Here is a 72,089-nt window from a genome sequence, read left to right as displayed (position 1 = left end):
ACAATAATATTGTCCACCGAGACATAAAGGCCAACAACATTTTGATAGACGGAAGGTCGAATGCCAAGCTCTGTGATTTTGGCCTAGCTGCTAAAACACTTCCTGGGCAGAAGCTGATTGATTTCTGTGGCACGCTGCCATACTGTGCGCCAGAATTCTTTGAAGCTGAGGAATATGAGGGCCGCCCATTTGACGTATGGAGTGTAGGTGTCCTCCTCTTCTTCATGGTGACTGGGCACTTGCCTTTCCTAGGCAAGTCATTTGCAGAGGTGAGGAGACAAATCAGTTCAGCCAATTTCAGCATCCCGCCTCACGTTGCCAACGATATTTTCAATGTTATAGTGGAAATGCTGATGATAAATCCCAGCAGGAGGCCCAGCATCCAGCAAATTATGATGCGCCCCATGATCAAAGACAGCCAGGCCTACTCACCACCGACATCCATACAGACGTTCACAGGAACACCAAGCCCTAGCATCATCAAAGCCATGAGAGTCATGAGGCATACACCTGAGAAAAGCACTGAGTCTCTGATAGACCCAAATATCAACGAGGTGCTGGCAACATACTTGATTCAACAGCACAAGCCACTCAGGAAAGTCTGCACACACCACCAAGTGGAGCCAGGTCTAGAAGATCTTCACTCCTTCCCTCGTTTTCTTAAGAGAAAGGGACCTCTTCTCTCCTCCTTCACCTTGTCCTCACATTCATCCAATATTCCGGAGAAGGAGGATAGGAAGAATTCCAGGAAGGTTGTCAGAAGGCATGCTGTAGGCTACCAGCAAACAAGGACCAACACCCTCCAGCTCGAACTCCTGGACTGTCCTATAGCTGAAGAATTCAGGGATAACAGGCTGCAAATCAGGAAGACATTCTCAGACTCCAAGACTGTGTTGTCTTGTAGTCTAACTGAACATATCCAGTCACCTCGACTTCAATACACCTATTCCACTACAGCAGACCGGAATGTGTCCTCCTTCATACCGCCACATGATTTCTGTGCATCACTGCAGACACCTAAGGGGATAAGCCTTGCAGGCTGCTCTGGAGATACCTGGCAGAGAGAGACACTCGTGGACAAAAACACCTTCATCAAGGAAGAGGCCATGGTTCATGAAGATACCGTCACTAGTGGCCAGCCACAAGTTCCTTGCCCAGCTTCCCGTCGGGGATGGCGTCAGCACTGGAAGGGGTTTAAAAAGACAATTAGTAGAAGCCTTCGAAACCTGTGCTGCTGTCTGCCACCACCATCAGAAAATCAAGTCTCCTGCAATAACTTGGCTCTCAGGAAGAGAGGAGAACATTGTGTCACCCACAGAACCAGGTGGGTGCATGTCCTCATTCATTTCATCCATATTCCCTCCTGTCCTTTGTGACAAATGAGGATGGTCCTTGAGGCACACAGAAACTTGACAAACTGTAACTTCAGAAAGATTAAGTCCATAGAAACCCCTGAAGGGTGATCTGATGCTTTGTGAGTCATAAGGGGAATCAGAGACATTGATTAAAGCAGGAAGAGAGGGAGGTGGGGGCATGCCCAAATGGGGCAGAGAGTCCTAAGACAACCAGTGGGGTGCTATGACTCTTTATGGAAAGCACAGGAAGTTCTCTGTTTTTCAGACACCAAGAGCCTCTTTTCTGTCTTTTTCTTTTCAAGTCCTGAAGAACAGCAGCCTCAGCTCCCTGGCTTTTAAGCCAGTGGTGGGGGTTGGCCTGGCTGAAAATTATACAGTCTCAGAGGAGCCAGGCCAGACGTCCAGGTGCCTGTGTGCTTGCAGGCCCCTTCTCCAGAGGAAGAGCTGTCCACACCACAGCAAGGTCTCTCCAGGTAAAGCCCCAGGCAGGAAGGCCTGCCTTTTCACTGTGTCTTGCTCAGAAGGGAGGGATGAAGTAGAACAGTGCCCTAAAAGTGTCAGTGGATCAGTAGCCCTCTGCCCTCTCTTCTAGCAGAGGTAAACATCAGAGATTGTTCTGTGAGACTGTACTGTTCTTTGCTTCCTGTTTCTTGCAGAGAACATGGTCTTCTTCATGAAGTAGACTTCTCAGAAAAGTCTCCCTAGTCAGCCCATCAGACCTGAGCTAAAATGGGTTCCCAGGTGGAATATGAGACCTCTATTTCTCCTCTGAAGGGAATTCTCCTGTCAAACTTTGACCAGACCCTTACCCATCCCCACTGCCCTGCAAATGATATCACAGTTTATATTGCTTAAGTCCTCAGACCCAACTCAGGGTAAAGCTTACAAAACCCATACTGTGGAGTGACTCCCAAGGCAGCTGTGCCCTCTCTCTCACCAGTTCTGCCCTGTAATTACTCACCTCTCTATGTTTGCTCCCTCAAGGCCAACTTTCAAATGTCTAACTGGATTCCTACCTGTGTCCCAGCCTCCTCGAAGGAGGAGGGACAGGTGTTATGAGCAGAGTCAAAAGAATAACTTAATGATGGAGCAGCAAACTGGTGTGGCCCTAGCTCATGACAGCTTCCGGCCTCCACTGGAGTATGCATTCCACTGGATAAATCTACCCAGGCTGCTTCCATTAACCTGAGAATTTGCACACTGCTTTTTTATGCCCAGTTAAACAGCCTTGCAATTCCTTTGTGAGAGCTTCTGGGAAGCTTTCCCTGTCCCTCCTACTGTTACATTTGTTAAGATGTCATCTCCTGTGTTCTTTTTAACTAGACTGTATCAACATCTTCCACAGCATGAGGTGTACAGAATACCATATGACTGACGTGGAGGGTCCCTCTGACCCAGTGTCTCTCTTAATTTGTTCAAAGGACATCAAGGATCCTGGCATAGTAATCCTGCAGTGATATGTGCTGAGTTTAACAGCATGTCCCTATAGTACTCCACCATTGTGATCACATACATATTTCTCATGTGCTTTATCCCCTGAGCTACAGGAAATTCTCTTACGACAGACAATCGTTTCCTGTCTAATTTGAGTGGGAAAGCATATCATATTCCACTCTGGAGCAAGAAGAGCACTATATGAACTCGTGTATCTGAACCCACAATGCACAAGTTTGGGAAAGTTCATTAAAGGGGTTCTTTGCTGGCCTCTAGCACTGAACCAGGTTAGCTACTCAGACAAAACCAAGGAAAGCCTCTCACAGACCCTGGCCAGCCTAGGTTTTAAGAGTTGGCCTCACACCCTGATGATTCCTTGTCATCCATACCCTGATATGTAGAAGCCCTGGTGAGTCTATATCTCTGTCAGTGTGTCTGTCTTTACTTTTACATGAACTACTTCCATGCAGGTGGGTCTCAATGGATGTTTCTTATACTGGACTCCTAGAGAGCCATGTACCCCTCAGGATGGCCTTAAGTGGAAAACACAAAATAGAAACATCAAGTATAAAATCCCAATTGATGGAAATAGATTCACAAAATTAAAAACCAACAGATGAAAAACACTAACCACTCCAATAAAAATCCTTAATATATCACTCTTAATTCTAACAGACTCACAGGTGTATGCTAAGGGAACATATTCCATGTACAATAGACAGGAGAAATTGGTTCTTATTTTCTGATATGTTTATGTAAATTAAGCATACACTCATTTTTTTCTGACATTTGTTTTTTTTTTCTATTTTGGAATAGTGTTGCTATGCTGGTTTTAGTGTTCACACAGTCAAACCTCAAATTCAGAGAGAATACCACTCGGGATAGAATGAAAGCCCAGGCTACCTTTGTCTTCCTCTTGATCTTGCTGCCTCTGTTCCTCCTTTAGTGTAATGCTATGCTGTGAACATTTCTGTTTTCATCAAGGTCTCTTAAATCCCAACAAGCCACCTTGTAGCTAAAGATTACCTTGAGCACGATCCTCTTCTTCCTGTCTCTAATTCTGCAATGTAGAAGTTTCAGTTCTGAGCCACTCTACCCTGTCAAGTAACACAACTTCAAGGCCAGTATAGGCAAGAGGAAGTACCAGGCTGAGTGCAATCCTGTCAGAAAAAGGACCTTCTAAATATTTTTACCTGGCAGATCTGGTCTCTGCAGCTGGGGAGATGTATGTTGGGTAAAGTGTCACAGTGCAAGAAAAGGACTCTGGAAATCAGACAAGGAAGAATCATGGTGTCATCTTAGGCCTTGAGCTTAACAGAGGCAGGTGTGTCAGATTGATGAGCTGAGATTACTGACATATTACTCTGTCTCAATGTTGAGGTAAAAAAGCATTTGATGATTATTCCTGGCCTTCAGGTATGAGGACAAACAGACAGACACCAACACACAAACACACACACACACACACACACACACACACACACACACAGAGAGAGAGAGAGAGAGACAGACAGAGAGACAGAGAGACAGAGAGACAGAGAGAGAAAGGGAGAGAGAGAGAGAGAGAGGTAACTCTGAGGTAATGTATGTAACATGCACACATTAACTCTTTATAGATCTATCCAGACTTTTCCAACTATGGACTGTCTAAATTTTATAGTCATGTCTGTCTATTTCTTGGTCAGTGAACATAAACCTATGTCCCGTGGCAAAAAACCTACTAGGGTTTGCTAGTGATGAATATTTTTTCTTTCTCTTGTTTAACTCCAGTTTTCTTTATGCAGTCCAGGCAGCCAAGGACTTTTGATCCTGCTGGACAACGGACTGGACACAATGAGTGGCCTGATGAGTGGACCGTTGGACCATTTGGGACTCACCTGGACTAAAATCCATGTATAACAAAAGGGTCTCCAACATCTTGCTCCTTCCACTAGGAGGGCAGATGAAAGGAAGATGCTCCGAGATATAGATTTATTGTGGCTTTTTTTTTCTCTGTGTTTTCTTTTGAGCTTGTAAGGTTTGCTTTTTATTCCTCTTATTTGTATATAATTTTGTTCATACATTTGTATTTATCTAATATTTTAATGTTTTAATTGAAGCAGTGACATCTCCTCCCTCTTTTGTGCCTCTCTCCAAACTCTCCCAGCTATCTTATATCAAACATTTCTCATGCCTTCATTCTTAAGTTGATGGACTCCTTTACGTGATTAAATTTGTTATATATTTTTACATATCTTGTGTATCCAGAAATAAATATAAATATACCTGCAGAGCCCATATTTGTTGCTTGTGTATATATTTGTTCAAGACTGACTACTCTGTATTTGACAACATGGTAATTTGTATTTTTACCTTTTGATATTTTCTCTTCCCCATCTTAAAATTCATTTTCTGGCTAATGGTTTTTGCCACTTTTATTTAACCTAAATTATTTATTTCCTTCTTTTGCCTCTTTTCTATACTCCCCCATCTTTGATTCTACTACAACAAAGACCACTGCCTGTGGGAAGGAATCACTCTTGAAAGAGCCGGAGGTGTGGGTCAATTGAAGACCAGTGGGAAAGTTCCACTGCCGACCTTCAAGCACAATGACCCATCCCATCCAGGGAATAGTCAGTTCCCACAGAACTGCAAGCCAAACTGTTAAACAAAGCTACCTGTGATTTCCAACTAACCTCTCATTCCCCTCTGGAAAAGCAGGAATGGTTCATTGATCACTAGTCAGTAGGAGGTCACTTCGCCCCATCAATAATACCCTGCCTAGTTACCAACTGCTTGAATTCTGCCCCAATTCTTAGCAAGGTATATAACTCCCTGTCAGAATCTGCCCAGGGTCATCTCCCTTTAAGCAGGAAGGCCTCAATAAGGCAGAATTAAGCTATTGTATAGATCACTGTCTCCATGAATGTCAATCAAGAGGTCCTGGAGTCGGTTCAGTTTGAACCTCACATTGGTGCATTCATCTGGAAACTTGCTTCTTCTGTGGGACCCATGGGAGAGTGGTGAAAGGGAGGAGTGGCAGTTACAACATGGTACTGAGGTTGACTTCTCTGTGCTCTCTCTATCTAGCTTCATTGTGTTCTGCTTTTGGCTCATTTCTTTCTTGCAAGCATCAGGAGGGCTCACAGAGGCTAGGTAACAGGGCTTTGACCTGTCCAGAGGCCAGCAATGTCAGAGAACTTTGATCCAGGGTGAGGCCAGCAAAGTCACCAGAACCTGTGTGCATCTCACTTCTGGCAGGAGCAGATAGTCTGAGTTATCCCATCCACAGCAGTGATGGGTTGGTCTGTGTACTTTGCCCTTGAAAAGGGACACTTGGTTTGTGTGTTAGTTGTTCTTTTTTTTGCATTCTTGTTTTCATGTTTTGGACTTGGACTGATGAAAATTTTGGACATTGGACCAGTTGTTTTCTCACCTTAATCTTATTCTGAGTCATTTTCAAGAATTTAGGACTAAGGACCACTTAATGAAACTTGGAGTGGCCTGCTTTTGATGTTAAATGGCACCAGGAGAGAGACCTTTTAACTCTCCAAGGTGTCAGCAATAGTAGATAAAATGTTTCAGACATTTTCCCTTCTCCTCAACCCCTACCTTCTAAACACTTCTTCTTCACTAGAAACAACAAAAGCCTACTTCAGCCCAGCAGCCAGCTCCTTCCTTATTGACAGTATCAGCCTTAGGGCTGGAGAGATGGCACAGAGGTGAAGAGAACTGAGTGCTCTTCCAGAGCTCCCGAGTTTAATGCCCAGCAGACACTTGTTGAATTCTCTTTTTCTTCAGGATTGGTTCAGAGTTTCATGGCTCACAAGGTCACAAGGATTTAACCCCTTTTTCCCTGCTCCTCTGCTCATTGCTGACACAGTGCAAACTGGCATCCAGGATCCCTGACAGGAGAGGCTCCATGTGGGCAAAAGTATATTTCAACAGAGCTTACAAATGGCTCCTGGCCCCAAAAGGAACCCACCCAGATTAGGGCTTCAATTCAGTAAGGGGTAGGGAGTGTCTCCAGATTTGCCACCAGGTTCTATATGCATATCTCAATATAATTTGTCCCAGGCTCACATATGATATTAAATAAGAGCAAAGAGGAAATTCTCATATGATAGCCCTGACTTTCATCAATTAAGTTCGTACCAAATGTTTGAGAAAAGTTAAGGTTGCAGGGAGATTGTAGAAGAGTGCAGATCATGGCAGTAAGAATTAATTAGACCACTTCCAGCCAACACACCACCCGATCCAGGACAAAAGAAATTCCAAGCTTCAATATATTTACATTGACACTCATGACTACCCCTACAATTCTGACTGATGATTCAGTAATGCCTACAGGCTTCATTATCAGAGTTTTCCCTGGCTGAGATGTTTTCTACCACCTGTTTTCCTAAACCTTGCAACTCTCCCACCTGACCCTGACTTGGGACTGTCCATTCCATCAATGTGACGAGGTTGTGGCACAGGTGTTCAGTACCTGACCTGACTTGAGGAACACACCTTTGTCAGAAACAGAACAGACCTGGGTTATGGACAGAAGCAGCTTCATCCATGGGGGTGATTACTTATACCACAGAAAGACCCAACAATGAAAGAGAATTATAGACCAAATTCCCTAATGAATATCAACACAAAAATACTCAATAAAATTCTAGCAACCAGATCCAAGAACACATCAAAATGTTCATCCATCACGAGGAAGTAGACTTCATCCCAGGAATAGAGGGATGGTTCAATAAATGGAAATCCAACGACATATTCCACTTTATAAAAATACTCAAAGATAAACACTACATGATCATTTCATTAGATGCTGAGAAAGGAATTGACAAAATTCAACACCCTTGCATAATAAAAGTCCTGAAAAATCAGGAATTCAAGACCCATACCTAAACACAGTGAAAGCAATGTACAGGAAACCACAGCGAACATCAAACTAAATGGAGACAAATGTTAAACAGTCCCACTAAAATCAGGGAATAGACAAAGCTGCGCATTCTCTCGCTATTTAATAATAAATATAGTTTTCAAAGTCTAAGCCAGAATAATCAGACAATAAAAGAATGTCAAAGAGATACAAAGTGGAAAGTAAGAAATCAAAATATCACTATTTGCAGATGATGTCATAGTATACTTAAGGGATGACAAGAGTTCCACCAGAAAACTACTAAGCCTGATAATGAGCAAAGTGGCTGTGTATAAAATTTACTCAAAGATATCAGTAGCCATTTTCTACTCAAAGGTTAAACAGGCTGAGAAAGAAATTAGGGAATGATACCCTTCATATTACTCCCAAATAATACATAATACCATGGTATGACTTTAACCAAGACAGTGAAAGATCTGTATGACAAGAACTTCCAGTCTCTGAAGAAAGAAATTGAAGAAGATGTCAGAAGATGGAAAGACCTATCATGCTCATGGATTGGCAGAATTAATATGGTAAAAATGGCCATTTTGTCAAACGCAATGTACAGATTCAATATACTCTCCAAAATACCAACTGAATTCTTCATAGAGACAGTATGAGCAATTTGCATTTTTGTTTGGAATAACAACAACAACAAACAAAACAAAACAAAACAAAACAAAGAAACAAAAAGGAACGAAGGTAGTTAAAAGGACTCTCAACAATAAAAGAAAAGACCTTCTGGTGGAATCTCCATCCCTGACTTCAGCAGTATTACACAGCAGTAGTTATGAAAACTGCATGTTAGTTGTACAGAGACAGACAGATAGATCAGTGGAATTTAATTGAAAACCCAAAAATGAACCCACACACCTATGGTCACTTGATCTTTGACAAAGGAGCTAAAGCCATTCAATGGAAAAAAGATAGCATTTTCAAGAAATGGTGCTATTTCAACTTGATGTCAGTATGTAGAAGAATGCAAATAGATTCATCCTTATCACCCTGTACAAAGCTTAAGTCCAAGTGGATCAAGGACCTCCTCATCAAACCAGATACACTCAAACCAATAGAAAAAAAGTGGGGAAGAGTCTGAAACACATGGGCACTGGGGAAATTTTCCTGACTAGATCACCAATGGCTTATGCTCTAAGGTCAAGAATCTACAAATGGGACCTCATAAAACTACAAAGCTTCTGTAAGGCAAAGGACTTTATCATTAGGACAAAAAGGCAACCAACAGATTGGGAAAAGATCTTTACCAATCCTACAACTGAAGGAGGGCTAATATAAAAATATACAAAGAATTCAAGAAGTTAGACTCCAGTGAGTCAGAGAACCCATGAAAAAATGGGGTACAGTGTTAAACAAAGAATTCTCCGCTCGGGAATATTGAATGTCGGAAAAGCACCTAAAGAAATGTTCAACATACATCTGTAGTCATCCAGGGAATGCAAATTGAAACAACCGTGAGATTCCATCTCACACCAGTCAGAATGACTAAGAAAAAAAACTCAGGTGACAGCAGATGCTGGCAAGGATGAGGAGAAAGAGGAAAACTCCTGCATTGATGGTGGGATTTTAAACTGGTACAACCTCTCTGGAAATCCCTGGGTAGGTTCTTCAGAAAATTGAAAATTGGACTCTCTGAGGTTCCTGCTATATTTCTCTTGGCCATATTCCCAAAAGATGTTCCAACATAAAACAAAAACCCCAAAAGAACAACAATTCCAACCAACCAGAGCTCCTAGGGAGTAATCCACTACCCACAGAGTACACATAGACTGACCCATGGCTCTAGCTGCATATGTAGCCAAGCATGGCCTTGTTGGGTACCAATGGGAGGAGAAACCCTTTGTCCTGCCATGTCTGGACCTCCCACTGCAGTGGAATTTCAGGGCAGGGAGACAGGAAAGGTAGATATTTGGGGAGGGGGAACAAGCTTATAGAAGAAGGGGGAGGGCAAATGGGATGGGGGATTATGAATATGATATAAGGAAAGAGAATAACATTTGAAATCTAAGTACAATTAAAAAAATAGAAAAGAAAGGAAAAATAAAGAAAAATTATCCAGTAAAAATAAAATAAAATAAAATAAAAAAAATATAAAAAGAGCAAACTACAAAAATACAGTTACATACAATCAGCCTTAAGGGAACTAGCTCGGTGTATATGGGTGTTTGCTGGGCAAATATAGACATGAGTTTAAATCTCCATAAAAATCACATCTGACTACATATGTGCCTCTAAACTAAGCCTTGAGAGCAGCAGACAAAATATTGGTGCTGGCATGCCAACCTAGCTTCAAGTTCAGACACCATCTCAAAGGACTAAGCAGGACAATGATAGAGCAGGACACCTGAACTCCTCCTCTAGACTATGCATGCGAACAAATGCTCACAACCAGGTGTACACACACACACACACACACACACACACACACACACACACACACGCATAAAATATTCTTTGAAGAGTATTGAAGACAATGTTAACATAACTAAGGTAAAGAGAGGAGCCAATAAAACACCCGGTGTAGTCTCAGAGTGTCTCCTCAACACATCACATTGCAAAGACATCATGTCTGGATTCAGCCTCCTTTACCAAACTCACTCCAGAGAGCTGCTGCAATCCTCCAGCCACATGAGGATGCAACAAAAGGCACAGCCCACAAGTTAATGTCATGGCTGACTGGCCTGTGGCATTTTGTTGTAACCCATGAGTCTCATGCAACAACCCCAAAGCCACACTGTCAGGCTCTCTCACTGAAGCTCAGGCTTGCTGGCAGCTCCTGCTGAGACTAGTTTTCTGTTCTTTGATATTTCATGAGTGATACTCTAATTCATGCTCGTCCATAGCACACACAGAGGCTGCATGCAAAACTCCTACGTTAGGTTGACCTCCTGAGCTGTTCAATAAATTGCAAAATAGTGTTATGACTGAACATCTCACAATCCTCTGAGTTTCCCTCAGATGATGATGTGAGTTTGGTAAGTTCAAACATATGATTTCCTTGTTCTTTTACCAATAAAATGAATTATAGTTATATCAGATGTCTTTATAATATGTACCCCAAACCAAAAGTATACAGAAGAGACAAATACCCACGTTTTACATGAATAACAATGCAGATGCTTCTGAAATGCCTGACTTTTAAGTAAGGACACCTTTACTATTGGTGACATTTTTTTTCAATTTTTGTGTTTATTAACTTGAGTATTTCTTATTTACATTTCGAGTGTTATTCCCTTTCCCAGTTTCCAGGCCAACAATCCCCTAACCCCTCTTCCTCCTCCCCTTCTTTATGGTTGTTCCCTTCCCCATCCTCCCCCCTTTGCCGCCTCCCCCCAACAATCACGTTCACTGTGGGTTCAGTCTTAGCAGGATATTGGTGAATTTTGAAAATGTTTTGAAAAGAAATATTTGAATATAACAAAAGATTCTTAATTTTTGTTTTCTACTATATTTCAAAATCACCATATTACTTTAACTTTTATACTCTATCTTATTAAATATTATTGAATAAATTTTTTCATACTTTGTCCTTTTCATTGGAAGTTTTCTTTGAAGACCTACAAAAATATAATATACTTTCTGATGAATATTAAATTTGTAAAATAAAACAGAAAAATGTTTATTTCTCCTATTCATAAAATTTACCAGTTATTAGAAATAAAATAATTTTCTACAAAAGAAATATGCGGTAGACAAGAAGGGGAACATTAATATACAATGAATACCATGACTGCAATCATAAAAAGATTGAAATTAAGACTGGAACACAGCTCAGGTTGACAGAAGGCACTGCTTGTGCACAGGAGTTGAGTTCAGTGGCCAGAAGCCATGCTGTGTGTCTCACAACCAACTCTAACTCCAGATCTACAAACACGTAAAACCTGTGGCTTCCACCACCAACTCTAGTCATGTCTGTATACAACTACAAGCACAAACATGTACATGTTATTTAAAATAATGATGATAATATTAACATTTTTAAAAATAATATATTTTGTTCAAATATTAAAGGCATTAAGACAAGGGAAAATGTCCTTCCTCATTTGTTTGATACAAGCAAATACACTAACATCTCCATTGTCATTTCCAGTAAGAACTTGGAATGAGGTAGACACAAACTGTACCAGGATTTTAAATCCAGAAGTGTTCAAAACACAATACAGAGCTAAGATCACAAAAGGGGTCAAGGGAGCTCCACTGGCCCAAACCTGCTCAGGGAAGACATGAGCAGTTGCTTTAGCCTGGAAATGTTCACTAAATCTTCATTTATGTCTTCACAGTTTTGGTTGGTGTTTGGTTGAGAACTTTTGCTCTATTTATCAAATCTTGGCGAAGAAAATCTTGTTTTGTTTAACCTACCATGTGTGCCTCTGCCTTCGGGGTTGAGGATTCTAAGATGACTATTGATCAGTTATTTTCTCTATCATTTAGAAACTATCAATCCTAGCTTTCGGTCTGGTGAGAAACTGGATGAAGACTCTATGGGAAAAACATGGGAAAGTCTCACCCCTAGGGATGGTAGTCACACTGCAGTTTGGTCAAAGTATGCCAGGGTCAGTGAGAAGTTAACATTTTGTTCTTATGTGAGTCCAAGAAAATGATCTACTTTTCTCAAGTGCAGATGGGATAGCTTCCACAAACCAACAGTTGTTACAGAATGTTAGGGTCTAAGTGAAAAATGAACCATGTTATCCATTGACTAATATATGAATGTTTCTGTGTGCCCTTTAGCTTGTGTCATATTAAATGCAAGCTGGAGTAATTTGAGAAAAAACTGAATTGAGTTTAGGTAAGGTCATGGAACCTTTTAATTGATTGATGACATTGGGTATAAGGTCATGGCTCCACATAAGTACGTAACTGTATAATATTACAAACAATAAAGCAAACTAATATACTGTCCATAAACCAGTGTTGGATATCAGTTGTGAATCGCTTATTATAATTCATATGATACCACTCATTATTTTTAAAGTAGAAAGAGGCTTTATTGGGGTTTGGATATCTACTATCAAGAGAGGATCCTGTGCTTGAACATTGGTCTCTGGCATGTGACCCTGTTTTCTGAGGTTGTAGAAAATCTGAAAAACATAACCTAGCAGAAAGAAGTAGGTCATAGGAGATATAGGGACTGCTAACTGGGTGTAACCATCTTCCTCAAGTCTCTATTGCCTCACTGACCTTAATCCTTTCCTGTCTGGAGGACAGAAAATAAAGAAAACTAGTGGACTGTGCCCAACCCTCATTGGTCCATTTCAGCTCTGACCTCAAAAGGAACCATTGTGAGGTCATTTACTTCCTTAGTTACTGAAAACACATCCTGTCTGTACAGGGCATTAGCTGTTGGTTGGTGGCTGGGTTAGGTGGTTGGTTTGGTTGGTTTGGTTGGCTAGTTGATTGGATGGTTGGTTGGTTGGTTGGTTGGACAGCAATTGCATTTATTCAGTTAGCCACTGAACTTGGATATTCATGAATTGTTGAATCTGAACACAGTGAGTTTTCCTCTATATTCCTATGTCTCACTTTAGACTTGTTTGTTTTCTGTATTTAAACTAAGTCTCTCTTCCTGTATATTTTTGTTTGAATATTGAATAGGAGAATTTTTCTTTGTTGATTTGATTTATCACCCGATTTTGCATTGTCATATTTTACATGCATTTATTCCATGAACTAATTTTGAACAATAGTTTATGATACCAAAACAGCACGAACAATCTCCTAATGGCATTTCCAGACATGTACATAAAGAACTTTGACCATATTCCCATGATCACACTTTCCCTGGCTAGTCCCTTTCAGGTTCCTCAGTTTTTCCCTTTAATTTGTACCCTTTCTTTCCAAGTACTAGCCCAATTGTTCAAGTTCTCCTATTCAGAGGACTGGTAGGCTACATTGGGTGGTCTATTAAGAAAAGGCACCAACAGGTCTCTGTGATTTAGCAGGAAGCCTCCCCCTAGCGGGTTAACTTGGGATCTTCCTTGCAGTGCAAACTCATGACCCTATGCAAGCTACAAGGCAATGCTTAGATCCTAATTTTTTGACGATAAAGTAGGTAGATGAATAGAATTCAAGGACAGAATAGATATAAGTCTAAGAAGATCCAGTTTTATACTGCCAAGAAGAAGTTTCCAAAGTGAGACATATGATACTATGACCCTTCATTTACCTGGGTCATTCTGTTGGCAGCTGTCATTCCATTGAATTGCTATGTTCTATCTTCAGGAGAACAAATGTGACTCTGAAGCTAGTGTGGTACCAGGCACAGGAGGTCGGGCCAATAATGAACTTGAAGCAAAGGAACAAGCATGGGCCTTTGAGTCTTGCTGGCAAAACAGCTTAAAGTACACGTCCAGGAACAAAAAGTGCCTAGTGCTGGAATGGTCTGCCCAGCATTCCACTGGACTCACTCAAACAACATTTAGAGAAAGAGAGGGAATTTTATATTGACAATGTGCCTCTCCAAATTTCCAAACCTAGGCTTGAATAAAACTACTTCCACCATTCCTATAGTTTTTATCTGCTAGTGGAATGGGAGTGCAGAACAGAACCTTCATAGTCAAGCAACAAAGAGCCTTTCAGGATCCTTTTTGCTTTCCATGACATTGCTGAGGAAGGAGGGTTGTATTCCCTGGGACATTCAAAAATCTAACATCTGATTAGAGACCTAACAAGTAGGACTTTGAAGTCCATGGCTGGACCATACCTGTATCTCCGTTTCATTCTTTGAAGGTTTAGCTTGTTAGCATTGCTAGGAAATGCTTTGTGTGCAATGTGTACACATGTGGTGCTTCTACATGACTATGAACATTTCAAGAGGGAATGTCCTTCCTTGACCTCTGCTAAACTGCAGTCCACTTCCATTGGTGTCTGTCATGGAGTTGGTTCTTAGTGAGTCCTGTCAGATTCCTTTAATGTGTAAAACTGATGGGCTGTGGTGAGAGGGGATAGCAGCATACATTCAAACACATGCAAATGGCCGACAAAAGCCCTTGCACCTCTGTCATTAATGTCATAATCTCATGTGTAAGCCCAATGGGTCTAAAGTTACTTTCTAGAGCTTTGGGAACATAGATCAAGCAAAAATACATAGCAGCCACTTCTTTCTTTCATTTCGCATGTTTGTTTTTGTTCCATGAGACAGACGCTCCTGGAGCACAGGCTGGAATCATCATTTCCGAGTAGCCAAAGATTACTTGAAGTGATGATCTTCCTCCTCCACTTTCACAAATTTTATAATTAACATGGGCTCATCTTTATGAGACTATCCTGACTTTAACTTTGTCCTATGTCTGTCAGAGGACCCTGAGGGACTCTCATCACTCTGGGTCCAGGTAGCTTACCCAAGTCTAGATTTTTCCTATCTGACTGTTTTGTGCCAATTCCTACTTCAACCTTCAACCCCAATTCAACAGCAGTAAGATGTGGATACACAGGAAACTGCTACAGGGCACAACATGTCACCTGCACCAAAGATACACTGATCTCATACTTTTTCTGGACCCTCTGGGAATACATACACAGGGCCAGTTAGAATTAGAAAGCAGCCTTGGTACATAATTAATTTGTTGGGTATTGTCCTTGCCTTGCTAACATCCTGATGCACAAGTAATCGACTTCTGTTTTTTTGAAGGTCAAACACAAGGCATTGTGTTTGAGAGCAGAAGGACCCAGAGTTCCAGAACAACGCATCTACTACATCAGTTGTTTATAGGTTCCTGGCTTAGGGGTGTTTACTTGATCATTTGGAACATATCAGCTCACTGTTTCTAGATCTTGAGCTTTGGTCAGAAGTCTCAAGCCTGAGGGCAGGCAATATGGGATTAATGGTGTCATATTCCTCTCAGCCCCCAAAATGGTAGTCTCATGCCCAGGGGTGCAATAAGCAATAGCATTTTGTCACAACAATCAAGGTAGTCAGGACTTACAATCCTTTAGCAACCACTTGTTGGAGTTCAAAAAGTAAATAGAATACATTGAATATGGACATGAATTATTACAAACTTATGAAGTCTGGGGTCCATGTGATAAGCAAGACAATGTCCTTCAACTTGCCATTGAATATCAGAATCCATTAAAAACTGGAGTGCCAAAGCTCTGGTGTCCATTGTCATTCTCAGGATTCCTTGTTTGATTATTAATGACAAAAGTGTCCTTGTTAAAGATGGAGTGTTAAGTGTTTGAACATTGTTCCCATTAGGTGGTGCAATTTGGGGTTAATTATGGTCCTTGGGCAGGGGTACAAGTAGGAAGAAATGGGTCACTGGGTAACACTGGGGACAGACTCTTGAGTCAAACCTGCCCTCTAGTGCTCCAATGACCAAGACTAGCCTTCCTGTCCATGGAGACAGAAGCAGAGGTGAAGCAATGGACCGTGCCTAGCCACAGTGTTGGCTACCCTTTGCTCTAACCTCCCAAGGAACCCTGTGACAATGGATAGACACCTGTCTACTTACAGCTCTGATTGAGGCTGCATTCTGTCCTTACAGGTACAGAAGCTGTTGCTTGGCTGGAAAGAAATTATAATTTGAAGACACAGAAATTAGACTTAGACATTCAGGAGCTGTTGGACCCTGACATAGTGAGTTTCTCCAACTTTGGACACTTCAACTTGCTCTTTTTGATTTTGGTTTCTGTATTTGCTGGCTTGAGTTATGCATTTACATTGCCACGTTTTTTATTATCTTCTATTTCACGTTTTATTAAATTATGTTTGCTATGTTAGAGTATTCTATTTTTTCACTTCATATGTATGACAGATTTGCATCCTCATATGCCTTGAGTACCATATCCCAGATGCATTCTGTGGAGGTCAGAAGAGGGAGTCAGGTTTCCTGGGTCTGGAGTTACAGGTGGTTGTGAGTCTCTCACACCATCCCTAAGATTCATACAATAACATATTCACATAGCATAACTCAGTTGTGTAAGAAAATAAAATCTCTCTATACCTGTCTATAGTTCCACTTCCCCGAAATCTGATTCCGTTGCTAACCTGACAGCTCATACTAATAAAATTATATAGAAAGACTTGTATCACTATTTTAAGTGGTGTATACCACCTGTGAGTGTGCTGTATAGGTGTGCTTAGAGTCGAGAGGTGTAGTAACCCCTGGAGCTGGAGTTAGGGTAGCTGTGGGCACCTGTGTTCTGAGAACCACCTACAGGTCCTCTGCCTGAGTAGCCAAATTTGGGAATTCCAGACACAGATCGCCATCCTGCACAGTATAGGTTTTCGGGGATCCGTTCTCTTTACACCTTCTCTTGAAGCTGATATTCTAGATGCCTCTACTCAAAGAGAATGCTGAGATCAGGAGAGAGGATGGTGAGCTTTTCCAATTTAGTGGCTTTAGTGTCTAGGATTCTCTCAGTTTGCAGTTGGTCCCTGACAACCGCCTCTATGTCATATTTTGCATCTGCTCCTTTGCAGTAGGTCCTTGTCCTTCCCTTCCCAATATGTAAAGTACATGTCTAGATTGTCTGATGTTTTTCTGAGCTTTTTTTCTCATCTCTTTAATGTAGGAATTTGAGCGTATCAACATGTTCTGGGGCCTGTTTTTAAATGTCTGTTTTATTTCTCATTGCAAGTTTGCTTCTAGCCATATAAAGGAGGGCCTGATCATGGAGCAGGACCCAGAGAGCCGAGACTCTATCGAGAACTTTACCACTGACTATAAGATCATAAGAACCCTGGGAAGGGGACGATTTTCAGTCGTAAAAATGGCCTACCACGTCCCAACCCTCACCTGTGTAGCTATAAAAGTTCTCAAGAACACCGAGAAGTGCTCCTCAGTGATGAGCAGGGAAGTTGACATTCTAAAGTCCCTGGGCCATCCTCATATCATCAAGGTGGTCGAAGTGGTCCAGACAAGAGAGGCCACCCACCTGGTCATGGAGCATGCCTCTCAGGGAGACCTACTGGACCGAATCCGGGAATGTGGATATTTAAAATCGTGGGAGGCCCGAAGAATGTTTAGACAGATATTAGAGGCAGTACAATTCTGCCATGACAATAATATTATCCACCGAGACATAAAGGCCAACAACATTTTGATAGACGGAAGGTCGAATGCCAAGCTCTGTGATTTTGGCCTAGCTGCTAAAACACTTCCTGGGCAGAAGCTGATTGATTTCTGTGGCACGCTGCCATACTGTGCGCCAGAATTCTTTGAAGCTGAGGAATATGAGGGCCGCCCATTTGACGTATGGAGTGTAGGTGTCCTCCTCTTCTTCATGGTGACTGGGCACTTGCCTTTCCTAGGCAAGTCATTTGCAGAGGTGAGGAGACAAATCAGTTCAGCCAATTTCAGCATTCCGCCTCACGTTGCCAACGATATTTTCAATGTTATAGTGGAAATGCTGATGATAAATCCCAGCAGGAGGCCCAGCATCCAGCAAATTATGATGCGCCCCATGATCAAAGACAGCCAGGCCTACTCACCACCGACATCCATACAGACGTTCACAGGAACACCAAGCCCTAGCACCATCAAAGCCACGAGAGTCATGAGGCATACACCTGAGAAAAGCACTGAGTCTCTGATAGACTAAAATATCAACGAGGTGCTGGCAACATAATTGATTCAACAGCACAAGCCACTCAGGAAAGTCTGCACACACCACCAAGTGGAGCCAGGTCTAGAAGATCTTCACTCCTTCCCTCGTTTTCTTAAGAGAAAGGGACCTCTTCTCTCCTCCTTCACCTTGTCCTCACATTCATCCAATATTCGGGAGAAGGAGGATAGGAAGAATTCCTGGAAGGTTGTCAGAAGGCATGATGTGGGCTACCAGCAAACAAGGACCAACACCGTCCAGCTCGATATCCTGGACTGTCCTATAGCTGAAGAATTCAGGGATAACAGGCTGCAAATCAGGAAGACATTCTCAGACTCCAAGACTGTGTTGTCTTGTAGTCTAACTGAACATATCCAGTCACCTCGACTTCAATACACCTATTCCACTACAGCAGACAGGAATGTGTCCTCCTTCATACCGCCACATGATTTCTGTGCATCACTGCAGACACCTAAGGGGATAAGGCTTGCAGGCTGCTCTGGAGATACCTGGCAGGGAGAGACACTCGTGGACAAAAACACCTTCATCAAGGAAGAGGCCATGGTTCATGAAGATACCGTCACTAGTGGCCAGCCACAAGTTCCTTGCCCAGCTTCCCGTCGGGGATGGCGTCAGCACTGGAAGGGGTTTAAAAAGACAATTAGTAGAAGCCTTCGAAACCTGTGCTGCTGTCTGCCACCACCATCAGAAAATCAAGTCTCCTGCAATAACTTGGCTCTCAGGAAGAGAGGAGAACATTGTGTCACCCACAGAACCAGGTGGGTGCATGTCCTCATTCATTTCATCCATATTCCCTCCTGTCCTTTGTGACAAATGAGGATGGTCCTTGAGGCACACAGAAACTTGACAAACTGTAACTTCAGAAAGATTAAGTCCATAGAAACCCCTGAAGGGTGATCTGATGCTTTGTGAGTCATAAGGGGAATCAGAGACACTGATTAAAGCAGGACGAGAGGGAGGTGGGGGCATGCCCAAATGGGGCAGAGAGTCCTAAGACAACCAGTGGGGTGCTATGACTCTTTATGGAAAGCACAGGAAGTTCTCTGTTTTTCAGACACCAAGAGCCTCTTTTCTGTCTTTTTCTTTTCAAGTCCTGAAGAACAGCAGCCTCAGCTCCCTGGCTTTTAAGCCAGTGGTGGGGGTTGGCCTGGCTGAAAATTATACAGTCTCAGAGGAGCCAGGCCAGACGTCCAGGTGCCTGTGTGCTTGCAGGCCCCTTCTCCAGAGGAAGAGCTGTCCACACCACAGCAAGGTCTCTCCAGGTAAAGCCCCAGGCAGGAAGGCCTGCCTTTTCACTGTGTCTTGCTCAGAAGGGAGGGATGAAGTAGAACAGTGCCCTAAAAGTGTCAGTGGACCAGTAGCCCTCTGCCCTCTCTTCTAGCAGAGGTAAACATCAGAGACTGTTCTGTGGGACTGTACTGTTCTTTGCTTCCTGTTTCTTGCAGAGAACATGGTCTTCATCATGAAGTAGACTTCTCAGAAAAGTCTCCCTAGTCAGCCCATCAGACCTGAGCTAAAATGGGTTCCCAGGTTGAATATGAGGCCTGGATGTCTCCTCTGAAGGGAATTCTCCTGTCAAACTTTGACCAGACCCTCACTCATCCCACTGCCCTGCAAAAGATATCACAGTTTATATTGCTTAAGTCCTCACACCCAACTCAGGGTAAAGCTTACAAAACCCATACTGTGGAGTGACTCCCAAGGCAGCTGTGCCCTCTCTCTCACCAGTTCTGCCCTGTAATTACTCACCTCTCTATGTTTGCTCCCTCAAGGCCAACTTTCAAATGTGTAACAGGATTCCTACCTGTGTCACAGCCTCCTCGAAGGAGGAGGGACAGGTGTTATGAGCAGAGTCAAAAGAATAACTTAATGATGGAGCAGCAAATTGGTGTGGCCCTAGCTCATGACAGCTTCCGGCCTCCACTGGAGTATGCATTCCACTGGATAAATCTACCCAGGCTGCTTCCATTAACCTGAGAATTTGCACACTGCTTTTTTATGCCCAGTTAAACAGCCTTGCAATTCCTTTGTGAGAGCTTCTGGGAAGCTTTCCCTGTCCCTCCTACTGTTACATTTGTTAAGATGTCATCTCCTGTGTTCTTTTTAACTAGACTGTATCAACATCTTCCACAGCATGAGGTGTACAGAATACCATATGACTGACGTGGAGGGTCCCTCTGACCCAGTGTCTCTCTTAATTTGTTCAAAGGACATCAAGGATCCTGGCATAGTAATCCTGCAGTGATATGTGCTGAGTTTAACAGCATGTCCCTATAGTACTCCACCATTGTGATCACATACATATTTCTCATGTGCTTTATCCCCTGAGCTACAGGAAATTCTCTTACGACAGACAATCGTTTCCTGTCTAATTTGAGTGGGAAAGCATATCATATTCCACTCTGGAGCAAGAAGAGCACTATATGAACTCGTGTATCTGAACCCACAATGCACAAGTTTGGGAAAGTTCATTAAAGGGGTTCTTTGCTGGCCTCTAGCACTGAATCAGGTTAGCTACTCAGACAAAACCAAGGAAAGCCTCTCACAGACCCTGGCCAGCCTAGGTTTTAAGAGTTGGCCTCACACCCTGATGATTCCTTGTCATCCATACCCTGATATGTAGAAGCCCTGGTGAGTCTATATCTCTGTCAGTGTGTCTGTCTTTACTTTTACATGAACTACTTCCATGCAGGTGGGTCTCAATGGATGTTTCTTATACTGGACTCCTAGAGAGCCATGTACCCCTCAGGATGGCCTTAAGTGGAAAACACAAAATAGAAACATCAAGTATAAAATGCCAATTGATGGAAATAGATTCACAAAATTAAAAACCAACAGATGAAAAACACTAACCACTCCAATAAAAATCCTTAATATATCACTCTTAATTCTAACAGACTCACAGGTGTATGCTAAGGGAACATATTCCATGTACAATAGACAGAAGAAATTGGTTCTTATTTTCTGATATTTTTATGTAAATTAAGCATACTTTCATTTTTTTTCTTCTTACATTTGTTTTGTTTTTTTCCTATTTTGGAATAGTGTTGCTATGCTGGTTTTAGTGTTCACATAGTCAAACCTAAAATTCAGAGAGAATACCACTCGGGATAGAATGAAAGCCCAGGCTACATTTGTCTTCCTCTTGATCTTGCTGCCTCTGTTCCTCCTTTAGTGTAATGCTATGCTGCGAACATTTCTGTTTTCATCAAGGTCTCTTAAATCCCAACAGGCCACCTTGTAGCTAAAGATTACCTTGAGCACGATCCTCTTCTTCCTGTCTCTAATTCTGCAATGTAGAAGTTTCAGTTCTGAGCCACTCTACCCTGTCAAGTAACACAACTTCAAGGCCAGTATAGGCAAGAGGAAGTACCAGGCTGAGTGCAATCCTGTCAGAAAAGGGACATTCTAAATATTTTTACCTGGCAGATCTGGTCTCTGCAGCTGGGGAGATGGATGTTGGGTAAAGTGTCACAGTGCAACAAAAGGACTCTGGAAATCAGACAAGGAAGAATCATGGTGTCATCTTAGGCCTTGAGCTTAACAGAGGCAGGTGTGGCAGATTGATGAGCTGAGATTACTGACATATTACTCTGTCTCAATATTGAGGTAAAAAAGCATTTGATGATTATTCCTGGCCTTCAGGTATGAGGACAAACAGACAGACACCAACACACACACACACACACACACACACACACACACACACACACACAGAGAGAGAGAGAGAGAGAGAGAGAGAGAGAGACAGAGAGAGAGAGAGAGACAGAGAGAGACAGAGAGAGACAGAGAGAGACAGAGAGAGACAGAAAGAGAAATGGAGAGAAACGGAGGGAGAGAGAGAGAGAGAGATAGAGGGAGAGAGAGAGACAGAGAGAGAGAGACAGAGAGACAGAGAGAGAAAGGGAGAGAGAGAGAGAGAGAGGGGTAACTCTGAGGTAATGTATGTATCATGCACACATTAACTCTTTATAGATCTATCTAGACTTTTCCAACTATGGACTGTCTAAATTTTATAGTCATGTCTGTCTATTTCTTGGCCAGTGAACATAAACCTATGTCCCGTGGCACAAAACCTACTCGGGTTTTCTAGTGAGGAATATATTTTCTTTCTCTTGTTTAACTCCAGTTTTCTTTATGCAGTCCAGGCAGCCAAGGACTTTTGATCCTGCTGGACAACGGACTGGACACAATGAGTGGCCTGATGAGTGGACCGTTGGACCATTTGGGACTCACCTGGACTAAAATCCATGTATAACAAAAGGGTCTCCAACATCCTGCTCCTTCCACTAGGAGGGCAGGTGAAAGGAAGATGCTCCGAGATATAGATTTCTTGGGGCTTATTTTTTTTTCTGTGTGTTTTCTTTTGAAGATTGTAATGTTTGCTTTTTATTCCTTTTATTTGTATATAATTTTGTTCATGCATATGTATTTATCTAATATTTTAATGTTTTAATTGAAACAGTGACATCACCTTCCTCTTTTGTACCTCCTCTCCAAACTCTCCCAGCTATCCTATATCAAACTTTTCTCATGCCTTCACTCTTAAGTTGATGGACTTCTTTACGTGATTAAATTTGTTATATATTTTTTACTTATCTTGTGTATCTAGAAATAAATATAAATATACCTGCAGAGCCTATATTTGTTGCTTGTGTATATATTTGTTCAGACTGACTACTCTGTATTTGACAACATGGTACTTTGTATTTTTACCTTTTGATATTTTCTCTTCCCCATCTTAAAATTCTTTTTCTGGCTAATGGTTTCTTGCGATTTTTATTTAACCTAAATTATTTATTTCCTTCTTTTGCCTCCTTTCTATACTCTCCCCATATTTGATTCTACTACAGCAAAGACCACTGCCTGTGGGAAGGACTCACTCTTGAAAGAGCCGGAGGTGTGGGTCAATTGAAGACCAGTGGGAAAGTTCCACTGCCGACCTTCAAGCACAATGACCCATCCCATCCAGGGAATAGTCAGTTCCCAGAGAACTGCAAGCCAAACTGTTAAACAAAGCTACCTATGATTTCCAACTCTCCTCTCTTCCCCTCTGGAAAAGCAGGAATGGTTCACTGATCACTAGTCAGTAGGAGGTCACTTTGCCCCATCAATAATACCCTGCCTAGTTACCAACTGCTTGAATTCTGCCCCAGTTCTTAGCAAGGTATATAACTCCCTGTCAGAGTCTATTCAGGGTCACCTCCCTTTAAGCGGGAAGGCCTCATTAAGGCAGAATGAACTCCTCTTGCTATTGTATAGATGACTGTCTCCATGAATCTCAATCAAGAGGTCCTGGAATCGGTTCAGTTTGGACCTCACATTGGTGTATTCAACTGGAAACTTGCTTCTTCTGTGGGACCCATGGGAGAGTGGTGAAAGGGAGGAGTGGCCGTTACAGCTAGGTACTGAGGTTGACTTCTCTGTGCTCTCTCTATCTAGCTTCATTGTGTTCTGCTTTTGGCTCCTTTCTTTCTTGCAAGCATCAGGAGGGCTCACAGAGGCTAGGTAACAGGGATTTGACCTGTCCAGAGGCCAGCAATGTCAGAGAACTTTGATCCAGGGTGAGGCCAGCAAAGTCACCAGAACCTGTGTGCATCTCACTTCTGGCAGGAGCAGATAGCCTGAGTTATCCCATCCACGGCAGGGATGGGGTTGGTCTGTGTACTTTGCCCTTGAAAAGGGACACTTGGTTTGTGTGTTAGTTGTTCTTTTTTTGCATTCTTGTTTTCATGTTTTGGACTTGAACTGCTGAAAATTTTAGACAGGGGACCAATTGTTTTCTCACCTTCATCTTATTCTGAGTAATTTTCAAGAATTTAGGACTAAGGACCACTTAATGAAACTTGGAGTGGCCTGCTTTTGATGTTAAATGGCCACCAGGAGAGAGACCTTTTAACTCTCCAAGGTGTCAGCAATAGAGGATAAAATGTTTCAGACATTTCCCCTCCCCAACCCCTACCTTCTAAACACTTCTTCTTCACTAGAAACAACAAAAGCCTACTTCAGCCCAGCAGCCAGCTCCTTCCTTATTGACAGATTCAGCCTTAGGGCTGGAGACATGGCACAGAGGTGAAGAGAACTGAGCGCTCTTCCAGAGCTCCTGAGTTTAATGCCCAGCAGACACTTGTTGAATCCTCTTTTTCTTCAGGATTGGTTCAGAGTTTCATGGCTCACAAGGTCATAAGGATTTAAGCCCTTTTTCCCTGCTCTTCTGCTCATTGCTGACACAGTGCAAACTGGCATCCAGCATCCCTGAGAGGCTCCATGTGGGCAAAAGTATCTTTCAACAGAGCTTACAAATGGCTCCTGGCCCCAAAAGGAACCCACCCAGATTAGGGCTTCAATTCAGTAAGGGGTAGGGAGTGTCTCCAGATTTGCCACCAGGCTCTATAAGCATATCTCAATAATAATTTGTCCCAGGCTCACATATGATATTAAATAAGAGCAAAGAGAAAATTCTCATATGATAGCCCTGACTTTCATCAATTAAGTTCGTACCAAATGTTAGAGAAAAGTTAAGTTGCAGGGAGATTGTAGAAGAGTACAGATCACGACAGAAAGAATTAATTAGACCACTTCCAGCCAACACACCACCCGATTTAGGACAAAAGAAATTCCAAGCTTCAATAAATTTACTTTGACGCTCATGACTACCCCTACAATTCTGACTGATGATTCAGTAATGCCTACATGCTACATTATCAGAGTTTTCCCTGGCTGAAATGTTTTCTAGCCACCAGTTTTCCTAAACCTTGCAACTCTCCCACCTGACCCTGACTTGGGACTGTCCACTCCATCAATGTGACGAGGTTGTGGCACAGGTGTTCAGTACCTGACCTGACTTGAGTAACACACCTTTGTCAGAAACAGAACAGACCTGGGTTATGGACAGAAGCAGCTTCATCCATGGGGGTGAGAGGAGGGCAGGGGCAGTGGTGACAATACAAATGCAGGGAATCTGGACTCAGTGTCTTCCTCCAAGCACTTCATTTCAAATGGTCAAACTAAGAACATTAAAACAGGCCCTCATCATGGGAAGAGGACTGGTTGTTAACATCTTCAGGGACAGCCAGATAGGCATTTAGAACGGCTCATGTGCATGGAATCCTTTGCCAAAAGATCCAATGGCTAGAGATAACAGCCGGGCTGATAAGGCTGCTTAGGATGCAACCTTAAAGTACAGAGTCATCTCTTGATTGGCCACTGTCCTAGGAAAACTGCCCAGAACAGCTGATATATGTAGAAAAAGAAATTAAATGGGCTCATGACGATCGACTAAAGGTAAGGTAATAGTACCCACCTCTTTAACAAGAACTGTTCCCAGAAAGATCCAGAGTCACGGACATGACAAACTTGAATGCTTGCCAGGTGACCCAGGTTTAGAGCACTTAAGGTAATAGGATCAGATAATGGGGACTGCCTTTGTATTTCAGGTAAGTCAGGGACTTGCTAAGGTCTTTGGGACTAGTTTGAAACTCCACTGTGTATATTGTCCCCGGAGTTCAGAAAAGTTAGAAAAGATTAATAAAATTCTAAAAGAGACCTTAATTATATTAGCCTTGGAGACTGGTGGGGACTGCATTACGCTCCTTCCCTATGCCCTATATTAGATATAGATGGCATTCTAGCTCCATTGTGTCCAACCTACAGTTGACAGCTATTACAGATCTGGAAAATGATAATTTAATATTTAAGGTCAGAGCTCCCCAATAGGCTCATGAATATGTTTGGCCTAAATAATGTACCCTCTATGAAGCAGGCCTGGTTCCAGAACCTCACAAGTTAAGATTTCACCAAGCTGATCCTAAACCAAGGTGAAAAGGACATTTCATCTTCTGTTGAACACAGTCACCACATGGGTGCACTACAACCATGCCAGATCTGCTCCTCCACTGAGGAAGACTACCTGGCTCTAGCTGTAGGAAAATAGAGGTTCAAACGCACACCAACCCCCTCAAGGCAATGTTGACTCAGTCTCAGTCCTGAGTCTATTGTCCCTGCTAAGTATATGTCTGTATGGACTGTGTGTCTTCATTTCCCGTAATGAAGGTCCTCTAGCTGGACCCTTGCTAAGTGAATATAGTCCAGTTAATGATCTTAAGACACACTAGGTGTAGCTGCAAATAGGGAGGCAAAATACAAGCTGGAGGACTGTAAGCTTCAAGAAGGAAGCTGTACTAACAGACAATGGGGGAATGAAGAGTCATAGTTGGGTCGATCCAATGCCAGTGGGAAAGTTTCCCCACAAACCTCCATGCACACAGACCCCTCCCTTCCAAGGAGTAGTTAATTCCTGAGCATCTAAAGGCAGACTGTCAGACAAACCCACCTGTAACTCCACAGACCTCTCCTTGACTCCCCACTGTGCCCGCTGGAAAGTCCACAATGGTCCACTGATCACGAGTCAGCTTGAATGTCACTTCACCCCATCATTAGTACCCTGCCTAGTTACCAATATTTGAATTGTGTCCAATAGTTTTCAAGGTATATAACTCCCTATCAGAGACTGCTCAGGGTCATCTCCTTTGAACTGGGAAGACCCAGGCATGCCAGATTAAATTACTCTTGCTACTGCATAGATCACTGTTTCCATGAGTCTCATTGGAGAGACCCTGAAGAGCTTCACAAGATGAGGTGCAAGTATGACCAGGGAACACTACAACACATTACAATGAAGACAATGAAATTCAATATGATGAAAGTGGACAGTCAAAACTTTTAATACTCTTAAAAATGTGAAGCCCAACAAAATAGTCTCTATATGGACACACAACATGCACACATCCACACAAATAAGTGCATACATATCTATTGTGGCTATTCCTAGTTGTCAACTTGACTATATCCAGAATGAACTACAATTCAGAATTGAAAGGTTCACCTTTGATACTGATCTTAAGGCTGGGAGATAGAAGTATTTGACCTGTATCTTGGCATGGAGATCTTGGGGCATAGTGCCTATGAATTCCAGGAGACTAAGGCTTGGCGATCTCAGAGTTCAAGGTCATCTGGGACAAAGCAAGTTCCAGACACCTTCTGCTGGAGACCTACATAAAGACTTTGGAATAAGAAAGGTTCTCTCTTCTTAGCCTGCCTGTCTTGTGGGACTAAGACACTGCTATATCCTTGGACACCTTTCACAGCTGCTGCTGACCATGGTTGGGGAGTTGGACTACAGACTGTATGTCATCAACAAGTTCCCTTACTATACAGAGACTACCTATAAATTCTGTGAGTCTAGAGAACTCTAACCAATACATAGTGGGTACCTGGAATGGTTCTAGAGGAGCAGATGTGTAAATATGAGACTTTTAGGAATGTGGAGTTGGTTTAATAATTCACCAGCTCCTTCAACTACTGAAACCTCCACACATACTCTGTCTTCTGGGGGTCGGAAAATATTGAAGATCTGTGGTTGATACTGTCTTTCAAACTTAAAGAAGCCAATGCCTTTGATTATCTTCATGACTTTGGTGATTAGGTATACAAAATTTTCTACAAGTTGGGGGAAAAATCAGAAAATGATTTTGCTGGCTTGATGCTCTTAGTATCTCTGGAAAAATGGATGAAGGAAACGAATGAGGTGTATGATAAAATTAAATGGTTCCAGATGCAAGTAAACAGTGTAAAATTTACTAAGTGTGTCCTTGGAGAGAAGTTTTCTCTAGCAGTCATAGATCTTGAGTTGCAGAACATCAAACTTCAGCCCTCTTTAGTTTGGCTGAATTAGAGTGAAAATTCAAGCTTCAGCAGTTACAGTAAAGACATTAACTGACAAAGAATGGGATCCTATCACTTGAAATGGGGTGTGTGGAAGGACCCTGTTGAAGATGAGAATTTTGAAACTTCAGATTCTCACGGTTTGACCACACCAGTGGAAGTGGTAACCTCACCCTTGAAATAAAGCCTTTTTCACATGAGGAATTTAGTCCTACAGAGTGTGATAAACCAGCAGTGACTTTCACTGAAGAAAATGTCAGACAGACTTTCTGCCTCTACCTTTCTGCAGGGACAGACTGCTAGCTAGTCTGCTTCCTGGAAGATACTATATCTTGAGGCTTAACAGAGGATCCACTGCACTCTGAACATTAGGCGTAATATCCTGAAGTGTATCAGAAGAACTACTGCACTCAGAACATTTGATACCGCATGCTGAGGCATCCAAGGAAATCTGCTACACCCAGGGCATCTGACAACACAATTTGAGACATCCCAGGAGATGTAATGCACACAGGACACCACAGTTGAGGGCATTCCAAGAGGTCCTCTTTATACAGGGCAACTGGGAAATTGACACCACAATCTGGAGGCCTCCCAGGGTCTCTGTGACATGCAGGGCAGTTGCCAAAAACAATAAAAGGCCTCCCTGTTCTGTGGCTGCCCTCAAGGAAAGAGAAACCACAGTCCATTGTCACCCCCCTTTATCTGTGTCCCCAGAACAGCTTCACACAGGACACAGTTTGAATGTTCCTGTGAAGACGCCACAGTCTGAAGGCCTCCCAGGAGATCTACTGCAGCCTGGGCAACATATCAGAAGCTTCTCTGCCCCTTTGAATATCCTCCAGTTGGAAGGCCCTCACAGGAGGTCTGCTACAGACAGGGCCACAGTCCTGACAGGAGCCCTGTTGGAAACCAGGGACCAAGGAATCAGACTCCGGAGTCACCTTCTTTTCAGCACCTCATGGTATCTTCTCAAAAACTGACCATATGACGGGTCATAAAACACACCTCAACATATACAGGAAGATAGAAATAATCGCATGCAATCCATCATATTCCACAGACTAAGGCTGATCTTCAATAACAACAATAATGAAAGAACACCCACATATACATGGAAGTTGAACAATGTTCTACACACATATACCTTAGTCAAGGAAGGAATAAAGAAAGAAATTAGAACACTCCTTAGAGTTTAATGAAAATGAAATCACAACATTCCCAAACTGATGGGACACAATGGAAGCTGTGTGAAGAGGAAATCTCATAGGTGTGACTGCCTGAAAAAAGCAAACAACAGGAGAGAGCGCAAATCAGCAGCTTGACAGCACACCTAAAATCTCCAGATCAAAACAAGGCAACTGCAAACAAGAGCAGTAGAAGGTAGGATATAATCATTCTCAGGGCTGAAATCAACCAAGTAGAAACAAAAATGTCTATACAAAGAACCAACAAAACCAAGAGCTGGTTCTCTGAGAAAATCAATAAGATAGATAAACCCTTAGACAGACTAACCTGAGGGCACAGAGAGTGTGTCCAAATAAACAAAATCAGAAATAAAAGAGGAGACATAACAACAGAATCTGAGGAAATGAAAAAAATCATCAGGTCCTATTAAGAAAGGCCAAATTTAACAAAACTTAAAAATCTGGAGGAAATGGACAGTTTTCTAGACAAATACCAAGTACCAAAGATAAACAAGGAAAAGATAAACCACTGAAATTGCCTCATAACTCCTAAAGAATTAGAACCAGTTATTAAAAGTCTGCGAATCAAAAATAGCCCACCACAAGATGGGTTTAATGCAGAATTCTATCAGACCTTAATAGAAGACCTCATACCAATGCTCTCCAAACCATTCTACAAAATAGAAATGGAGAAAGCACTACCAAATGCCTTCTATGAAGTCACAATTACTTATACTGAAACCACAGAAAGACCCAACAAATAAAGAGAACTACAGACCAAATTCCCTTTTGAATATCAATGCAAAAATACTCAATAAAATTTTCGCAACAGGATCAAAGAATACATAAAAATGAACAACCGTCATGATCAAGTAGACTTCACCCCAGGAAGAGAGGGATGGTTCAATATATGGAAGTCCATTAACAGAATTCACTTTATAAAAAAAAACCTCAAAGATAAAAACCACATAATCATTTCATTAGATGCTGAGAAAGCAATGGACAAAATTCAACACCCCTTCATAATAAAAGTCCTGGTATAAAGGTCGGTACCTAAACATAGTAAAAGCAATATACAGCAAACAGTAGCCAACATCAAACTACATGGATAAAAAAATGAAACAGACCCATTAAAATCAGGGAGTAGACAAAGTTGCCCAATTTCTTCCTGCTTATTGAATATAGTTCTTGAAGTCTTAGCCAGAGTAATCAGACAACAAATGAAGGTCAAAGAGATACAAAGTGGAAAGGAAGAAGTCAAAATATCACTATTCGCAGATGATATGATAGAATACTTAAGTGACCACAGAAGTTGAACCAGAGAACTACTAAGCCTGACAAAGAGCAAAGTGGCTCGATATAAAATTAACTCAAACAAATCAGTAGCCATCCTCTATTCAAAGGATAAACAGGCTGAGAAAGAAATTAGGGAAATGATACCCTTCATATTAGTCCCAAATAATATATAATGCCATGGTGTGACTTTAACCAACAGAGTGGGAAAAGATCTTTAACAATCCTACATCTGATAGAGGGCTAATATCCAAAATATACAAATAACGCAAGAAGTTAGACTCCAGTGAGTCAGATAACCATATGAAAAAAATGGGGTACAGAGCTAAACAAAGAATTCTCAGCTGAGGAATATCGAATGTCGGAGAAACACCTAAAGAAATGTTCAGCGTACATCTGGAGTTATCCAGGGAATGAAAATTGAAACAAACCTGAGAATCCATCTCACAACAGTCAGAATGACTAAGATAAAAACTCAGGTGACAGAAGATGGTCGCGAGGATGTGGGGAAAGAGGAACACCCCTCCTTTGTTGGGTGGATTGCAAACTGGTACAACCTCTCTGGAAATCCCTCTGGAGGTTCTTCAGAAAATTGAAAATTGGACTGTCTGAGGACCCTGCTATACCTGTCCTGGCCGTATTCCCAAAAGATGTTCCATCATAAAACAAAAACCCCAAAAGAACAACAATTCTAATCAACCAGAGCTCCTAGGGACTAATCCACTACCCACAGAGTACACATGAACAGACCCATGGCTCCAGCTTCATGTAGCAGAACATGGCCTTGTTGGGTACCAATGGGAGGAGAAACCCTTTGTCCTGCCAAGTCTGGACCTCTCACTGTAGTGGAATTTCAGGGTGGGGAGACAGGAAAGGGAGATGTTTGGGGAGGAAAAAAATTATAAAAGAACTGGGAGGGTGAATGGGATGGGGGTTATGGATAGGAAACCACGAAAGGGAATAACATTTGAAATGTAAATACATTTTAAAAAAATAGAAAAGAAAAGAAAAAGAGAAATGTAAATAAAAATACCCAATAAAAATTAAAATGAATAATGAAAATAAATTAAAAAGGAGCAAATTCGGAAAAAAAGAAATCATATACAATCAGCCTTAAGGGAACTAGGTCAGTGTATATGGGTGTTTGCTGGGCAAACGTAAACCCGAGTTTAAATCTCCATAAAAAGCACATCTGACTACATATGTGCATCTAAACCAAAGCCTTGAGAGCTGCAGACGAAATATTGGTGCTGGCATGCCAACCTAGCTTCAAGTTCAGACACCATCTCAAAGCACTAAGCAGGATAATGATAGAGCAGGACACCCGAACTCCTCCTCTAGACTGTGCATGCGAACAATGCTCACAACCAGGTATACACACACACACACACACACACACACACACACACACACACACAAACACACACACACACTCGCATGCATAAAATATATTTGAAAAGTATAGAAGACATCTAGTCATATTGAAACCCATTTCTGGCTCTGCCTTCTCCCTGCATTTTCTCTTAAGTTCTTTAACATCATCTGACAAGGGCATATTCTATTTATTTATGATCTGAATTTCTTCTAGAAGACGGCTGTCCCAAGAGGTGATATTCACCTGCTTTTGAAAAGCGTCTCTTGCACAATAGATACTTAACAGATCTTTATTAAATACATATGCTGTATATGAAAGTTATTGTTTGGGAAGTATCTTAATGGAAACTAAATCAGAGAAACCCATCTCCCTCATGTCCTCTCCCAAAGTCTCTCAATGTCTGTATGTATTAGTAAAAATGTGGATGACAGCAAAGAGCAACAGAAAAGTTACCTGCAAAGCTCTTTACATACAGACACCGCCTACCAATTAACTATATAACAACATCTTTATTACTATAAGATTACTAGGTGTGGATTAGTATAAGGTTACTAGATGTGGAAGTTAACATAAGGGTAGAACATCCAAGGGCCTTCAGGAAGAAAAGACACAAATCACTGTGCCTTACCAGTCTGTTAAACAAACCCTGGAGTAAATGGAAAATGAATTTGATGCTTAAAGAAATACTGGCCAGAATTCAACATAAATGGCATTCAACACGAACCAACAATTTTTTTCTCACACATCTATCAAGCAAGAGCAGATCTCTGTCTGTCTGTGTTGTGGTGCGTGTGTGTGTGTGTGTGTGTGTGTGTGTGAGAGAGAGAGAGAGAGAGAGAGAGAGAGAGAGAGAGAGAGAGAGAGAGACAGAGAGACAGAGAGACAGAGCAGAGAGACAGAGAGACAGAGACAGAGACAGAGAGAAGAATGATTTGCTGTTTTGTTTGTCTCTCTCAGGATTGGAAAAAGACACTTTTCTTGACTGCCTGAGCTCCAACCCTTCATGAATGTTGGCTTCAGGTGGCAGAGGAAATCTCCCTGGTTCATTTCCCTATAATATTAGCATCTCAGCCACCTCTCCAGAGATGAGCATGAACCAGGAAGGGTGGTGTGTGGAGTGCAGCAGCAGGTGTCACAGGCAGGGAAAGGAGAGCAGGAACTTGGAGCACCTGAGTGAGAATGAGATGGGCCCAAGGCTTAAAGTGAGACACCCTCAACCTGTCAGTTCCCTCAATCACCTGCTGGTTAGGACCAGGCAAGCTGAGGGTAGGGAACTTCCAGTTGAGCACTACTACCTCGGGTGAAGAGACCCCTGAGGGCCCTGGCCTGCTGCACCAGCGCCCTGCTTAGTAAAGTTTGCATGGGGTCCGCCCCACTGCCAGAGCCCTTGGGGCAAGGGACCGCCTCAGTAAGCAACCATGCAGGGCTCAAGTTCAGTGAACCTGGGCAGGACAAGCACTGGCCACCAACCTTTCCCCTGGCGCGGTACAACCCCGCAGAGTAGCCCTCCACCTTCCCCCCATGACCTGCTGAGGTCGAGACCCTGATCCTCTAAAGCAGCCTGCTCCCTTCTTTACCTCAGCTATGTGGTCCGAGGTGGATTATCACCCTGGCAAGGGAATCCGGACCTGCCTAACCTGCCTGGTCAACCAGAGCTGTTACTCCGCCCTCTCAGGTAACCAAGGAAACAGGGTTTCCACACCTTCCATAGCCCTGACCCAGACTAGATCTCTATACCTGCACACACGCGCCTTTTCCTGCGCTTTGATTCCCTCTCTGCTGGGAGGGCGGTCACAACCTGGTCGCCGGAGTGACGCGCTGAGAATCTCAGCCAATGAGAGGAAGAAGGCGGGACCAGTGCAGAGGGGCGAGCCCTGTGCAGCTTCTCCCAGTGACTCTGCTTCTAAAAGCACCAAGTCTCTTGTTTCTAATGTAAGTGCAGGTTCACTGAAAAAACGACATCTGTGTTGAAGAATGCTCAAAGTGACTGAGGAGTACTTGACCACTACACAGGGGATGAATCATCGGAAGCCAAAATTATCTTGTACTATCTTTGGGGTCTTTAAACTTATTACCAACCTTTGTAGCTGACCTAGGATCTTTTTGCCTGTTATATAAAACATTTGAAATGTATTGTTGAACCCAGCCAACGACTGGCTTTTCAGTAATGCGGAAAAGAAGAATATCATCAGCGGGACATTTTCCTGCTGTGCTGTAGGCTGCCCACCAAATGTTCTTTCCCCTGTATTTGTGTATTGATTTATTATCTTTTGTTCTATGGCTATAAGACCTCATGCCAACCTCTTCCCCAATAGAGTCTTTAATTCTGGAAAACCCGAATCTGTACTCCTATGCAGTATTCACTCAGAGTTGCCTCAGAATATACTTCTCCTTGTTTTTGGTTTTGGTTTTATTTTGTTCATGGTCAGTATGTACAATGAACTGTTGTCCTATCATCTGCTGGAGGTCATAGGATTAAAAAGGATGAGTAACGTTTCACCGAGATGACAGCAGGGCTATCCTCAGATATCTTTGGGGCCCAACCTTATATTTCTTTAGAGAAAGAGAGATTCTTGAAAAATTCTGGGTCCAGCTACAATACCCTTTGTAGCCCTGTCCAATTACATTGCATACACTCGGGTATCTGACACAGATTCTTACACAAATCAAACTTTAGTTAGACTTTGAACCTTCTCCTTGGCCTGTGTGCTTTGTGTGTACATCTTTGTTCACTCAAGATTTAGCAGTCGCCAAGGCAGTTTAGCAAGAACCCACATATACACAATCACCCCCTCCCTATCTTACAGAAATGTTTCTATCCACACCCTTGATATCTGTGCATGCTTGCCTGCCTTCAGCAGGAAGCTTGCAAGGTAGGGGTTACTAAAATTCACCCATGTTGGTATCAACCATGAGCTCCATGTTTCTTGACTATACATCCCCATGTATCTCTCGTGTGTTTAGAACACAGGCCAGCTCAGTACCTGGGTCTCTTTTGTTATACTACCCTGAATAAAATTGGACTTTGTCACTTTAACTTGTGCACAGCTTTGGCTTTCTCTGAGGACTGTTAAGGTTATGTACTTTAATATGCCAATCTCTTCTGAGTGTGGGAACTACAAATTAAATAGTAGGATATCTGAGCCTCACTACAGACAGTCTAACTAAACCAAAGAGTGACAGGACGATCCTGCTCTTGGAATTTGACACATTAGTGGCCATCCTTCCTAATCTTCCAGTCACAGCTGTGAGATAACAGAAGCATGGGGGAAAGTCAAAGATATACTGACATAATTGTTATACTTTGGCAGTTTTAAACGTCTTCCCAAATAATACAATCAAAAGTTAAATAGTCTATGGACTCAGGATCAAGGAGCAGAAGCGTAATGTGGAGAGATTACAATCAAGGACAGAAAAATCGTGGAACCCCCATTTTCTCAACCAAAGGATACATATAACAATTAGAACATATCTGAGAAAATCCCATACCGTAGGCATGTGAGGAAAGGTAGGATCTGTGTAAATGATTTATAAAGATGCACAACCCCCATGACCCATACTTTGAGCCTTTGATCTGACTCCAAGATTGGCTCTAACTTTTCTTCCTTAATAAGAGAAGAAAACATTCCTTACTTTCTACCAATATCCTATGTGTCCCTGGTCCAATGCCTTGCTCTTAGTGACAAAAGCCTGGAAATTTCAGTGGTAACTCCAAACCCCACAATTTATCAACAACATGTGTGCACACTGTGTTCACACTGTGTGAAAACACACACACACACATACACACACACACACTCACACACAGACACACACCCAGCGTGAACTCCAATCCACCTCGTCTACAGTGAGACTTGCCTATCACGTCTGTTTCACTGTTAGTAAATCGATGTCTAACTTATTTTATTGCCAGATATATTTAAAGTGGCAGCTGATGACCAAATGCAGTCGTTTCAATGATTTTTTTCAGATTTATTGGTATGAATGCATGGTGCCTGCAGTGGTCAGAAGAGGGTGACAGATACCCTAGAACTGGAATACAGAGTTTGCTTATCAATCTCGATGTGGACCCTGGAAACTCTTGCTCTGCAAGAGGAGCCGGTGTGCTTAACAGCAGAGCCCATCTCTTCAGCCGCTAAACACAGATATTTTTATAAATAGCTTCGTAGGAAAGTCAGATGTTGTGAGCATCAATGATCTAGGCTCCCAGCAGAAAGAGGGGCCGGGCTCTAAACATTTCAGAGATGTGACTGGTTGCCTACTTTCTCATTAAGCTGTCCATGGCATGATCTGGCTGTTTTCACAGGGTCTCCTAGCTCAAGATGCTTTCACACTCACTCTGTAGCAGAGGATGACCCTGAATTCCTGATCGACTGCCTCTGCCTTCCAAGTGCTGGACCACCATATCTGGCTTAGCTCTTATTTCTTAGAGCAGAAACAAATGCAGGGAAATGTGCTGGAAATCACTGTGTACGAAGGAACTCAGGAGGTGAGGCTCAGAGAAAGAGGGATGATGGAGCCTTAGGAAATGCCAGCCCTAGCATTCCAATGTACCCCATAACTCCCAGAGGATGAAAGGAACATCTTCCAGGCTGACCTATATCTTGTTGACACTGTCTAGCCAGATGTTTTTGATAAGCCCCTTCATTTCCATCTCTACCAAAGCAGACTTGTCACTTCAGCCCAATTTGTGGCCACACCAGAGGCACTGGACTAGGGGAACCTCTATCCTGTTCCTTCTACCTCTGAGCCTGCCATTTCCCCACACAGAGAAAAGAAGGGAGAGGAGGAACTCCAACTATTTGTCTCTGGTAAGAAGATAGAAAGATACCCTTGTTCCTAAACACTCGTCTTCCTGGAAGGGGCAAGGGGAGAGGCACAGCAGAAGGCCCAGGTAGAAGGGCATGAGTTAGCTCCTGCCTCTCTACCTATGTCCACAGTTCAGTAGAAACTCTGCTCTACTTAAAACATTGGGACAGACTCTATGGTTTGGACACAGCAGCTAAAATGATGGCTTCCAATGCTCTCCAGTTGAACACAGTAGAAAAAAAACCCCAAAAACTAAAAAACTTCCTAATGCTACTGATTTTACACCAGGAACTAAGATGAAAAATACTCTGATAGAAACAACTGATTAGTGGAGATTAGGTATATAAGGCTTCACATAGCACAGAGACTCCTCAAACTTGGTATGTAGCTGAGGCTGCTCTTCACCTCATGATCCTCCTGAATTCACCTCCTGAGTAGGGGGAGGGGGATGTGCTACCATACCGAGCCAAACACAATTTACATACACCAGAAATTTCCAGAGTGAGTACTGTTCATGACTGGCCTGGGGCAGCTGATCATCTCAGCCATCACTGTCACAGCCCTTCAGTCTTGAATCTGAACTGGTCACGATGCATCTCCAGAACACAGCTGTGCTTGTCAGTGTTTACTGAACTTGCATTACTAGCCTTGGATTGAAACTGTCTAGCAGGGCTAGAGGGATGGTTCAGCACTTAAGAACTCTTGCTCCTTTTAAGCTAAGTTCCAAGTCCTCACATGGGGTGAGTCATGACTGCATGTAACACTAGCTACACACACACACACACACACACACACACACACACACACACACACAAACACACACACAGAGTAAGTCTCTAAGAGATAACGTCAAGCATGGTCTGGAATGTAGCCCAGTTGGTAGAGTCCTTGCCTAGCATGACAAAAGGCCTGAGTTTGTTCCCAGCATGTACCAATGTGATGTTACATGTCTATAATTCAAGCACTTTTGGGCAGAAGTAGATGATCAGAAATTCAAAGTTATCATTAGCAATAAAGTGAGTGTGAGGTCAGCCTTCGATATATGAGCCCATGCCTCAAGAAGAAAACAAAATGTCATGCAAGCCATGTGTGCTCATCCCAATTCATGTGGCCCCAGCATTTTACTCCGTGAGAATTTTTAACTAACATGGGCACAGAATCATCAGAGAGATGAACTGAAAGATTTCTTCAAGTTAACTCTGACTGTAAATGTAAGATGGCTTGGATCTGGGTTGCCCAAAGAAAGCCAAGGATTATTCTCAGCTACAGTACAAAATCAGTTTATTGAAAGGTAGCTTACAGTCAGTGATGTCTACAGAAGCATAAATACCCTGGAACGTCACAAAGCTGAGACAAGGGAGAAGGAGGTTACTGTATGTTAAACTGATTAAATAATTAAGAAAGCTTGGTCATCATGTTTTAAATATCTGATCATTTTTAGTTACATATCTCTATCTGATATGTGCCCATGAGTATAGGTGTTTGTAGAGACCTTAGGTATTGGAACTCCTGGAGCTGGAGTTGCTAGACATGGGTGTTGGGAACTGAACATGTCCTCAACAAAAGTAGTATGAGATCTTAACCAATGAGCCATTTCTCCAACATATCATATTCACGCTTAAGAACTTTTGGTCCTGGACACCCGTATTAAGGTGAGCTGCTTGGGAATGATGTTGTTTTCCTAGTAAAGTGTCAAGATCTGCTTAACTATGTTTCCAAAGGCATTTTTCTTTAAGCAAAGTTTCCCCCTGTAAAGGTCTATAATGAGGTCATATATAATATACATTTTATTTGACTGCAGTAGAGAAGAGTCAAATGAAAGGGAAGGGCCCAAAGCCACACTGGACATCCATATACACAGAGACAGATTACACAGTCCTGGGGACCCACACCAGAGGGGCAGACAAAAACACAGCATGCAATATTAGCACCATGAGCTTTTAACTAGTTAGGGCTCGGGGCTCTGCTGGGATGTCCAACCTGTGCCTCTAAGAACAAATAAACAAATAACCTCTGTACAAAGCAGCCACCTACGGGAAATACTGTAATCTGTAATAATACTTAGTAATAATAGTGGAAATCTGGCCATCTCAAACAATAATCTTATGTAGTGCTGCCCCCTGCTGGAGGACACAGAGTCTGGCTTGGTTGGGTGCCTTCCAAGCCTTCCAAGCGGACCCAACTAAGACAGAAAGAAAAAGCATGAATTTTCTCTGTGACTTGGCAGACAAAGGCACTATAACACTGGCATGGCTGAGACTGAGTCTACTGTCACCAGGATGTGCCCAGCACAGTGACCTGGGACTCATCTGTCACCACTGATGGACTTGCCTCCTCCCATGGGACTGAGGGTACTGTCCTGTCTACTAGGTCTCTTCTTTTCCCAGTTCAGCAGGCAAGGATGCCCTGATGAAGCAGTCTTAGCCTCACCTGCCTTCCAATCATGTACATTACAAAAATGCATGCTTTTAAAGACAGGATTAGTAACCGAGGCTGAACAGTTATTTTCCTTCTGGCCTCTTCCGTGTGTGCAGCTAAGCAGATCTCATTTGGTTTGAACGAAGATTTCAAACAAGTCTAATTTTAAAAAATCAACCCTATTATCCCTGCTTTATAATTTCCCTCCCCTTTGAAGCCACGGTATTGCTGTCTGTGGCACTTGTTCAGAGCAGGCTCTATGCACATATCAAATCATCTTTCTCCACCAGCAAACAGTATTGCCCTCTCTGAGATGGCAGCAAACCTCTGCTTCATGTTGTCATGTGCACACAAAGAAACAACAATGCCATGGACCTAGCAATGCCAAACCACTCTCTGCTCTAGACCAAAGCTGGAGGCACACTGAGAGATATGTGTGCTGTCCCATCACCTGCCTGGGACTTGAACCCCACCCTGGGACTCATGGGCACTTGGTTATGAATGGGCAAGGAAGGGTGAGTCTTGCCTTTACTGTGTTTACAGAGAATCAAAGCCAAGATGCTGGGCTGAGTGCTGGGGCTACTGAAGCCACATCATCAGTGGGGGGAGCACATGTGGGTTCCCAAGACTTGAAGGACCTTGGTGGAGTAGGGCCTGCTTCCTTCCCTCCTGTAGGTGTAGAGGGATATGTCCCTGAGAGTTATGTCTGGCAGGGGAATCTCTGGGTGATCACATGTACTGAAGGGGCTGGAGTGGCCAGTGATGCAACTGGAAATGAGATGATCGAGTTTCCCAGCTCTCTTGGAGGTTAAGAAGGATCTTCCCCTTTGTGTGACCATCCATGACCACTGTTCTCTGCAGCACCCCCTGGGAACGTACAGAAGACATTTCAGCCCAGGAAGGCAAAGCTTCTGAAAGTCTTGCTTCCACAGGGATGGCATCTGTACTCCTCGGTGCTAGCCTTTTGAACCTGTCTACATCTTCATCTCCTGTATGATTCTCTAATCCTGTATGTTTTTCTAATGAATAAGGAAAGATTTTTTTGGTGCCAATTTAAATAGTTTTATTATTCCATGTTGCTTGTTTTGGGTCCCTGTGGAACAATGCTATACCCTCTACTTTGACTTAATCCACCTCTTCAATGGTGGGGTCTGAAGAACCACCACCAGATGGAGGAGCTCCTCCACCAGGGAAGCCACCAGGCATTCCTCCAGGCTTGCCACTAGCACTCAGGTACAACTTGGTGATGAGAGGGTTGCAGACCTTCTCCAGTTCTTTCTGCTGATGCTCAAATTCTTCCTTCTACGCAGTCTGGTTCTTATCCAGCCAGCTGATGATTTCATTGCACTTGTCAAGAATCTTCTGTTTGTCTTCATCATTTATCTTGCCTTGAAGTTTCTCATCCTCAACAGTTGCTTTCATGTTGAAGGCATAAGACTCCAGCGAGTTCTTCTATAGACATGACTTGAAAATTGTCCATGAATTCTGCTGTTGAGGATTCAGCCAACATCAGAATGAAAATATGTGAGAATTGCATCTAGGATGAACATTTATGCCTTGCCTTCTGATTATTCTCAAAAAATAGAGCATAACAACTATTTATAAGGCATTTCTTTGACATATTACAAGTAACTTAAATATAGTTTAACTTACATAAGAGGCTATATGTATGTTATATGTAAATACGTCATTTTCTAGAAGGGATTTTTAATATTCATAGCTTTTGGTATTCATGGGATGCCTGAAACCAACCTCCAATGAATACTATGGAGAACAATTATTTATGTATGAGGATCAATAAAACCCCTGGGCATTATATATTTGTGACCAATATATACTACGAAAGAAATTCTTGGAGCTGTAATATTTTAACTCACACCCATATACTACAAGAATGAATCCACTAGGAATTTCTTAAATTACTTGAATAAGAAGGGTAATACCTAAATAAAGTTGGGATAGAAAAAAATGAAATGCCCAGAGATATCAAGCATTTATATTTGGTAATAGACTTAGAACTCTGGTGCTAGAACCAGATTAAGGAAGCATGCCATATGTCTATTACTACATAGACTTCACATTAGAGTTAATAAAAATTTCATAGACTATCCTAATGTAAACATTAGGATAACCCTCTAACCCTGAATGAACCGTGCCCTAGTTTGGTTTCTATTGCTATGGTCAAACACGAAACAATATAGCACTTTCAAAAAATGGCACTGGTTCAACTGGGGATCACCATGTAGAAGAGTGCAAATCGATCCATTCATATCACCCTGTACCAAGCTCAAATACAGGGGGATCAAGGACCTCCACATAAAACCAGATACACTCAAATTAATAAAAGAAAAAGTGGGGAAGAGCCTCAAACACATGGGCACTGGGAAAAGTTTCCTGATCAGAATACCAATGGCTTCTGCTCTAAGATCGGGAAATGAGAAATGGGACCTCATAAAATTGCAAGGCTTCTGTAAGGCAAAGGACACTGTCATTAGGACAAAACAGCAAACAACATGTTTGGAAAAGTTCTTTACCAATCCTATCCAATAGAGGGCAAATATTGAACATATACAAAGAACTAAAGAAATTAGACTCCAGAGAGTCAAATAACCCTATTAAAAATGGGGTACAGAGCTCAAAAAAGAATTCTCACCTGAGGCATATTGAATGGCTGAGAAATACCTAAGGAAATGTTCAACAGCCTTAGTCAACAAGGAAATGCTAATCAAAACAATCCTGAGATTCCACCTCATACCAGTTAGAATGGCTAAGATCAAAAACTCAGGTGGCAAAAGTACCCATTGAGGATGCTGAAAAAGAGAAAGACTCCTCCATTGTTGGTGAGATTGCAAGCTGGTACAACCAATCTAAAAATCAGTCTGGAGATTCCTCAGAAAAATGGACGTAGTACTACCTGAGGACCCTGCCATACCATTCCTGAGCATATACCCAAAAGATGTTCCAAAATATAAGAAGGACACATGCTCCACTATGTTCATACCAGTCTTATTTATATAATTCCCAGAAGCTGGAAAGAAGCCAGATGTCCTTCATGAGAGAAATGGATACAGATAATCTGGTACATTTACACAATGGAATACTACTCAGCTCTTAAAAACAATGACTACATGAAATGCTTATGAAAATTAATGGAACTAGAAAATATCATCCTGAGTGAGGTAACCCAGTCACAAAAGAACACACATGTTACCACTCACTGATAAATAGATATTAGCTCATAAGCTCAGAATATGTTAGAAACAAGTCACAAACCATATGAAGCTCAAGAAGTGGGAAGATAAAAATGGTGATCTTCATTCCTTCATAAAAGTGAGAGCAAAATACTCATGGGAGGACATACAGGGACATAGAGTGTATCAGGAACTGAGGAAAAGGTCATCCAGAGACTGCCCCACATGGGAATCCTTCCCATATTCAGCCTCTAAATCCAGTCACTATTGCTGATGCCAAGATGTGCTTGCTGACAAGAGACAGATATGGGTGTCTTTGAGACGCTCTGCCAGAGCCTGACTGATACAGATGGGCTAACCTTTGGGTTGAACAATAGGACCCCAATTACGGAGTTAGAGAAAAGACAGAAGTAGGTGAAGCGGCTTGCAACACCTTAGGAAGAACAACAGTATCATCCAATGAGACCTCACACAAGAGCTCCCAAGGACTAAACCAGCAACCAATGAGTACACATGGAAGGACCCATGACTCCAGCCACATATGTAGCAGAGGATGGCATTGTCCCCATCAATAGGAAGGGAAGCCCTTGGTCCTGTGAAGGCTTGTTTCCTCAATGTAGGGAAATGCCGGTGTTGAGTTTGGAATGGGTGGGTGGGAATTGGAGCGTCTTCATAGAATAAGAGGGAGGGGGAGGGGATGGCCGAGGCTGGGAAAGGGAGTAACATTTAAAATGTAAATACATAAAATATCCAAGAAAAAATACAGTTGAAAAAACCAAATACACATAGTGATACCCTAACAACATGAAGCATTTATGCGTTTGGTTTTGAAGCACTGAATTTGGACAATGGAAGTTTGTAATACAAAGAGTAGATGGTTAAATATTCCCAGCTACCAGACTTGTTTCTATTTTTATTCTTTTATCCCCTTACTCCTTTTAATATTCTTTCTTTATTTCATTACTGTTTGGACTATCACATTGTTAATGCTCTTCGCTTTAGCTGCACGTACAATATTATTCAAGAGTAAAAAGGGTGAACAATCGGGTTGAAAAGTATGCAGTTTACTCACAAATGGTGTGTGGAATAGACAAAGATGAGCATGTAGATCTGGATCCTTTAGGTGTGTGGGAGGTGCAGGGCTTGCTGTGATGGGAGAACTGGGTTCTGATGTTGCCAAGTATTAACGGTTTCTGTTGCTTATGTCCTTGTGCTTGAGTGCTGCCATCTGTATATCTCTGGGTTTGATTGGTCTAGCTGTCTCTCACTGGAGTCTGTCCCTACTGCAAGCCTGTTGACCTGTGAGCCTGTGATTCTGTGATGCTGGATACATCAGAATTTCTTGAGGGTCAAGCTGCTTCTACGTGTGGACTCAGTGGGGTCATCTAAAATTGTGAAAGCATTAAGAATAATATTACTTTTGAAATTACTCTGTTCATATATAGAAGTAAATATTCATATATACATACACACACATATACAAATAAATAAAAAATTAGGCTCCAAATATCAAATGTGTTCCCACAATTTTATATCTCTTTTTTATCATTTTTAATTTAACCTGTGTATTATCCTAATTTTTAAACAGCCTTAAACTTCCTTGACCAATCTAGCAATTAGTTACAAAATTTCTAATGGGAGAAATTGAGGAGTATACTCTCTGGCAACATTCCAGACCCCACTTGAAAATGCCTAGTGTCATCTGTGCCCTCTGAACACAGGGACCTAGGAGCATTCAGGGGCACGACGCTTCTAGTTCCTGCCCTCCCTGAGAGCTGAAAATCAGCTGCCAGGAGCAACTACAACCCTGAGAACAGAACACTCTGTTCTTGGAACTGGCTGAAAGTGAACAGGAAAAGAGGTCCACAGGAGTGCAGACACACGGGCCTACAGGAGAATCAAGCCACAGCCAGAAACAGCAAGACAAGCTAACTTCAGAGACAAACTGATGATGAGAAGTAAGCACAGGAAGACAAACAACAGAAACTAAGACTACTTGGCATCATCAGAGTCCAGTTCTCCCTTCAAAGGAAATATTGGATATCCAAACACACTGGAAAGGCAAGACTTAGATTTTAAATCCCGTTTTATCATGACGATGGGGGACTTAAAGAAGGTCAGAAATAACTCCCTTAAGGAAATACAGGACAACATCGGTAAACAAGTACAAGACCTTAAAGAGGAAACACAAAAATCCCTTAAAGAATTACAGGAAAACACAACCAAGCAGTAGAAGGAATTAAACAAAACCATCCATGAGTGAAAAATGTAAATAGAAACAATAAAGAAAGCACAAAGAGAGACAACCCTGGAGAGAGAAGATCTAGGGAAGAGATTAGGAGTTGTAGATGGGAGATTCACCAACAGAATACAAGGAAGAGAAGATAGAATCTCAGGGGCAGATGATACCATGGAAAACATCAGAAGAACCGACAAAGACAATGGAAAAAGCAGAAAGTTCTCAGCCCAAAACATACAGGAAATCCATGGAAGAATGAGAAGCTCAAACCTAAGGAATATAGGTATAAAGAGAGAGAAGACTCCAACCTTAAAGGGCCAGTAAATATCTTCAACATATTATAGAAGAAAACTTCCCTAACCTAAAGAAAGAGAAGCGCATAAACATACAAGAAACATACAGAACTCCAAACAGACTGTAACAGAAAAGAAATTTCTCCTGTCACATAATCGTCAAAATACCAAATGCAGAAAACAATGAAAGAAATTTCAAAGAAGTAAGGGGAAAAGGTCAAGTAACATATGAAGGCAGACCTATAAGAATTACTCTGGACTACTCACCAGAGATTATGAGAGCCAGAGTTCCTGGACAGAAGTCATACAGAACCTAAGAGAACACAACTGTGAGCCCAGGCTATTATATCCAGCAAAACTCTCAATTAAGATAGAAGAAGAATCCAAGATATTCCATGACAAAACCTAATTTACAAAATCTCTTTCTACAAATACAGCCCTACAAAGGATATTATGTATAAAAGCCCAACACAATGAGGGAAACCACACCCAAGGAAAAGCAAGAAAGTTAATCTCTTTGCAACCAAAATAAAGAAGAGAAACACACAAACATAATACCACCTCTAAATACAAAAATACCAGAAAGCAACAAGCACTATTCCTTAATATCGCTCTACAAAAATGGACTCAATTCTCCAATAAAAAGATACAGACTGACAGATTGGATACTTAAAGAGTACCCATCATTTTGCTCCATAGGAAACACACTTAGGAGACAAATATTGACCCTACCCCCGAGTAAAAGACTGGAAAACGACTTTCCAAGCAAATGGTCCAAGGAAGCCAGTGAGAGTAGTCATTCTAATGTTGCATAAACCAAAAGTCATTAAAAAAGATAAGAAAGAAAACGTCATATTCATCAAAGGAAAAATCCACCAAGATGAACTCTCAATCCTAAATGTCTATGCTCCAAATGCAAGGGCATATACATTCATAAAAGAAACCTTACTGAATGTCTAATCACACCTTGTACCTCACACAATAATAGTAGAAGGGTTCAACACAGCTCTCTCATCAATGGACAGACCATGGAAATAGAAATTAAGCAGAGACATAGAGAAATTAACAGAAGTTATGACCCAAATGTACTTAACAGATATTAATAGAACATTTCATCCTAAAACAAAAGGATACACCTACTTCTCAGCACCTCATGGTATCTTCTCAAAAATGAACCATATAACCGATCATGGAAACAGAAATTCAACAGAGATGTAGAGAAACTAACAGACGTTATGAACATAATGGATTTAACAGATATTTGTAGAATATTATATGCTAAAAAAAGGTTATACCTTCTTCTCAGAACCTCATGGAACCTTTTCCAAAATTAACGATATAATAAGTAACTGAACAGGCCTGAACAGATACAGGAAGATAGAAATAGTCCCATGCATTCCATCATGTTCCCACAGACTAAGGCTGATTTGCAATAACAACAATAACGAAAGAACGCCCACATATACATGGAAGTTGAACAACGCTCTACTCACGTATAACTTAGTCAAGGAAAAAAATGAAGAAATTAAATACGTCTTAGAGTTTAATGAAAATGAAAGTAAAACATATCCAAACTTTGGGACAAAACGTAAGCTGTGTGAAGAAGAAAACTCAAAACTGTGAGTGACTGCAAAAAAGAAAAAGACAGGGGAGAGCATACATCAGTTCCTTGACAGCACACATGAAAGCTCTAAAACAAAATGAAGCAAATGCACCCAAGAGGAGTAGAAGGTAGGAAATAATCAAACTCAGGGCTGAAATCAACCAAGTAGAAAGGAAAAAGGTCTATACGAAGAATCAACAAAACCAAGAGCTGGTTCTCTGAGAAAATCAACAAGATAGATAAACCCTTAGACAGACTAACCAGAGGGGACAGAGAGTGTGTCCAAATTAACAAAATCAGAAATGAAAAGGGAGACATAACAACAGAATCTGAGGAAATTAAAAGGATGATCAGGTCCTACTTAAAAAAAGCCTATATTCAACAAAACTTAAAAATCTGGAGGAAATGGACAGTTTTCTAGAGAAATATCAGGTACCAAGGTTAAACCATGAACAGATAAACCATCTAAATTACCCCATAACTCCTAAAGAAGTACAACCAGTGATTAATAGTCTGCGAATCAAATAGAGCCCACCACAAGATGGGTTTAATGCAGAATTCTATCAGACTTTCATAGAAGACCTCATACCAATATTCTCCAAACTATTCCACAAATTAGAAACAGACAAAGCACACCAAATGTCTTCTATGAAGCCACAATTACTTATACCACAGAAAGACCCAACAATGAAAGAGAATTATAGACCAAATTCCCTAATGAATATCAACACAAAAATACTCAATAAAATTCTAGCAACCAGATCCAAGAACACATCAAAATGATCATCCATCATGAGGAAGTAGACTTCATCCCAGGAATAGAGGGATGGTTCAATAAATGGAAGTCCATCGACATAATCCACTTTATAAAAAAACTCATAGATAAACACTACATGATCATTAGATGCTGAGAAAGGAATTGATAAAATTCAATACCCTTGCATAATAAAAGTATTGAAAGATGAGGAATTCAAGGCCCATACCTAAACACAGTAAAAGCAATATACAGGAAACCAGAGCCAACTTCAAACTAAATGGAGACAAATGTTAAACAGTCCCACTAAAATCAGGGAATAGAAAAGCTGCCCATTCTCTCGCTATTTAATACTAAATATAGTTTTTGAAGTCTAAGCCAGAATAATCAGAAAACAAAAGAAGGTCAAAGAGATACAAACTGGAAAGTAAGAAATCAAAATATCACTATTTGCAGATGATATCATAGTATACTTAAGTGATGACAAGAGTTCCACCAGAAAACTACTAAACCTGATAATGAGCAGAGTGGCTGGATATAAAATTAACTCAAAGATATCACTAGCCATCCTCTACTCAAAGGTTAAAGAGGCTGAGAAAGAAATCAGGGAATGATACCCTTCATATTACTCCCAAATAATACATAATACCATGGTGTGACTTTAACCAAGACAGTGAAAGATCTGTATGACAAGAACTTCCAGTCTCTGAAGAAAGAAATTGAAGAAGATCTCAGAAGATGGAAAGACCTCTCAAGCTCATGGACTGGCAGAATTAATATGGTAAAAATGGCCATTTTGTCAAACGCAATGTACAGATTCAATATACTCTCCAAAATACCAACTGAATTCTTCATAGAGACAGTATGAGCAATTTGCATATTTGTTTGGAATAACAACCACAACAAACAAAACCAAACCAACCAAACAAACAAAAAGGAACGAAGGTAGTTTAAAGTACTCTCAACAATAAAAGAAAAGACCTTCTGGTGGAATCTCCATCCCTGACTTCAGCAGTATTACACAGCAGTAGTTATGAAAACTGCTTGTTAGTTATACAGAGACAGACAGATAGATCTGTGGAATTTAATTGAAAACCCAAAAATGCACCCACACACCTATGGTCACTTGATCTTTGACAAAGGAGCTAAAGCCATTCAATGGAAAAAGATAGCATTTTCAAGAAATGGTGCTATTTCAACTTGATGTCAGTATAGAAGAATGCAAATAGATTCGTTCTTATCACCCTGTACAAAGCTTAAGTCCAAGTGGATCAAGGACCTCCTCATCAAAACAGATACACTCACACCAATAGAAAAAAAGTGGGGAAGAGTCTGAAACACATGGGCACTGGGGAAATTTTCCTGACTAGATCACCAATGGCTTATGCTCTAAGGTCAAGAATCTACAAATGGGACCTCATAAAACTACAAAGCTTCTGTAAGGCAAAGGACATTATCATTAGGACAAAAAGGCAACCAACAGATTGGGAAAGATCTTTACCAATCCTACAACTGAAAGAGGGCTAATATCACAAATATACAAAGAACTCAAGAAGTTAGACTCCAGTGAGTCAGAGAACCCATGAAAAAAATGGGGAACAGTGTTAAACAAAGAATTCTCAGCTCGGGAATATTGAATGTCGGAAAAGCACCTAAAGAAATGTTCAACATACATCTGTAGTCATCCAGGGAATGCAAATTGAAACAACCCTGAGATTCCACCTCACACCAGTCAGAATGACTAAGATAAAAAAAAAAAAACTCAGGTGACAGCAGATGCTGGCAAGGATGAGGAGAAATAGGAACACTCCTCCATTGATGGTGGGATTTTAAACTGGTACAACCTCTCTGGGAATCCCTGGGAAGGTTCTTCAGAAAATTGAAAATTGGACTATCTGAGGACCCTGCTATATTTCTCTTGGCCATATTCCCAAAAGATGTACCAACATAAAACAAAAACCCCAAAAGAACAACAATTCCAACCAACCAGAGCTCCTAGGGAGTAATCCACTACCCACAGAGTACACATAGACTGACCCATGGCTCCAGCTGCATATGTAGCCGAGCATGGCCTTGTTGGGTACCAATGGGAGGGGAAACCCTTTGTCCTGCCATGTCTGGACCTCCCACTGCAGTGGAATTTCAGGGCGGGGAGACAGGAAAGGTAGATGTTTGGGGAGGGGAACAAGATTATAGAAAAAGGGGGAGGGCAAATGGGATGGGGGATTATGAATATGATATCAGGAAAGAGAATAACATTTGAAATCTAAGTACAATTAAAAAATTAGAAGAGAAAAGAAAAATAAAGAAAAATTATCCAGTAAAAATAAAATAAAATAAAAAATAAAAATATAAAAAGAGCAAACTACAAAAAACCAGTTACATACAATCAGACTTAAGGGAACTAGCTCGGTGTATATAGGTGTTTGCTGGGCAAATATAGACATGAGTTTAAATCTCCATAAAAATCACATCTGACTGCATATGTGCCTCTAAACCAAGACTTGAGAGCAGCAAACAAAATATTGGTGCTGGCATGCCAACCTAGCTTCAAGTTCAGACACTATCTCAAAGGAATAAGCAGGATAATGATAGAGCAGGACACCCGAAATCCTCCTCTAGACTGTGCATGCGAACAAATGCTCACAACCAGGTGTATACACACACACACACACACACACACACACACACACACACACACACACACACACACACGTATAAAATATTTTTGAAGAGTATAGAAGACAATCTTAACATAACTAAGTTAAAGAGAGGAGGAGCCAAGAAAACACCAGGTGCAGTCTCAGAGTGTCTCCTCAACACATCACATTGCAAAGACATCATATCTGGATTCAGCCCCCTTTACCAAACTCACTCCAGAGAGCTGCTGCAATCCTCCAGCCACATGAGGATGCAACAAAAGGCACAGCCCACAAGTTAATGTCCTGGCTGACTGGCCTGTGGCATTTTGTTGTAACCCCTGAGTCTCATGCAACAACCCCAAAGCCACACTGTCATGCTCTCTCACTGAAGCTCAGGCTTGCTGGCAACTCCTGCTGAGACTAGTTTTCTGTTCTTTGATATTTCATGAGTGATACTCTAATTCATGTTCCTCTATAGCACACACAGAGGCTGCATGCAAAACTCCAACCTTAGGTTGGCCTCCTGAGCTGTTCAATAAGTTGCAAAATAGTGTTATGACTGAACATCTCACAATCCTCTGAGTTTCCCTCAGATGATGACGTGAGTTTGGTAAGCTCAAACATATGATTTCCTTGTTCCTTTACCAATAAAATGAATTATAGTTATATCAGATGTCTTTATAATATGTACCCCAAACCAAAAGTATAGAGAAGAGACAAATAACCATGTTTTACATAAGTAACAATGCAGATGCTTCTGAAAAGCCTGACTTTTACAGGAAGGACACCTTTACTATTGGTGACATTTTTTTTTCAATTTTTGTTTTTATTAACTTGAGTATTTCTTATTTACATTTCGAGTGTTATTCCCTTTCCCAGTTTCCAGGCCAACAATCCCCTAACCCCCCCTCCTCCTCCCCTTCTTTATGGTTGTTCCCCTCCCCATCCTCCCCGCTTTGCCGCCTCCCCCCACGTTCACTGTGGGTTCAGTCTTAGCAGGATATTGGTGAATTTTGAAAATGTTTTGAAAAGAAATATTTGAATATAACAAAAGATTCTTAATTTTTGTTTTCTACTATATTTCAAAATCACCATATTACTTTAACTTTTATACTCTATCTTATTAAATATGATTAAATAAATTTTTTTCATACTTTGTCCTTTTCATTGGAAGTTTTCTTCGAAGACCTACAAAAATATAATTTACATTCAGATGAATATTAAATTTGTAAAATAAAACAGAAAAATGTTTATTTCTCCTATTCATAAAATTTACCAGCTATTAGAAATAAAATAATTTTCTACAAAAGAAATATGCAGTAGACAAGAAGGGGAACCATGACTGCAATCATAAAAATTGAAATTAAGACTGGAACACAGCTCAGGTTAACAGAAGGAACAGCTTCTGCACAGGAGTTGAGTTCAGAGGCCAGAAGCCATGCTGTGTGTCTCACAACCAACTCTTTTAACTCCAGATCTACAAACACGTAAAACCTGTGGCTCACACCACCAACTCTAGTCATGTCTGCATACAACTACAAGCACAGACATGTACATGTTATTTAAAATAATGATGATAATATTAACATTTTTAAAAATAATATATTTTGTTCAAATATTATAAGCGTTAAGACAAGGGAAAATGTCCTTCCTCATTTGTTTGATAGAAGCAAATACACTAACATCTCCATTGTCATTTCCAGTAAGAACTTGGAATGAGGTAGACACAACTGTACCAGCATTTTAAATCCAGAGGTGTTCCAAACACAATACAGAACTAAGATCACAAAAGGGGTCAAGGGAGCTACAGTGGCCCAAACCTGCCCAGGGAAGACTTGAGGAGTTGCTTTAGCCTGGAAATGTACACTAAATCTTCATTTATGTCTTCACACTTTTGGTTGGTGTTTGGTTGAGAATTTTTGCTCTATTTCTCAAATCTTGGCGAGGAAAAGCTTGTTTTGTTTAACAAACCATGTGTGCCTCTGCCTTCGGGGTTGAGGATTCTAGGATGACTACTGATCAGTTATTTTCTCTATCATTTAGAAACTATCAATCCTAGCTTTCTGTCTGGTAAGAAACTGGATGAAGACACTATGGGAAAAACATGGGAAAGTCTCACTCCTAGGGATGGTAGTCACAGTGCAGTTTGGTCAAAGTATGCCAAGGTCAGTGAGAAGTTAATATTTTATTCTTATGTGAGTCCAAGAAAAAGATCCATTTTTCTCAAGTGCAGATGGGATAGCTTCCACAAACCAACAGTTGTTACAGAATGTTAGGGTCTAAGTGAAAAATAAACCAGGTTATCGATTGACTAATATATGAATGTTTCTGTGTGCCCTTTAGCTTGTGTCATATTAAATGCAAGCTGGAGTAATTTGAGAAAAAACTGAATTGAGTTTAGGTAAGGTCATGGAACCTTTTAACTGATTGATGACATTGGGTATAAGGTCATGGCTCCACATAAGTACGTAACTGTATAATATTACAAACAATAAAGCAAACTAATACACTGTCCATAAACCAGTGTTGGATATCAGCTGTGAATCGCTTATTATAATTCATATGATACCACTCATTATTTTTATAGTAGAAAGAGGCTTTATTGGGGTTTGGATATCTACTATCAAGAGAGGATCCTGTGCTTGAACATTGGTCTCTGGCATGTGACCCTGTTTTCTGAGGTTGTAGAAAATCTGAAAAACATAACCTAGCAGAAAGAAGTAGGTCATAGGAGATATAGGGACTGCTAACTGGGTGTAACCATCTTCCTCAAGTCTCTACTGCCTCACTGACCTTAATTCTTTCCTGTCTGGAGGACAGAAAATAAAGAAAACTAGTGGACTGTGCCCAACCCTCATTGGTCCATTTCAGCTCTGACCTCAAAAGGAACCATTGTGAGGTCATTTACTTCCTTAGTTACTGAAAACACATCCTGTCTGTACAGGGCATTAGCTGTTGGTTGGTGGCTGGGTTAGTTGGTTGGTTTGGTTGGTTTGGTTGGTTTGGTTGGCTGGTTGGTTGGCTGGTTGGTTGGTTGGTTGGTTGGACAGCAATTGCATTTATTCAGTTAGCCACTGAACTTGGATATTCATGAATTGTTGAATCTGAACACAGTGAGTTTTCCTCTATATTCCTATGTCTCACTTTAGACTTGTTTGTTTTCTGTATTTAAACTAAGTCTCTCTTCCTGTATATTTTTGTTTGAATATTGAATAGGAGAATTTTTCTTTGTTGATTTGATTTATCACTCGATTTTACATTGTCATATTTTACATGCATTTATTCAATGAACTAATTTTGAACAATAGTTTATGATAACTACACAGCATGAACAATTTCCTAATGGCATTTCCAGACATGTACATGAAGAACTTTGACCATATTCCCATGATCACACTTTCCCTGGCTTGTCCCTTTCAGGTTCCTCAGTTTTTCCCTTTTAGTTTGTTCCCTTTCTTTCCAAGTACTGCCCCAATTGTTCAAGTTCTCCTATTCAGAGGACTGATAGGCTACATTGGGTGGTCTACTAAGAAAAGGCTCCAACAGGTCTCTGTGATTTAGCAGGAAGCCTCCCCCTAGCCGGTTAACTTGGGATCTTCCTTGCAGTGCAAAACTCATGACCCTATGCAAGCTACAAGGCAATGCTTAGATCCTAATTTTTTGACGATAACTATGAAAGTAGGTAGCTGAATAGAATTCAAGGACAGAATAGATATAAGTCTAAGAAGATCCAGTTTTATACTGCCAAGAAGAACCTTCCAAAGTGAGACATATGATACTATGACCCTTCATTTACCTGGGTCATTCTGTTGGCAGCTGTCATTCCATTGAATTGCTATCTTCTATCTTCAGGAGAACAAATGTGACTCTGAAGCTAGTGTGGTACCAGGCACAGGAGGTCGGGCCAATAATGAACTTGAAGCAAAGGAACAAGCATGGGCCTTTGAGTCTTGCTGGCAAAACAGCTTAAAGTACACGTCCAGGAAAAAAGTACCTAGTGCTGGAAATGTCTGCCCAGCATTCCACTGGACTCACTCAAACAACATTTAGAGAAAGAGAGGGAATTTTATATTAACAATGTGTCTCTCCAAATTTCCAAACCTAGGCTTGAATAAAACTACTTCCACCATTCCTATAGTTTTTATCTGTTAGTGGAATGGCAGTGGAGAACAGAACCTTCATAGTCAAGCAACATAGAGCCTTTCAGGATCCTTTTTGATTTCCATGACATTGCTCAGGAAGGAGGGTTGTATTCCCTGGGACATTCAAAAATCTAACATCTGATTAGAGACCTAACAAGTAGAAATTTGAAGCCCATGGCTGGACCATACCTGTACCTCCGTTTCATTGTTTGAGGTTTAGCTTGTTAGCATTGCTAGAAAATGCTTTGTGTGCAATGTGTACACATGTGGTGCTTCTACATGACTATGAACATTTCAAGAGGGAATGTACTTCCTTGACCTCAGCTAAACTGCAGTCCATTTTCTTTGGCATCTGTCATGGAGTTGGTTCTTAGTGAGTCCTGTCAGATTCCTTTAATGTGTAAAACTGATGTGTTGTGGTGAGAGGGGATAGCAGCATACATTCAAACATATGCAAATGGCTCATAAAAGCCCTTGCACCTCTGTCATTAATGTCATAATCTCATGTGTAATCCCAATGGGTCTAAAGTTACTTTCCAGAGGTTTGGGAACATGGATCAAGCAAAAATACATAGCAGCCACTTCTTTCTTTCATTTCGCATGTGTGTTTTTGTTCCATGAGACAGACGCTCCTGGAGCACAGGCTGGAATCATCATTTCTGAGTAGCCAAAGATTACTTGAAGTGATGATCTTCCTCCACCACTTTCACAAATTTTATAATTAACATGGGCTCATCTTTATGAGACTATCCTGACTTTAACTTTGTCCTATGTCTGTCAGAGGACCCTGAGGGACTCTCATCACTCTGGGTCCAGGTAGCTTACCCAAGTCTATATTTTTCCTATCTGACTGTTTTGTGCCAATTCCTACTTCAACCTTCAACCCCAATTCAACAGCAGTAAGATGTGGATACACAGGAAACTGCTACAGGGCACAACATGTCACCTGCACCAAAGATACACTGATCTCATACTTTTTCTTGACCCTCTGGGAATACATACACAGGGCCAGTTAGAATTAGAAAGCAGCCTTGGTACATAATTAATTTGTTGGGTACCTGTCCTTGCCTAGCTAACATCCTGATGCACAAGTAATCAACTTCTGTTGTTTTGAAGGTCAAACACAAGGCATTGTGTTTGAGAGCAGAAGGACCCAGAGTTTCAGAACACGGCATCTACTATATCAGTTGTTTATAGGTTCCTGGCTTACGGGTGTTTACTTGATCATTTGGAACATATCAGCTCACTGTTTCTAGATCTTGAGCTTGGTCAGAAGTCTCAAGCCTGAGGGCAGGCAATATGGGATTAATGATGTCATATTCCTCTCAGCCCCACAAATGGTAGTCTCATGCCCAGGGGTGCAATGAATAATAGCATTTTGTCACAACAATCAAGGTAGTCATGACTTACACTCCTTTGGCAACCACTTGTCGGAGTTCAAAAAGTAAATAGAATACATTGAATATGGACATGAATTATTACAAACTTATGAAGTCTGGGGTCCATGTGAGAAGCAAGACAATGTCCATCCACTTGCCATTGAATATCAGAATCCATAAAAAACTGGAGTGCCAAAGCTCTGGCGTCCATTGTCATTCTCAGGATTCCTTGTTTGATTATTAATGACAAAAGTGTCCTTGTTAAAGATGGAGTGTTAAGTGTTTGAACATTGTTCCCATTAGGTGGTGCAATTTGGGTTTAATTATGGTCCTTGGGCAGGGGTACAAGTAGGAAGAAATGGGTCACTGGGTAACATTGGGGACAGACTCTTGAGTCAAACCTGCCCTCTAGTGCTCCAATGACCAAGACTAGCCTTCCTGTCCATGGAGACAGAAGCAGAGGAGAAGCAATGGACCGTGCCTAGCCACAGTGTTGGCTGCTCTTTGCTCTAACCTCCCAAGGAACCCTGTGACAATGGATAGACACCTGTCTACTTACAGCTCTGATTGAGGCTGCATTCTGTCCTTACAGGTATAGTAGCTGTTGCTTGGCTGGAAAGAAATTAGAGTTTGAAGAAACAGAAATTAGACTTGGACATTCAGGAGCTGTTGGACCCTGACATAGTGAGTTTCTCCAAATTGGACACTTCAACTTGCTCTTTTTGACTTTGGTTTCTGTATTTGCTGGCTTCAGTTATGCATTTACATTTCCATGTTTTTTATTATCTTCTATTTCACGTTTTATTAAATTATGTTTGCTATGTTAGAGTATTCTATTTTTTCACTTCATATGTATGACAGATTTGCATCCACATATGCCTTGAGTACCATATCCCAGATGCATTCTGTGGAGGTCAGAAGAGGGAGTCAGGTTTTCTGGGTCTGTAGTTACAGGTGGTTGTGAGTGTCTCACACCATCCCTAGGATTGATATAATAACATATTCACATAGCATAACTCAGTTGTGTAAGAAAATAAAATCTCTCTATACCTGTCTATAGTTCCACTTCCCCGAAATCTGATTCCGTTGCTAACCTGACAGCTCATACTAATAAAATTATATAGAAAGACTTGTATCACTATTTAAGTGGTGTATACCACCTGTGAGTGTGCTGTATAGGTGTGCTTAGAGTAGAGAGTTGTAGTAACCCCTGGAGCTGGAGTTAGGGTAGCTGTGGGCACCTGTGTTCTGAGAACCACCTACAGGTCCTCTGCCCAAATAGCCAAATTTGGGAACTCCAGATGCAGATCGCCATCCTGCACAGTATAGGTTTTCGGGGATCTGTTCTCTTTACACCTTCTCTTGAAGCTGGTATTCTAGATGCCTCTACTCAAAGAGAATGCTGAGATCAGGAGAGAGGATGGTGAGCTTTTCCAATTTAGTGGCTTTTAGTGTCTAGGATACTCTGTTTGCAGTTGGTCCCTGACAACCGCCTCTATGTCATATTTTGCATCTGCTCCTTTGCAGTAGGTCCTTGTCCTTCCCTTCCCAGTATGTAAAGTACGTGGCTAGATTGTCTGATGTTTTTCTGAGCTTTTTTCCTCATATCTTTAATGTAGGAATTTGAGCGTATCAACATGTTCTGGATCCTGATTTTAAATGTCTGTTTTATTTCTCATTGCAAGTTTGCTTCTAGCCATATAAATGAGGGCCTGATCATGGAGCAGGACCCAGAGAGCCGAGACTCTATCGAGAACTTTACCACTGGCTATAAGATCATAAGAACCCTGGGAAGGGGACGATTTTCAGTCGTAAAAATGGCCTACCACGTCCCAACCCTCACCTGTGTAGCTATAAAAGTTCTCAAGAACACCGAGAAGTGCTCCTCAGTGATGAGCAGGGAAGTTGACATTCTAAAGTCCCTGGGCCATCCTCATATCATCAAGGTGGTCGAAGTGGTCCAGACAAGAGAGGCCACCCACCTGGTCATGGAGCATGCCTCTCAGGGAGACCTACTGGACCGAATCCGGGAATGTGGATATTTAAAATCGTGGGAGGCCCGAAGAATGTTTAGACAGATATTAGAGGCAGTACAATTCTGCCATGACAATAATATTGTCCACCGAGACATAAAGGCCAACAACATTTTGATAGACGGAAGGTCGAATGCCAAGCTCTGTGATTTTGGCCTAGCTGCTAAAACACTTCCTGGGCAGAAGCTGATTGATTTCTGTGGCACGCTGCCATACAGTGCGCCAGAATTCTTTGAAGCTGAGGAATATGAGGGCCGCCCATTTGACGTATGGAGTGTAGGTGTCCTCCTCTTCTTCATGGTGACTGGGCACTTGCCTTTCCTAGGCAAGTCATTTGCAGAGGTGAGGAGACAAATCAGTTCAGCCAATTTCAGCATCCCGCCTCACGTTGCCAACGATATTTTCAATGTTATAGTGGAAATGCTGATGATAAATCCCAGCAGGAGGCCCAGCATCCAGCAAATTATGATGCGCCCCATGATCAAAGACAGCCAGGCCTACTCACCACCGACATCCATACAGACGTTCACAGGAACACCAAGCCCTAGCATCATCAAAGCCATGAGAGTCATGAGGCATACACCTGAGAAAAGCACTGAGTCTCTGATAGACCAAAATATCAACGAGGTGCTGACAACATACTTGATTCAACAGCACAAGCCACTCAGGAAAGTCTGCACACACCACCAAGTGGAGCCAGGTGTAGAAGATCTTCACTCCTTCCCTCGTTTTCTTAAGAGAAAGGGACCTCTTCTCTCCTCCTTCACCTTGTCCTCAAATTCATCCAATATGCGGGAGAAGGAGGATAGGAAGAATTCCAGGAAGGTTGTCAGAAGGCATGCTGTAAGCTACCAGCAAACAAGGACCAACACCCTCCAGCTCGAACTCCTGGACTGTCCTATAGCTGAAGAATTCAAGGATAACAGGCTGCAAATCAGGAAGACATTCTCAGACTCCAAGACTGTGTTGTCTTGTAGTCTAACTGAACATATCCAGTCACCTCGACTTCAATACACCTATTCCACTACAGCAGACCGGAATGTGTCCTCCTTCATACCGCCACATGATTTCTGTGCATCACTGCAGACACCTAAAGGGATAAGCCTTGCAGGCTGCTCTGGAGATACCTGGCAGAGAGAGACACTCGTGGACAAAAACACCTTCATCAAGGAAGAGGCCATGGTTCATGAAGATACCGTCACTAGTGGCCAGCCACAAGTTCCTTGCCCAGCTTCCCGTCGGGGATGGCATCACCACTGGAAGGGGTTTAAAAAGACAATTAGTAGAAGCCTTCGAAACCTGTGCTGCTGTTTTAAGAGTTGGCCTCACACCCTGATGATTCCTTGTCATCCATACCCTGATATGTAGAAGCCCTGGAGTCTATATCTCTGTCAGTGTGTCTGTCTTTACTTTTACATAAACTACTTCCATTCAGGTTGGTCTCAATGCATGTTTCTTATACTGGACTCCTAGAGAGCCATGTACCCCTCAGGATGGCCTTAAGTGGAAAACACAAAATAGAAACATCAAGTATAAAATCCCAATTGATGGAAATAGATTCACAAAATTAAAAACCAACAGATGAAAAACACTAACCACTCCAATAAAAATCCTTAATATATCACTCTTAATTCTAACAGACTCACAGGTGTATGCTAAGGGAACATATTCCATGTACAATAAACAGAAGAAACTGGTTCTTATTTTCTGATATGTTTATGTAAATTAAGCATACTTTCATTTTTTTCTGACATTTTTTTTCCTATTTTGGAATAGTGTTGCTATGCCGGTTTTAGTGTTCACACAGTCAAACCTAAAATTCAGAGAGAATACCACTCGGGATAGAATGAAAGCCCAGGCTACCTTTGTCTTCCTCTTGATCTTGCTGCCTCTGTTCCTCCTTTAGTGTAATGCTATGCTGCAAACATTTCTGTTTTCATCAAGGTCTCTTAAATCCCAACAGGCCACCTTGTAGCTAAAGATTACCTTGAGCACGATCCTCTTCTTCCTGTCTCTAATTCTGCAATGTAGAAGTTTCAGTTCTGAGCCACTCTACCCTGTCAAGTAACACAACTTCAAGGCCAGTATAGGCAAGAGGAAGTACCAGGCTGAGTGCAATCCTGTCAGAAAAAGGACATTCTAAATATTTTTACCTGGCAGATCTGGTCTCTGCATCTGGGGAGATGGATGTTGGGTAAAGTGTCACAGTGCAACAAAAGGACTCTGGAAATCAGACAAGGAAGAACCATGGTGTCATCTTAGGCCTTGAGGTTAACAGAGGCAGGTGTGGCAGATTGATGAGCTGAGATTACTGACATATTACTCTGTCTCAATATTGAGGTAAAAAAGCGTTTGATGATTATTCCTGGCCTCCAGGTATGAGGACAGACAGACACCAACACAAAAACACACACAAACAATCACACACACACACACATACACACAGAGAGAGAGAGACAGAGAGAGAGAGAGACAGAGAGGCAGAGAGACAGAGACAGAGAGAGACAGAGAGAGAAAAGGAGAGAGGGGGGGTAACTCTGAGGTAATGTATGTATCATGCACACACTAACTCTTTATACATCTATCTAGACTTTTCCAAGTATGGACTGTCTAAACTTTATAGTCATGTCTGTCTATTTCTTGGCCAGTGAACATAAACCTAAGTCCCGTGGCAAAAAACGTACTAGGGTTTTCTAGTGATGAATATTATTTTCTTTCTCTTGTTTAACTCCAGTTTTCTTTATGCAGTCCAGGCAGGCAATGACTTTTGATCCTGCTGGACAACGGACTGGACACAATGAGTGGCCTGATGAGTGGACCGTTGGACCATTTGGGACTCACCTGGACTAAAATCCATGTATAACAAAAGGGTCTCCAACATCCTGCTCCTTCCACTAGGAGGGCAGATGAAAGGAAGATGCTCCAAGATATAGATTTCTTGGGGCTTTTTTTTTCTCTGTGTTTTCTTTTGAAGCTTGTAAGGTTTGCTTTTTATTCCTCTTATTTGTATATAATTTTGTTCATACATTTGTATTTATCTAATATTTTAATGTTTTAATTGAAACAGTGACATCACCTCCCTCTTTTGTACCTCCTCTCCAAACTCTCCCAGCTATCCTATATCAAACATTTCTCATGCCTTCACTCTTAAGTTTATAGACTCCTTTATGTGCTTAAATTTGTTATATATATTTACATATCTTGTGTATCCAGAAATAAATATAAACATACCTGCAGAGCCCATATTTGTTGCTTGTGTATATATTTGTTCAAGACTGACTACTCTGTATTTGACAACATGGTACTTTCTATTTTTACCTTTTGATATTTTCTCTTCCCAATCTTAAAATTCTTTTTCTGTCTAATGGTTTCTTGCCACTTTTATTTAACCTAAATTATTTATTTCCTTCTTTTGCCTCCTTTCTATACTCCCCCCATCTTTGATTCTACTACAACAAAGACCACTGCCTGTGGGAAGGACTCACTCTTGAAAGAGCCAGAGGTGTGGGTCAATTGAAGACCAGTGGGAAAGTTCCACTGCCAACCTTCAAGCACAATGACCCCTCCCTTCCAGGTAATAGTCAGATCCCACAGAACTGCAAGCCAAACTGTTAAACAAAGCTACCTGTGATTTCCAACTCACCTCTCCTTCCCCTCTGGAAAAGCAGGAATGGTTCACTGATTACTAGTCAGTAGGAGGTCACTTCGCCCCATCAATAATACCCTGCCTAGTTACCAACTGCTTGAATTCTGCCCCATCTCTTAGCAAGGTATATAACTGCCTGTCAGAATCTGCCCAGGGTCATCTCCCTTTAAGGAGGAAGGCCTCAATAAGGCAGAATTAAACTCCTCTTGCTATTGTATAGATCACTGTCTCCATGAATGTCAATCAAGAGGTCCTGGAATCGGTTCAGTTTGAACCTCACATTGGTGCATACATCTGGAAACTTGCTTCTTCTGTGGGACCCATGGGAGAGTGGTGAAAGGGAGGAGTGGCAGTTACAACTAGGTACTGAGGTTGACTTCTCTGTGCTCTCTCTATCTAGCTTCATAGTGTTCTGCTTTTGACTTCTTTCTTTCTTGCAAGTATCAGGAGGGCTCACAGAGGCTAGGTAACAGGGCTTTGACCTGTCCAGAGGCCAGCAATGTCAGAGAACTTTGATCCAGTGTGACGCCAGCAAATTCACCAGAACCTGTGTTCATCTCACATCTGGCAGGAGCAGATAGCCTGCTTTATCACATCCACAGCAGTGATGGTTTGGTCTGTGTACTTTGCCCTTGAAAAGGGACACTTGGTTTGTGTGTTTATTGTTCTTTTTGTGCATTCAGTTTTCATGTTTTGGACTTGGACTGATGAAAATTTTGGACATGGGACGAATTGTTTTCTCACCTTAATCTTATTCTGAGTCATTTTCAAGAATTTAGGATTAAGGACCACTTAATGAAACTTGGAGTGGGCTGCTTTTGATGTTAAATGGCCACCAGGAGAGAGACATTTTAACTCCCCAAGGTATCAGCAATAGAGGATAAAATGTTTCAGACATTTTCCCTCCTCCTCAACCCCTACCTTCTAAACACTTCTTTTTCACTAGAAACAACAAAAGCCTACTTCAGCCCAGCACCCAGCTCCTTCCTTATTGACAGTATCAGCCTTAGGGCTGGAGAGATGGCACAAAGGTGAAGAGAACTGAGTGCTCTTCCAGAGCTCCCGAGTTTAATGCCCAGCAGACACTTGTTGAATTCTCTTTTTCTTCAGGATAGGTTCAGAGTTTCATGGCTCACAAGGTCACAAGGATTTAACCCCTTTTTCCCTGCTCTTCTGCTCATTGCTGACACAGTGCAAACTGGCATCCAGCATCCCTGACAGGAGAGGCTCCATGTGGGCAAAAGTATCTTTCAACAGAGCTTACAAATGGCTCCTGGCCCCACAAGGAACCCACCCAGATTAGGGCTTCAATTCAGTAACGGTTGGGAGTGTGTCCAGATTTGCCACAAGGCTCTATAAGCATATCTCAATAATAATTTGTCCCAGGTTCACATATGATATTAAATAAGAGCAAACAGAAAATTCTCATATGATAGCCCTGACTTTCATCAATTAAGTTCGTACCAAAGGTTAGAGAAAAGTTAAGTTGCAGGGAGATTGTAGAAGAGTGCAGATCACGACAGAAAGAATTAATTAGACCACTTACAGCCAACAAACCACCCGATCCAGGACAAAAGAAATTCCAAGCTTCAATAAATTTACTTTGACACTCATGACTACCCATACAATTCTGACTGATGATTCAGTAATGCCTACAGGCTTCATTATCAGAGTTTTCCCTGGCTGAGATGTTTTCTAGCTACCTGTTTTCCTAAACCTTGCAACTCTCCCACCTGACCCTGACTTGGACTGTCCACTCCATCAATGTGACGAGGTTGTGGCACAGGTGTTCAGTACCTGACCTGACTTGAGGAACACTCCTTTGTCAGAAACAGAACAGACCTGGGTTATGGACAGAAGCAGCTTCATCCATGGGGGTGAGAGGAGGGCAGGGGCAGTGGTGACAATACAAATGGAGGGAATGCAGTTGCCAAAAACAATAAAAGGCCTCCCTGTCCTGTGGCTGCACTCAAGGAAAGAGAAACCACAGTCCATTGTCACCCCCCTTTATCTGTGTCCCCAGAACAGCTTCACAGAGGACACATTTTGAATGTTCCTGTGAAGACGCCACAGTCTGAAGGCCTCCCAGGAGATCTACTGCAGCCTGGGCAACATATCAGCAGCTTCTCTGCCCCTTTGAATATCCTCCAGTTGGAAGGCCCTCACAGGAGGTCTGCTACAGACAGGGCCACAGTCCTGACAGGAGCCCTGTTGGAAACCAGGGACCAAGGAGTCAGACTCCAGAGTCACCTTCTTTTCAGCACCTCATGGTATCTTCTCAAAAACTGACCATATGACGGGTCATAAAACATACCTCAACAGATACAGGAAGATAGAAATAATCCCATGCAATCCATCATATTCCACAGACTAAGGCTGATCTTCAATAACAACAATAATGAAAGAACACCCACATATACATGGAAGTTGAACAATGCTCTACACATATACCTTAGTCAAGGAAGGAATAAAGAAAGAAATTAGAACACTTCTCAGAGTTTAATGAAAATGAAGGTACAACATACCCAAACTGATGGGACACCATTAAAGCTGTGCAAAGAGGTAAACTCATAGGTGTGACTGCCTGAAAAAAGCAAAAAACAGGAGAGAGCACAAATCAGCAGCTTGACAGCACACCTAAAATCTCCAGATCAAAACAAGCAACTGCAACCAAGTGCAGTAGAAGGTAGGAAATAATCATTCTCAGGGCTGAAGTCAACCAAGTAGAAACAAAAAGGTCTATACAAAGAACCAACAAAACCAAGAGCTGGCTCTCTGAGAAAATCAATAAGTAGATAAACTCATAGACAGACTAACCAGAGGGCACAGAGTGTGTGTCCAAATTAACAAAATCAGAAATTAAAGAGGAGACATAACAACAGAATCTGAGGAAATGAAAAAAATCATCAGGTCCTATTAAGAAAGGCCAAATTTAACAAAACATAAAAATCTGGAGGAAATGGACAGTTTTCTAGACAAATACCAAGTACCAAAGATAAACAAGGAACAGATAAACCATCGAAATTACCTCATAACTCCTAAAGAATTAGAACCAGTTATTAAAAGTCTGTGAATCAAAAAGGGCCCACCACAAGATGGGTTTAATGCAGAATTCTATCAGACCTTAATAGAAGACCTCATACCAATGCTCTCCAAACCATTCTACAAAATAGAAAGGGAGAAAGCACTACCAAATGCCTTCTATGAAGTCACAATTACTTATACTGAAACCACAGAAAGACCCAACAAATAAAGAGAACTACAGACCAAATTCCCTTTTGAATATCAATGCAAAAATACTTAATAAAATTCTCGCAATAGGATCAAAGAATACATAAAAATGAACAACCACCCTGATCAAGGAGACTTCATCCCAGGAAGAGAGGGATGGTTCAATATATGGAAGTCCATTAACAGATTTCACTTTATAAAAAAACCTCAAAGATAAAAACCACATGATCATTTCATTAGATGCTGAGAAAGCAATGGACAAAATGCAACACCCCTTCATAATAAAAGCCCTGGAATGATCAGGAATTCAGTGTCGGTAACTAAACGTAGTAAAAGCAATATACAGCAAACAGTAGACAACATCAAACTACATGGAGAGAAACATGAAACAGTCCCATTAAAATCAGGGAGTAGACAAAGCTGCCCAATTTCTTGCTGCTTATTGAATATAGTTCTTGAAGTCTTAGCCAGAGTAATCAGACAACAAATGAAGGTCAAAGAGATACAAAGTGGAAAGGAAGAAGTCAAAATATCACTATTCGCAGATGATATGATAGAATACTTAAGTGACCACAGAAGTTGAACCAGAGAACTACTAAGCCTGACAAAGAGCAAAGTGGCTCGGTATAAAATTAACTCAAACAAATCAGTAGCCATCCTCTATTCAAAGGATAAACAGGCTGAAAAAGAAATTAGGGAAATGATAACCTTCATATTAGTCCCAAATAATATATAATGCCATGGTGTGACTTTAACCAACAGATTGGGAAAAGATCTTTAACAATCCTACATCTGATAGAGGGCTAATATCCAAAATATACAAAGAACTCAAGAAGTTAGACTCCAGTGAGTCAGATAACCCTATGAAAAAAACGGGGTACAGAGTTAAACAAAGAATACTCAGCTGAGGTATATCGAATGTCGGAGAAACACCTAAAGAAATGTTCAGCATACATCTGGAGTCATCCAGGGAATGCAAATTGAAACAACACTGAGAATCCATCTCATACCAGTCAGAATGACTAAGATAAAAACTCAGGTGACAGAAGATGGTGGAGAGGATGTGGGGAAAGAGGAACACTCCTCCTTTGTTGGGTGGATTGCAAACTGGTACAAACTCTCTGGAAATCAGTCTGGAGGTTCGTCAGAAAATTGAAAATTGGACTATCTGAGGATCTTGCTATACCTCTCCTGGCCATATACCCAAAAGATGTTCCATCATAAAACAAAACCCCCAGGAAAACAACAATTCCAACCAACCAGAGCTCCTAGGGATGAATCTACTACCCAAAGAGTACACATGGACCGAACCATGGCTCCCGCTTCATGTAGCAGAGCATGGCCTTGTTGGGTACCAATGGGAGGAGAAATCCTTTGTCCTGCCAAGTCTGGACCTCTCACTGTAGTGGAATTTCAGGGCAGGGAGGCAGGAAAGGGAGATGTTTGGGGAGGAAAAAATATAAAAGAAGTGGGAGGGTGAATGGGATGGGGGTTATGGATATGAAACCAGGAAAGTGAATCACATTTGAAATGTAAATACATTTTAAAAAAATAGAAAAGAATAGAAAAAGAGAAATACCCAATAAAATTAAAATGAATAATAAAAATAAATAAAATAGGAGCAAATTTAGAAAAAAAGAAGTTATGTACAATCAGCCTTAAGGGAACTAGGTCAGTGTATATGGGTGTTTGCTGGGCAAACATAAACCTGAGTTTAAATCTCCATAAAAATCACACCTGACTACATATATGCCTCTAAACCAAGCCTTGAGAGCAGCAGACAAAATATTGGTGCTGGCATGCCAACCTAGCTTCAAGCTCAGACACCATCTCAAAGGACTCAGCAGGACAATGATAGAGCAGGACACCTGAACTCCTCCTCTAGACTGTGCATGCGAACAAATGCTCACAACGAGGTGTACACACACACACACACACACACACACACACACACACACACACACATAGATACACACACTCGCATGCGTAAAATATTTTTTGAAAAGTATAAAAGACATCTAGTCCAATTGAAACTCATTTCTGGCTCTGCCTTCTCCCTGCTTTTTCTCTTAAGTCCTATAACATCATCTGACAAGGGCATATTCTATTTATTTATGATCTGAAGTTCTTCTAGAAGACGGCTGTCCCAAGAGGTGATATTCACCTGCTGTTGAAAAGCGTCTCTTGCACAATAGATACTTAACAGATCTTTATTAAATACATATGCTGTATATGAAAGTTATTGTTTGGGAAGTATCTTAATGGAAACTAAATCAGAGAAACCCATCCCCCTCATGTCCTCTCACAAAGTCTCTCAATGTCTGTATGTATTAGTAAAAATGTGGATGACAGCAAAGAGCAACAGAAAAGTTACCTGCAAAGCTCTTTACATACAGACACCGCCTACCAATTAACTACATAACAACATCTTCATTACTATAAGATTACTAGGTGTGGATTAGTATAAGGTTACTAGATGTGGAAGTTAACATAAGGGTAGAACATCCAAGGGCCTTCAGGAAGAAAAGACACAAATCAATGTGCCTAATCAATCTGTTAAACAAACCCTGGAGGAAATGGAAAATGAATTTGATGCTTACAGAAATACTTGCCAGAATTCAACATAAATGGCATTCAACACGAACCAACAATTTTTTTCTCACACTTCTATCAGGCAGGAGCAGATCTCTGTCTGTCTGGGTTGTGGTGTGTGTGTGTGTGTGTGTGTGTGTGTGTGTGTGTGTGTGTGTGTGTGTGTGTTTGTGAGAGAGATAGAGCGAGAGAGAGCGCGCAGAGACAGAGAGACAGAGTGACAGAGACGGAGACAGAGAGACAGATATAGACAGAGATAGAGAAGAATGATTTGCTGTTTTGTTTGTCTCTCTCAGGATTGGAAAAAGACACTTTTCTTGACTGCCTGAGCTCCTACCCTTCATGAATGTTGGCTTCAGGTGGCAGAGGAAATCTCCCTGGTTCGTTTCCCTATAATATTAGCATCTCAGCCACCTCTCCAGAGATGAGCATGAACCAGGAAGGGTGGTGTGTGGAGTGCAGCAGCAGGTGTCACAGGCAGGGAAAGGAGAGCAGGAACTTGGAGCACCTGAGTGAGAATGAGATGGGCCCAAGGCTTAAAGTGAGACACCCTCAACCTGTCAGTTCCCTCAATCACCTGCTGGGAAGGACCAGGCAGGCTGAGGGTAGGGAACTTCCAGTTGAGCACTACCTCGGGTGAAGAGACCCCTGAGGGCCCTGGCCTGCCGCACCAGCGCCCTGCTTAGTAAAGTTTGCATGGGGTCCGCCCCACTACCAGAGCCCTTGGGGCAAGGGACCTCCTCAGTAGGCAACCATGCAGGGCTCAAGTTCAGTGAACCCGGGCAGGACAAGCACTGGCCACCAACCTTTCCCCTGGCGCGGTACAACCCCGCAGAGTAGCCCTCCACCTTCCCACCACGACCTGCTGAGGTAGAGACCCTGATCCTCTAAAGCAGCCTGCTCCCTTCTTTACCTCAGCTATGTGGTCCGAGGTGGATTATCACCCTGGCAAGGGAATCCCGACCTGCCTAACCTGCCTGGTCAACCAGAGCTGTTACTCCGCCCTCTCAGGTAACCAACGAAACAGGGTTTCCACACCTTCCATAGCCCTGACGCAGACTAGATCTCTATACCTGCACACAGGCGCCTTTTCCTGCGCTTTGATTCCCTCTCTGCTGGGAGGGCGGGCACAACCTGGTCGCCGGAGTGACGCGCTGAGAATCTCAGCCAATGAGAGGAAGAAGGCGGGACCAGTGCAGAGGGGCGGGCCCTGTGCAGCTTCTCCCAGTGACTCTGCTTCTAAAAGCACCAAGTCTCTTGTTTCTAATGTAAGTGCAGGTTCACTGAAAAAACGACATCTGTGTTGAAGACAGCTCAAAGTGACTGAGGAGTACTTGACCACTACACAGGGGATGAATCATCGGAAGCCAAAATTATCTTGTACTATCTTTGGGGTCTTTAAACTTATTACCAACCTTTGTAGCTGACCTAGGATCTTTGTGCCTGTTATATAAAACATTTGAAATGTATTGTTGAACTCAGCCAACGACTGGCTTTTCAGTAATGTGGAAAAGAAGAATATCATCAGCGGGACATTTTCCTGCTGTGCTGTAGGCTGCCCACCAAATGTTCTTTCCCCTGTATTTGTGTATTGATTTATTATCTTTTGTTCTATGGCTATAAGACCTCATGCCAACCTCTTCCCCAATAGAGTCTTTAATTCTGGAAAACCCGAATCTGTACTCCTATGCAGTATTCACTCAGAGTTGCCTCAGAATATACTTCTCCTTGTTTTTGGTTTTGGTTTTATTTTGTTCATGGTCAGTATGTACAATGAACTGTTGTCCTATCATCTGCTGGAGGTCATAGGATTAAAAAGGATGAGTAAAGTTTCACCGAGATGACAGCAGGGCTATCCTCAGATATCTTTGGGGCCCAACCTTATATTTCTTTAGAGAAAGAGAGATTCTTGAAAAATTCTGGGTCCAGCTACAATACCCTTTGTAGCCCTGTCCAATTACATTGCATACAGTCGGGTATCTGACACAGATTCTTACACAAATCAAACTTTAGTTAGACTTTGAACCTTCTCCTTGGCCTGTGTGCTTTGTGTGTACATCTTTGTTCACTCAAGATTTAGCAGTCGCCAAGGCAGTTTAGCAAGAACCCACATATACACACTCACCCCCTCACTATCTTACAGAAATGTTTCTATCCACATCCTTGATATCTGTGCATGCTTGCCTGCCTTCAGCAGGAAGCTTTCAAGGTAGGGGTTACTAAAATTCACCCATGTTGGTATCAACCATGAGCTCCATGTTTCTTGACTATACATCCCCATGTATCTCTCGTGTGTTTAGAACACAGGCCAGCTCAGTACCTGGGTCTCTTTAGTTATACTACCCTGAATAAAATTGGACTTTGTCACTTTAACTTGTGCACAGCTTTGGCTTTCTCTGAGGACTGTTAAGGTTATGTACTTTAATATGCCAATCTCTTCTGAGTGTGGGAACTACAAATTAAATAGTAGGATATCTGAGCCTCGCTACAGACAGTCTAACTAAACCTAAGAGTGACAGGACGATCCTGCTCTAGGAATTTGACACATTAGTGGCCATCCTTCCTAATCTTCCAGTCACAGCTGTGAGATAACAGAAGCATGGGGGAAAGTCAAAGCTACACTGACATATTTGGTATACTTTGGCAGTTTTAAACGTCTTCCCAAATAATACAATCAAAAGTTAAATAGTCTATGGACCTAGGATCAAGGAGCAGAAGCGTAATGTGGAGAGATTACAATCAAGGACAGAAAAATCGTGGAACCCCCATTTTCTCAACCAAAGGATACATATAACAATTAGAACATATCTGAGAAAATCCCATACCATAGGCATTTGAGGAAAGGTAGGATCTGTGTAAATGATTTATAAAGATGCACAACCCCCATGACCCATACTTTGAGCCTTTGATCTGACTCCAAGATTGGCTCTAACTTTTCTTCCTTAATAAGAGAAGAAAACATTCCTTACTTTCTACCAATATCCTATGTGTCCCTGGTCCAATGCCTTGCTCTTAGTGATAAAAGCCTGGAAATTTCAGTGATAACTCCAAACCCCACAATTTATCAACAACATGTGTGCACACTGTGTTCACACTGTGTGAAAACACACACACACATACACACACACACACTCACACACAGACACACACCCAGCGTGAACTCCAATCAACCTCGTCTACAGTGAGACTTGCCTATCACGTCTGTTTCACTGTTAGTAAATCGATGTCTAACTTATTTTATTGCCAGATATATTTAAAGTGGCAGCTGATGACCAAATGCAGTCGTTTCAATGATTTTTTTCAGATTTATTGGTATGAATGCATGGTGCCTGCAGTGGTCAGAAGAGGGTGACAGATACCCTAGAACTGGAGTTACAGAGTTTGCTTATCAATCTCGATGTGGACCCTGGAAACTCTTGCTCTGCAAGAGGAGCCGGTGTGCTTAACAGCAGAGCCCATCTCTTCAGCCGCTAAACACAGATATTTTTATAAATAGCTTCATAGGAAAGTCAGATGTTCTGAGCATCAATGATCTAGGCTCCCAGCAGAAAGAGGGGGCGGGCTCTAAACATTTCAGAGATGTGACTGGTTGCCTACTTTCTCATTAAGCTGTCCATGGAATGATCTGGCTGTTTTCACAGGGTCTTGTAGCTCAAGATGCTTTCACACTCACTCTGTAGCAGAGGATGACCCTGAATTCCTGATCGACTGCCTCTGCCTTCCAAGTGCTGGACCACCATATCTGGTTTAGCTCTTACTTCTTAGAGCAGAAACAAATGCAGGGAAATGTGCTGGAAATCACTGTGTACGAAGGAACTCAGGAGGTGAGGCTCAGAGAAAGAGGGATGATGGAGCCTTAGGAAATGCCAGCCCTAGCATTCCAATGTACCCCATAACTCCCAGAGGATGAAAGGAACATCTTCCAGGCTGACCTATATCTTGTTGACACTGTCTAGCCAGATGTTTTTGATAAGCCCCTTCATTTCCATCTCTACCAAAGCAGACTTGTCACTTCAGCCCAATTTGTGGCCACACCAGAGGCACTGGACTAGGGGAACCTCTATCCTGTTCCTTCTACCTCTGAGCCTGACATTTCCCCACACAGAGAAAAGAAGGGAGAGGAGGAACTCCAACTCTTTGTCTCTGGTAAGAAGATAGAAAGATACCCTTGTTCCTAAACACTCGTCTTCCTGGAAGGGGCAAGGGGAGAGGCACAGCAGAAGGCCCAGGTAGAAGGGCATGAGTTAGCTCCTGCCTCTCTACCTATGTCCACAGTTCAGTAGAAACTCTGCTCTACTTAAAACATTGGGACAGACTCTATGGTTTGGACACAGCAGCTAAAATGATGGCTTCCAATGCTCTCCAGTTGAACACAGTAGAAAAAAAACCCAAAAACTAAAAAACTTCCTAATGCTACTGATTTTACACCAGGAACTAAGATGAAAAATACTCTGATAGAAACAACTGATTAGTGGAGATTAGGTATATAAGGCTTCACATAGCCCAGAGTCTCCTCAAACTTGGTATGTAGCTGAGGCTGCTCTTCAGCTCATGATCCTCCTGAATTCACCTCTTGAGTAGGGGGTGGGGGATGTGCTACCATACCGAGCCAAACACAATTTACATACACCAGAAATTTCCAGAGTGAGTACTGTTCATGACTGGCCTGGGGCAGCTGATCATCTCAGCCATCACTGTCACAGCCCTTCAGTCTTGAATCTGAACTGGTCACGATGCATCTCCAGAACACAGTTGTGCTTGTAAGTGTCACTGAACTAGCATTTCTAGCCTTGGATTGAAACTGTCTAGCAGGGCTAGAGGGATGGTTCAGCACTTAAGAACTCTTGGTCCTTTTAAGCTAAGTTCCAAGTCCTCACATGGGGTGAGTCATGACTGCATGTAACACTACCTACACACACACACACACACACACACACACACACACACACACACACAAACACACACACACACAGAGTAAGTCTCTAAGAGATAACGTCAAGCATGGTCTGGAATGTAGCCCAGTTGGTAGAGTCCTTGCCTAGCATGCCAAAAGGCCTGAGTTTGTTCCCAGCATGTACCAATGTGATATTACATGTCTATAATTCAAGCACTTTTGGGCAGAAGTAGATGATCAGAAATTCAAAGTTATCATTAGCAATAAAGTGAGTGTGAGATCAGCCTTCGATATATGAGCCCCTGCCTCAAGAAGAAAACAAAATGTCATGCAAGCCATGTGTGCTCATCCCAATTCATGTGGCCCCAGCAT

General features: G+C 41.8%; 1 protein-coding gene across 1 annotated transcript; it reads left to right on the top strand.

The window, feature by feature from the left end:
• The first annotated feature begins 52,740 nt into the window (after positions 1-52,740).
• Positions 52,741-59,173, top strand: LOC134482621 (sperm motility kinase X-like). Its single transcript, XM_063276826.1, has 3 exons — positions 52,741-52,913; positions 55,914-56,005; positions 57,007-59,173. Exon 3 carries the CDS (start codon positions 57,040-57,042, stop codon positions 58,720-58,722), a length of 1,683 nt encoding a protein of 560 aa, XP_063132896.1. The 5' UTR covers positions 52,741-52,913; positions 55,914-56,005; positions 57,007-57,039; the 3' UTR covers positions 58,723-59,173.
• The last annotated feature ends 12,916 nt before the right edge of the window (positions 59,174-72,089 follow it).

Source organism: Rattus norvegicus, chromosome 17 (genome assembly GCF_036323735.1).
Source record: "Rattus norvegicus strain BN/NHsdMcwi chromosome 17, GRCr8, whole genome shotgun sequence".
Classification (NCBI taxonomy): Eukaryota; Metazoa; Chordata; class Mammalia; order Rodentia; family Muridae; genus Rattus; species Rattus norvegicus.
The sequence above is the reverse complement of the archived record's forward strand: the minus strand, read 5'-3'. Positions and strand labels throughout refer to the sequence as shown.

What these genes read in the sequence shown, in the direction of transcription:
- LOC134482621 (XM_063276826.1), top strand. Translation starts at nt 57,040, where the DNA reads ATGGAGCAGGACCCAGAGAGCCGAGACTCTATCGAGAACTTTACCACT.